General features: G+C 38.9%; 2 protein-coding genes across 5 annotated transcripts; both read left to right on the forward strand.

The window, feature by feature from the left end:
- The first annotated feature begins 14,885 nt into the window (after positions 1–14,885).
- Positions 14,886–49,945, forward strand: ZMYM6 (zinc finger MYM-type containing 6). 4 transcript variants are annotated; one of them, XM_071217558.1, is made up of 17 exons: positions 14,886–15,116; positions 16,209–16,376; positions 20,873–20,957; positions 21,405–21,654; positions 24,742–24,916; positions 25,017–25,208; positions 31,267–31,417; positions 31,834–31,949; positions 32,792–33,067; positions 34,571–34,721; positions 35,297–35,469; positions 36,505–36,652; positions 37,844–37,984; positions 38,464–38,501; positions 46,137–46,281; positions 47,142–47,217; positions 47,990–49,945. In XM_071217558.1, the coding sequence occupies exons 2-16, from the start codon at positions 16,284–16,286 to the stop codon at positions 47,171–47,173; spliced, it is 2,166 nt and encodes a 721-aa protein (XP_071073659.1). In that variant the 5' UTR covers positions 14,886–15,116; positions 16,209–16,283; the 3' UTR covers positions 47,174–47,217; positions 47,990–49,945. The 4 variants fall into 4 exon arrangements, with proteins under 4 accessions (XP_071073659.1, XP_071073660.1, XP_004472269.1 ...); XM_071217559.1 differs by having other exon boundaries at positions 32,792–32,857; XM_004472212.4 differs by lacking the exon at positions 47,142–47,217.
- Positions 49,946–51,252: 1,307 nt separating this feature from the next.
- Positions 51,253–54,511, forward strand: TMEM35B (transmembrane protein 35B). Its single transcript, XM_004472211.4, is given in 4 exon segments — positions 51,253–51,387; positions 52,705–52,885; positions 53,877–54,020; positions 54,023–54,511. Coding segments are annotated over 4 exon segments (627 nt in total). The 5' UTR covers positions 51,253–51,279; the 3' UTR covers positions 54,217–54,511.
- Positions 54,512–72,089: the final 17,578 nt, after the last annotated feature.

Genomic DNA, 72,089 nt, shown 5'->3' on the forward strand with positions numbered 1-72,089 from the left:
AATTTATAAACACCTCACCTTAATTAAAGCTTCATCCATTGCCTTCAGGCCTAGGTGAGCTATGGACCTACCTCCCCTTGGGAGTGGCTAGACTGCCCTAAAAGGCAAAGAGGGGGAGAAGGCTCTGCCTGCCTGTGACTGATGGAATTAATCTACTGTGCTGGAGAAAATACCTAAATCCTTAATCACTCCCTGTGATGGTTAGGCTAATGTGTCAATGTGGTCAGTTGTTTAGTCTAGCAATCACTGGGCTAATTGTAATACAAAGACAACTATGGACTTTAATCAACAGTGAGTTTACTGCATAGATGGCTGATTACATCTACAATCAACCTGGGAGATTGCCATCAGCAATGAGTGATGTTTTACCCAATTAGTTGAATGCCTTAAAAGGGGAAGTGATTCCAACATTCAGAGAGAATTTCCCAGCTTGTCTTTGGACAGCCAGCATCTCCTGGGAGCTCATCAAGGACCTTCATCGGACCTTCATTGGAGCTCCTGGTTTGCAGTCTGCCTGTGGAATCTGGACTTGTGCATCCCTACGGTCATGCAAAAAAAATTTATAAAATCTCATACTATTTACAGATTATCTCCTGTTGATTCTGTTTCCCTAGAGAACACTGACTTAACACACTCCCCAAGCCCAGGCAAATATAGCTGAGGGAGGGTGGGGATCTGAACCTGGAGGCAAGGGGGGTGCTTGGGAAGGTGTGCACAGGTAGAATCCTCCAGATTAGGGAGGAATTCCACAGGCAGGCATCCATGGTTCTCCAGTGCCACAGATTTTCTCCTTCTAAGTAGAAATGGAAAAGCCTTACAGAGAAAGCTACCACACTATCCACTAAAACAGGGTAAGACTTGAGGCATGTCTCCCCTCTCCCACATTCTCTTGCCCCTTCTTGGAATGTGTCCTAGGAATGTACAGGGATGGACATCAGGGATCACAGACTGTCTGGGACCTTGGCTTTCATCAAACATACGATCAATCTTGGCCTCCTGGAATCCCCAATTCTGCCCACTCAGGACAGGTTCATATCCTGGTGTGGGGCAGAATGATAAGAGATGACCCTTCTACACAGGTGCAACTGCTTCCCTCAGAAAGTGGGTCCCTCATGTGAAAGAGTGAAAAATAATTGGAAGTAGAACTGACAGGAATAAATTCTGATTAAAAATGTTTTACCCCTGAAATTTAACTAAACTGACATTAAAGAAATAAAAGCAATATATCAAAAGGGGCAAAAAGAATGGGAAAGGATATATTAAGGAATGGAAGAGTTCCGCATATTCTGGAAGGAAGAAAGCTCATGTAAGAGCAGAAACAGAAGGACAAAGCTATATGCCTGCAGAGGAAGGGTATTTCCAAAAAGAAGTTAACCCACTCCATAGAATTCCAGAAAGGCTCACAATATGCAAGCACCAGGCATCTCAGATGGTGGATGGTGGCAAAGGGATGAAAACATAGAAATTAGTAGAAACTCTAAATTTGAAACTGTTAGGTCCCCAGAACTTTACCAGCATCCTTTACAGCCAGGTAACTACCCCATCCCCATTCCTTTATTTTGGGAAAATTGAACCAGAGAGGCTTTGGGTTTGGGGATATCAGGCACAAGGCAGAGTGGAGATGGTGAGCGGGGATGAAAATGGAGAATATCAATAGTGAAACTCTGCAAACAGAATAATGAGGCTTGCAACACCCTTACCCCATATTGTACCTAGATCTCTGGCAATCAGTTAAGATCTTCTTTGGAGAAAATGAATGACCCTAAACGAAAGATATTTAGATGAGCATTTGGGGACCCCTAATGAAAATCAGTGGAGCCCACTTCTCCATTTATACCTTTTCAGTGCTTCACTAAAAAAATCAATAAAGCACCAAGGAAACCAGACATTTGAGGAAAATTTGAAGGTGAAAAGGACAAGTCTAAACTATAAAGCAGGGGAAAAAGATCAAGTAAAAGGGACAATAAGAAAACAGAAGAAAATAAAACACTGACCAATTTTAATTTTTTAAAAAAGATTTATTTTATTTATTTCTCTCCCCCTTCCCCCCACCTGTTGTCTGCTCTCTTGTGTCCATTTGCTGTGTGTTCTTCTGTGTCCACTTGCATTCTTGGTGGCACTGGGAATCTGTGTCTCTTTTTTGTTGCATCATCTTGCTGCATCAGCTCTCCGTGTGTGTAGCACCACTCCTGGGCAGGCTGTGCTTTTTGTGCAGAGTGGCTCTCCTTGCAGGGTGCACTCCCTGTGCATGGGGCTTCACTATGTGGAGGACACCCCTGCGTAACATGGCACTCCTTGTGCGTGGCAGCCCTGCGTGTGGGCCAGCTCACCACACAGGCTAGGAGGCCCTGGGTTTGAACCCTGGACCTCCTATATGGTAGGCAGATGCTCTATCAGTTGAGCCACATCCACTTCCCCAATTTTAATTAATATGCCAAGAGACTTAAGAGAATTTATTACCTTCATAAAACAGGAACATGATGCTGTGAAGAAATGGAAATATCTTGTGATGAGTGAAAATGAGAGCACAACATACCGAAACTTATGGGAAGCAGTGAAGTCAGTGCTTAGAGGGAAACTTATAGCCCTCAATGCTCACATTAAAATCAAAGACCTAAGTGCATACTTGGAGGAAATAGAAAAAGAAAAAAAAAAAAAAAAGTAAACTAAACTGAAAGCAAGCAGAAGGAAATAACAAAGATTAGAACAAAAATAAATGAAATTGAGAACAAAAAAGCAATAGAATCAAGAAAAACAAAAGTTTTTTCTTTGAGAAGATCAACAAATTGACAAACTCCTAGCTAGTTTTTTTTCCCTCTCCTCTTCCACACTTCCCCCTGTTGTCTGCTCTCTCTGTTGTGTTCTTCTGTGTCTGCTTGCACCCTCAGCAGCACCAGAAAACTGCACCTCTTTTTTGTTATGTCATCTTGCTGTGTCAGCTCTCTGTGTGTGCAGCGCCACTCCTGGGGGGCTGTGCTTTTTACATGCTGGGCGGTCTCCTTGCAGGGCACACTCCTTGCGCGTGAGGCACCCCCACACAAGGGCATCCCTGCAAGGCACAGTACTCCTTGTATGAGGCAGCTCTGTGCGTGGGCCAGCTCATCACATGGATCAGAAGGCCCTGGGTATCAAACCCGGGACCCTCTCATATGGTGGGTGGACGGTCTATCAGTTGAGCCAAGTCCACTTCCCTCTTAGCTACTTTGGCAAAGAAAAAAAAAGAGAGAAGATGCAAATAACTAAAATTAGAAATGAAAGGGGAGACATTACTACTGACCCCACAGAAATAAAAAATAAAAGAGTTCGTAAGAGGATACTATGAACAACTGTATGCCACCAGACTAGACAACATAGATGAAATTGGAAAAATTCCTATAAACACACAAAAACCCTACCCTGACCCCAGAAGAAATAAAAAAGACCTCAACAAATCAATCACAAGAGATTGAAACAGTCATCAAAATCCTTCCCCAAATGAAAAGCCTAGGAAAAGACAGCTTCACAGGTGAATTCTACTGATCATTCAAAGAAGATTTAATACCAATCTTGCTCAAACTCTTCAAAAAAACTGAACAGGAGGGAACACTACCAAACTCATTCTATGAAGCCAACATCACCCTAATACCAAAGTCAAGTAATGATACTATGGAAAAAAGAAAATTACAGACCAATTCCTCTAATGAATATAGATGCAAAAATCCTCAACAAAATATGTGCTAGACACATCCAGTAGCACATTAAAAGAATTATATATCATGATCAAGTGGGTTTTATCCCGGGTATGCAAACCTAGTTCAATATAAGAAATCAATCAGTGTAATACAGTACAATAATAAATTAATGAAGAAAAATCACATCACCATCTCAATTGATGCAGAAAAGTCATTTGACAAAATCTAGCATCTTTTCTTGATAAAAACACTACAAAAGATACAAAACATTGATAAAAGAAATAAAATAAGATATAAATAAATGGAAGGACCTTCCATGCACATGGATTAGAAGACTAAATATTGTTAAGAAGTCAATTTTACCCAAAATGATTTACAGATTCAATGCAATACTGATCAGAATTCCAACAACCTTCTTTGCTAAAATGGGAAAGCCAATCACCAAATTTATATGGTACGTAAGGGGCCCCAGAATAGCCAAAACATCTTGAAAAAGAAGAATGAAGTTGAAGGACTCACACTTTTTGAGTTTAAAGAAGTGGTCAAAACAGCATAGTACTGGCACAAGAGCTGATATATTGACCAATGGAATAAAATATTCAGAAATAGACCCTGATATCTATGGACAATTGTTTTTTTTTACAGAGCAGCCATATGCATTAAACTGGCAAAAAATAGTATCTTCAACACCTGGTGCTGGGAGAACTGGATAGCCATAAGCAAAAGAACGAAGGAGGGGAAACGGACTTTGGCCCAGTGGTTAGGGCGTCCGTCTACCATATGGGAGGTCCGCGGTTCAAACCCCGGGCCTCCTTGACCCATGTGGAGCTGGCCATGCGCAGCGCTGATGCGCGCAAGGAGTGCTGTGCCACGCAAGGGTGTCCCCCGCGTGGGGGAGCCCCACGCGCAAGGAGTGCACCCGTGAGGAAAGCCGCCCAGTGTGAAAAGAGCAGCCTGCCCAGGAATGGCGCCGCCCACACTTCCCGAGCCGCTGACAACAGAAGCGGACAAAGAAACAAGATGCAGCAAATAGACACCAAGAACAGACAACCAGGGGAGGGGGGGAAGTTAAATAAACAAATAAATCTTTAAAAAAAAAAAAAAAAAAAAAAGAACGAAGGAGGACCCAAATCTTACAGCATATCTAAAAGTTAACTCAAAATGGATCAAAGTCCTTAGTATAAGAACCAGAACTGGGAAGTGGATTTGGCTCAACTGATAGAGTGTCCACCTACCAGATGGGAGGTCCAGGGTTCAAACCCAGGGCCTCCTGACCTGTGTGGTGAGCTGGTCCACACGCAGTGCTGATGCGCGCAAGGAGTGCCATGCCACGCGGGGGTGTCCCTCGTGTACGGGAGCCCCACGCCCAAAGAGTGTGCCCCTAAAGGACAGCCGCCCGTGTGAAAAAAGGACAGCCTGCCCAGGAGTGGTGCCACACACATGGAGAGCAGACACAACAAAAAGCAAGATGACACAACAAAAAGAGGCACAGATTCCCAGTGCCGTTGACAAGAATACAAATGGACACAGAACAACACACAGCGAATGGACACAGAGAGCAGACAACTGAGGGGTGAGGGGTGGGAAGGGGAAATAAGTAAATAATAAATAAATCTTAAAAACAAAAAACAAAAAACCAGAACTATAAAGCTCCTAGAAGAAAATGTAGGCAAGCATCTTCAGGATCTTGTGTTAGGCAACAGTTTTTTAGACTTCACACCCAACAAAAGAAAAAATAGATAAATGAGACTTCACCAAAATAAAAAACCTCTGTGCATCACAGGACTTTATAATGAAAGTGGAAAGATAACCTACTCCATGGGAGAAAATATTAGAGACCACATATCTGATAAGGGTTTAATATCCAGAATATATAAAGAAACCCTACAACTCAACAGTTAAAAGATAATCCAACTGAAGATGTGGGAAAAAGCTTGAATAAATATTTCTCCAAAGAGAATATATAAATGGCTAAAAATCATATGAAATGAGGTTCAACATCATTAGTCATTGGAGACATGTAAATGAAAAACATAATGAGATACCATTTCACACCCATTAGAATGGCTAATATTTAAAAAAAATAGAAAGTTACAGTTGTTGGAGAGGATGTGGAGAAATAGGAACACTCATTCATTGCTGGTAAGAATGTAAAATGGTGCAGCTGATGTGGAAGACAGCTTGGCTGTTCCTCAGAAAGCTTAGTATAGAATTATTAAATGACCTGGCAATCTCTCTACTTGGTATGTAGCCCAAAGAATGGAAAGCAAGGTTCAAACAGAGATTTGCACACCTATATGAATAGTGGATTTTTCATAATTGCCAAAAAGATGGAAGCAAACCAAATGTCCATCAACCAATGAATGGATAAATAAAACGTGGTAGATACAATACATACACTGGAATATTATTCAATATTAAAAAGGAATGAAGTTCTGGTTCATGTAATAACATGGATAAACCTGAAGACATCATGTTGAGGAAATAAGCCATACACAAAAGGCCAAATATTGAATGACCTCACTAATAATGAAATTAGAGTAACCAAACTCCAGAGGTAGAATCTAGAATACAGGTTACGAGGGGCTGGGTTGGGGGTAGGGAATGGGGAGTTCATTCTTAATTTATACATAATTTTTATCTGGGTTGATTGTTAAAACTTAGGAACTGAATGGTGGTGATGGTAAGAGAACATTGGGAATCTAATTAACAGCACTAAATTATATATGTTATTGTAAAGGCAGAAATTTTAGGTCGTATAAAAATCAGCTGGCTTCTTTGCAGAAATGGATATGCTGATCCTAAAATTTATATAGAAATGCAAAGCACCCAGAATAACCAAAACAATCTTGAAAAAGAAAAACAAGTTGATGGTCTCACACTTCCTGATTTCAATACTTACTATAATGTGCTACTGGCATATGGATAGATATTTAGATCAATTGAATAGTACCAAGAGCTAGGAAACAGGCAGCGGACTTGGCCCAGTGGTTAGGGCGTCCATCTACCACATGAGAGGTCCGCGGTTCAAACCCCGGGCCTCCTTGACCCGTGTGGAGCTGGCCCATGCACAGTGCTGATGCGCGCAAGGAGTGCCCAGCCACGCAGGAGTGCCCTGCCACGCAGGAGTGTCTTGCCACGCAGGGGTGTGGCCCACTTAGGGGTGTCCCCCACTTAGGGGAGCCCCACCCGCAGGGGTGTCCCTGCGTAGAGGAGCCCCACCCGCAGGGAGTGCGCCTGTAAGGAGAGCCGCCCAGCGGGAAAGAAAGTGCAGCCTGCCCAGGAATGGTGCCGCACACACGGAAAACGTCAAAAAGAAACACAGATTCCTGTGCCTCTAACAACAGAGGCGGACAGGGAAGAGGACTCAGCAAAATAGACAGAGAGAGTAGACAATGGGTGGGGGGGGGGGGGAAGGGAGAGAAATAAATAAATCTTTTTAAAAAAAGAGTTAGGAAATAAATCTTGATATTTACAGGCCATTGATTTTGACAAGGGTGTCAAAAAATTCAATTGGAGAAAGAAAACAGATATACATCTTTGTGACCCTTTGGATTATTCATTGGTTTCTTAGGTATGACATTGAAGCCACAAATAACAAAAGGAGAAAAAAAAAAGATAAAAGTGCCATTATCAAAATTAAAAACTTTTATGTCTTAAAGGAAATGATAAAGAAAATGAACAGTATAAATTTTCTGCGGATTATGTATCTGACAAGGGACTTTATCTAGAATATGTAAAGAACTCTTACAACTCAATAATAAAAAGACAAATAATCCATTTAAAAAATGGGCAAGAAATCTGAATAGACAATTCTTTAGAGCAGGTATTCAAATCAGCATGTGGAAAGATGCTCAACATCATTAGTCATCAGGGTTGCAAATCTAGCCCACAATGAGATATCACTTCATATTCACTAAGATGACTATAATACAAAAGAGAGCTAATAACAAATGTTGATGAGGATGTGGAGAAATTGGAACTCTCATACACTGATGGAAGGAATGTAAAATGGTGCAATCACTCTGGAGAAGAGTCCGGCCAGTTCATCAAATGTTTAAAATAGAATTACCATATTATCCAGCAATTCCACTCTTGGGATACTGAAGAGAAATGAGAATGTATGCCTACACAAAAAGAGTGTACATGACTATTCTTAGCAGCTTTATTCATAATAGTAAAAAAGTGGAAACAACTGAAATGTCCATCAACTGATGAATGAATTAAAAAAATGTGGTATATACATATGATGAAATATTTTTGGCAATAAAAATAAAAGAAGTACCAATACATGCTACAACATGGATGAACCATGGATGAAAACATCATACTAAATGAAAGAACCAATTGCAAAAGACCACTTATATTATGATTCCATTAATATGAAATATCGGGAATAGGCAAATTAACAGACAGAAGTATATTGGTAATTGCCTAGGGTTTAAAGGGAAATGGGGAGTTATTGCTAATGGGCACAGGGTTTCTTTTGGAAGCAATGAAAATGTTCTAATATTATTCTGGTGATACTCGGATAACTGTGAATACACTAAAAGCCATTGAATTGTACACTTAAAAGGGTGAATCGTATGGTATGTGAATTAAATTTCAATAAAGCTGTTATAAAATTTTTGAAAAAAGAAACTTGTGCTTTGGGAGCCACTTATAGGGTAGAAAAAGGCCTGGAGAGTGCAAAAAGTTCCAGAGGGCACCCAGAAGACCTTTCTTGGCCAGAAGTGTTAAGTAAAAGAGGTACCATTCCTAGAGACAAAGTGGTAGTTCTGAATCAGGTAAGGACAACTGAATGCTAAAAAGGATCTCTATCATCCAAAGGGAAACTCTCCTTCCTCTTCTTACAACCAGAGAAGCAGGAAACGCCAAGGACAGAGAAGCAAATGTAGGACAGCTGTTTCAAGGCCTGAAGTCAAAGGAGAGAAATGAAAAAAACTTCATTTCTGAGGCCTGTAGAGCAAGTGGGGCCAGAGCCAAAGGTAAGGGTGAGGATCCAGGCACCAGTAGGCCAGGTCAGAGAGGATACAAGGCTGGCATGAACAAGTTTGTGCAGACCAGAGGACCTGAGCCAACCCAGGCCATGGATGGGAGACCTATGGATGAAGATGAGGGAGAAAGAGAGAATGAGAATATATTGCTGGCTTCCAAAAATTGAAAGGTTTTTCATAATTCATGTGTTAGTATAACATGACCTGACCTGAACTCTTACAACAGTAAAACCTAACCTGAACTATTTAGTTTTTATTTATAATACTTTTTTAAAAAAAGATTTATTTATTTATTTAATGCCCCCCCCCCCCCCGGTTGTCTGTTCTCTGTGTCTATTTGCTGCGTCTTGTTTCTTTGTCCGCTTCTGCTGTCGTCAGCAGCACGGGAAGTGTGGGCGGCGCCATTCCTGGGCAGGCTGCACTTTCTTTAGCGCTGGGCGGCTCTCCTTATGGGGTGCACTGCTTGCGCGTGGGCTCCCCTACGCGGGGGACACCCTTGCCTGGCACGACACTCCTTGCGCGCATCAGCACTGCGCATGGGCCAGCTCCACACGGGTCAAGGAGGCCCGGGGTTTGAACCGTGGACCTCCCATGTGGTAGACGGACGCCCTAACCACTGGGCCAAGTCCGTTTCCCTATTTATAATACTTAGTATGACCATTAATAAGATTTTTTTTTTAATCCCCCCACCCCTGAGATGGGCTCCCTTGTCTGTTTGCTTGTTATTTTTGTTTCATTGTTTATTCATAAGTTTTGCTAGAGAAATATTAACGTATTTTGTTATGAGTTACTTGCAAATTAAAGAAAAAAAATATGCTGGGAAGTGAAAGGCAATATGCAGCATGTGTGGATAGCAAGTAGATGTTTTAGTTTCCCTGGCTGCTCAAACAAATATTATACAATGAGTTGGCTTAAACAACAGGAATTTATTAGCTCACAGCTTTGAGGTTAGCAGAAAGCCCAAATCAAAGCATCATCAAGGTGACTCGTCCCAAAGACTGGCATTCTAAGGCTGGCTGCTGGTGATTCTTGGTCCTGGGCTCCTCTGTCACATGGCTATATACATGACAGCTTCTCCTGGCCTCTCCCTTATCTTCTGACAGCTTCTCCTGGCCTCTCCCTTATTTTCTGGTTCTCTTTACCTTCAGCTTCTTGCTGGTGATTCTTGGTCCTGGGCTCCTCTGTCACATGGCTATATACATGACAGCTTCTCCTGGCCTCTCCCTTATCTTCTGGTTCTCTTTACCTTCAGCTTCTTGCTTCCCATAGCTTTCTCTCTGTCTGAATTTCATTCTGTTTATAAAGTACTCCAGTAATAGGATTAAGACCCATCCTGACTGTGTTAGGTCACACCTTAATTGAAGTAACCTCATCAAAGTTCCTCCTTACAAAGGGTTCAAACCCACAGGTGTGGATTAAGTTTAAGAACATGTTTTTCTGGGGTACATAGCTCAAAACTACCACAGTAGAGGAAATTCTAAGTGAAACAAGAATAAAGAAAAAAGGCTTACAAGATTCCAAGCATGAAAAATAACATTTTATTTACATAGGAAAGTGAATTTGAGTAGATATGAACTCTCCATCTGCAACACTATGATAGAAACTAAAATCCAAGATATCATTCATTGATTGGGAATTTGTAATATAAGCATAAAGTAAAGATTCTTGAAACAAAACATACACGCTGTAGCAGTTTGATTTGGCTCATGAATTCCAAAAATAGATACTGGATTATGTTTGTAAACTGGTCTGTACCTGGGTGTGATTAAAATTATGATTAGGGCTTTGATTGGGTCACATCAGTAGGGTCCTGAGTCCCTGCCCGTTGGTGGGTGGGGACTCACAGATAAAAGACATGACAAAGGACAGAGTTGGAGTTTTGATGCTGGAGTTTTGAGGTGGAGCTCAGAAGTGAACACTAACGAGAAGAACACAGAGGAATAGAGGCGGCTCCTTAGACACAGCAGAAGCCCTGGGAAAAGAGACAGAGCTGGTTACTGACAGTGTGCAGCTGGCCTTCTGGAGCAAGGCTAAGCTTAAAGAGCCTCATAGTCTACAGCTGACCTTGTGGAGAAAAGAAAGGCGCTGAGCTGGGAGAAAAATGAACCCCAGGAAGAAAGGAAGACAGGATGCCTGAACCCCGGCAGACATCAGCAGCCATCTTGCTCCAATGCATGGCAAAAGACTTTGGTGAGGGATGTAATTTATGCTTTATGGCCTGGTAACTGTAAGCTTCTACCCCAAATAAATACCCTTTACAAAAACCAATTGATTTCTGGTATTTTCCATCAGCACCCCTTTGGCTGACTAAAACACATGCTAAAAGGAAAAGCCAATAATATCAAACTAAAAGCTGTAACTATTTTAGTGTTTCAATTATCTATTGATATGTAGCAAACCACTCCAAAACTTAGCAGCTTTAAACAACAACTTATTATTTTTCATGATTCTGTGATTGTCTGGGCTTAGTGCAGAGTTCTTCTGCTCCAAATGTTGATTTGGGTTACTCCTGTGCTTGCATTCAGCTAGGAACTTGGTTTCACACACATGCCCAGGACCTTAACAGAGAAGGTCTGGGATTTCTTTGTCTCCTTTCATCTGGTCTCTCCAGCAAGTTAGCCAGACCTATTTATATGGTGGCTCCAAGAAAGTAAAGGCAGAAGTTGCCAGTCTTCTTAAAGCCTAGACCTATAACTGTCACAGTGTCACTTTTCCTTCAATTTATTGGCCACAGCAAGTCACAAGTCCAGATTAGATTCAAATAAAGGGGATACAGAGTCCACCTCTTGATGGGAGAAGCATCGTGCACACACAGAGATGGGAAGAACTGTTGGCAGCCGTCTTTGGAAACAATCTTCCACAGTTCATCTTCTGGTCACAACAGTTGATAGCCCTTCCACATGCAAAATACACCCACCCCCTGCACCAAAAGAATCAGACCATTACGGCATTGGATCAAAGTTCAGTATCTCACCATCTAAATCAGGCCTAGATTCAGAAGACTGTCCTTTGGTATAGTACATTGGCTACAGTTGCTCAGGTGCAACTTTTTCAGTCCAGACAACTGTGAGCTAAAGAGACAAGTTATTGGCTTACTTCCCTCCCCTCATTACACCTGGTGATAGAGAGAAAAATAACTCCAATAGACACTCCTTTTCAATAAAAGGGAAGAACAAAAACATATAAAAATCACTGGTCCATAGTAATTCTGAAACTTATCAAAGTACCTATTGTTAAGTTCCCTTACTCTGGGAACAGAGAATGTTCTTTGATTAGGGTCCTGTTTTGTGCTCAGGGAATAATTTCATAATACTTTTTTTTTTCCCCAGAGGCTTTTGCTTCCACCCTTTGGTAGAATATATACTTAATGACCTTGTGGATTCTGACTTGGGAGATTTCCAAGCAGAATATTAAAAATGCCAATTGCCTTTTTAAAAAACCCACTTATGATACGGTATTGAAAAAGAGAATTAAGGTAAAGAAGGAATTTTTCAGTTTTCAGGGAGAAATTAGAAAAACTTTGGGCTCAGGACAGTCTCTCCAGGCAGCAAAATATTATCACAGTAAAAAATCGTCTCAGACAAAGATCAAGTCTAGGGCATTGAGGTGAAATATGGCCTCAGATTCAAGATCAGATTAAGGATGTAGCTGTAAGACCTCATCTGGATTTAAGGCATGCTTCATAGACTCTCTTAGGTAGATAAAACTCTTCTAAGGAATGTAAGGGTATTATCCCACAGCAACCTGACACTCCCAAAGTAGAGAGAGGTCTGTCTCAGAAAGAACTATGGATGTAGTTTTGTGGACATGTCAAGAATCCTACCAAGAGTCATAAAACACAAAGTTTTTAAGAGAAATGTTTTGGCAAAAGTATTACCACTGTAGACTCCAGGGTCAACGACAGTTCAAAATGAAAAGAGACCTCTAGGGCACCATTTTGCCACTAAATAACATAGGAAAAAAAAAATATATATATATATATATATAAAGCTGTTGTAGAAATTAAGACAGTGTGGTATTTCCACAAGGAGAGGCCAAAGGAACAGACTACATAGTCCTGAAACAGATCCATGTATATGTAGAAAATTTTTACATATCAACTGCATTTGATAACTTGATATTCACATGGAAAAGATATTTGCCATACACAAAAGCCATCTCCAAGTGGACTATAGATCTAAATGTAAAATGCAAAGTAATAACACTACCAGAGATTAATAAGGCCTTTGGGTAGGAAAATGTTTCTTAAAGAAGACATAGAGGGAAGCGGATTTGGCCTGACGGATAGGGCGTCTGCCTACCACATGGGAAGTCCAAGGTTCAAACCCAGGGCTGATTGACCCCTGTGATGAGCTGGCCCACGTGCAGTGCTGATGCGTGCAAGGAGTGCCGTGCCACGAAGGGATGTCCTCCGCATAGGGGAGCCCCACGTGCAAGGAGTGCATCCCATAAGGAGAGCCACCTGGCACAAAAAAAGTGCAGCCTGCCCAGGAGTGGCACCGCACACATGGAGAGCTGACACAGCAAGATGACACAACAAAAAGAGACACAGATTCCGGGTCTGTGTCCCAGAATACAAGCAGACACAGAACACACAGTGAATGGACACAGAGAGCAGACAACTTGGGGGGGGGGGGGCGGGCAGGAAAGGGGAGAGAAATATATAAAAAATAAATCTTTAAAAAAAAAAGAAGACATAGAAACAATAAGTATAAACGTCTTTTTATGTTCATCAAAAGACACCAATAATAGAGTGAAATGGCAAACCACTGTGTGGGAGATAATATCTGCAATACATACATTCAACAAAGTGCTCATAGTCTAGAATATATATCCATAAGAAAATGGCAGACAATTGAATACAAAAATGGGTAAAAGCCTTGAACAGGCACTTTACAAAAGAGGATACCTAGGTATCAAAAAACATGAAAATGGTCTCAATGTCATTAGTAATCTGGGAAATGCAAATTAAAACCACAATGAGATACCACTATACCTTCCTCAAAATAATTAAAATTAAAAATATGTATAGTAGTATTCGTTGGCAAGGATGTAGAGCAACTGGAACTCTTCTTGTACGTGACTGCCGGGAGTAGAAATTGATATAACCAGTTTAGAATATTGTTCGACATGGTTACTTCAGTTTTACATACACATAACACACAAATTCACTCCTAGGTATAAACCCAACAGAAATGTGTGCACATGTGTCAAAAAAGGGAAGAAATTCACAGCTGCTTTATTCCTAGTAGTTAGAAATAAAGGAAAGGGAAACGGACTTTGGCCCAGTGGTTAGGGCGTCCGTCTACCACATGGGAGGTCCGCGGTTCAAGCCCCGGGCCTCCTTGACCCGTGTGGAGCTGGCCCAAGCGCAGTGCTGATGCGCGCAAGGAGTGCCGTGCTACACAGGGGTGTCCCCCGCGTAGGGGAGCCCCACGCGCAAGGAGTGCACCCATAAGGAGAGCCGCCCAGCGCGAAGGAGGGAGCAGCCTGCCCAGGAATGGAGCTGCCCACACTTCCCGTGTCGCTGACGACAACAGAAGCAGACAAAGAAACCAGACGCAGCAAAAAGACACAGAAAACAGACAACCGGGGGAGGGGAAGGGAATTAAATAAATAAAAATAAATCTTAAAAAAAAAAAAAAGAAATAAAGGAAATACTTCACATATTCACCAATTGTAGATATTGAATTGTAGCGTATTTATAAAATGAAATACAAATAGCAGTCAAAATGAATGACACCCTCACAAATCATGTTGAATTAAAAAAATATCCAATCCCAACTTTGGACATGTTAATAATTTCTTCCTTTATTATCTCAGATAATGGGAAATTTTGTACCTCTTTAGGGCTGTGTTAAGGATTGCTTGGATTAATGCTTGTCAAGAGTTTGACAAACACTTGGCTTAACACGTCAGCTATTACATTTATTTATTTATTCACTATTATTTATATTCTTTTGGCAGGCCACCTTTCTGGAAATGTACATTTAAAGAAGGGTGCAGAGGATGGATCATATGAAGTGTGAATATGTCAATAAAACTGTTTTTTTTTTAAAGTAGTCAGCAAATAAAACCATTACTCTAAAAAAAAAAAAATTGGTACAGAGCACTTACAGCGCCATCTAACGCCCCCAACACTTCCTCCCCAACTCAACCCCTTCCTCCACATTTTCACAATTGAGTTACCATCTCTTTAAGAAGTCAGCCATATTGAGGAAAGAGGGATGCTGGGAAGATCCGCCCAGCTGAGATCTGGAGCATGACGGGAAAGGAGGCGGAGCTTAGGCCTTCGGTCGCGCGGTTGGCTGGGTATTGCGTTGCAATAGTTCAGGCGGAAGAATTCCATTAAGAGAAACTAAGTCTCATCTCTGCGCGCTGGTCTTGGATCCCATTTCCACTCCCCTGCCCGGCGCCCTCTCGGGTAGGGGAGCTGGAAGGTGACCAGGTGAATGCGACAGCGCGGTCAGGGACAGGGGTCTCCCGGGGCGTGGTGGGAGGTGCAGCCACGTGACGAGGCGAGCGGGGGCGGCGCCGCGCGCTGGGTGGCGGACGAGTACGCGGTTTCGCCGTAGAGGGGTGCTGACACTCATTAGCGGGTTGTGTTCTCTTGCTTTAGATAAGCGTTGTCGGCGTTAGTGCTCCCTGTGTATTGTGGATATAACTGATGGAAGGGAAAATTCCGGAACAAATGCGATAATACCCAAGGGAGGAATGATCATCAGTAGATTAACTGTGGCAAGTGGTGAAAAGTTCTTTTCTGAACAGGTTTTTTAAGCCAGTTGCCCATTTCCATTCCTGGCTTGACCTTTTTGGATAAAGACAACTCTGGAAAGCTGCTTTTTTGCTTCAGGTGTAATACGTCCACTTCAGGACGTATACACTTAAGAGGCAAGGAATCTTCTGAATGGATAGCAGAGTTTCCTGTTAGTAAGGCGGTTGTGAATGACAGGGCTCAAGAGTGGCACTTTCCTGGACAGGGCAGGGGCATGCCCCCATGGAGACCCTGAAAAGTACAGGTGGCCCATTTTAAGTGAAGGCGTGTTTATTGTTCAGTTTTGATGCTATCCTGATCCCTGATCTATGGTTAGGCCAAAAATTGGATGGAGTCCTTTATGTAGGCCTCCAGGAGTGTCTGAGTTATAGGTGTAGGTAGGGAGGTTGGAGTACCCCACTTTGAGAAATAAAAGCTGAGATGGGTCTCCAAGTACTGATTTTCATGGAGTCAGAAACTGCAATTCTGGGTCCATTCCTCTCAGAGATTGGTAATTTCATTCTGTGTCTTGTAATTTCTCTAAACAACCTTCAACATATGGAAGTCCAGAGTGTTTATCTAAAGATATTAGGGAAGAGGGAGCTGCTGGAATACTTTTTCTTACATGAAGGCAACCTGTGAAGAATCAAAGAGCAGGAAGAAAGACTAGTAAATCAAGGCCCCAGAGGATTTCTCAAATCCTCAATTAAAGCCTTGTGTGCAACACAAAGTTAATATAGGTAAACATGAAAAAGAAAGAGAATAAGCCTTTATGTTGTGTTTTAGGAGTCCAGCTATCCATTACCAAGAAGAAATCTGTTAGTTTTAGATTGGGGAATTCCTTTTACATAAAATATTAGAATGAAAGAAACTTTGGATGGTGAATGTGACAAAACAATGGCACCACAGCAAGGACTTCTGGACAAAATTAAAGAAGAACCTGACAATGCTCAAGTAAGCACTTATTTTTTTTTTTTAATTCCTTCTTTTCTGTATGGTAAATTCCACTTTTTAAATTGGCCATTTATGGCTTGTAAGTTAAAACAACGCAGACTGATTTTTTTCCCATTAGATGGGTATACTAACCAGTTTTTCTACTCTTTTGAATGCAAAAAGATCTCGGTAACTCTGATATTTCTTTCTGTAAAAGGAAAGTAATAGTATTTACTATTTTTCCATTACTTGGCATTTCTTTTTCATTCTTTTATATCTAATAGTATTTATTTTATTTATTTATATTCCATAAGTATTCATGGTCAACTCTATGTCAGGCTCTGGGTATTCAGGAGCAAGCAAAACCAACTTAGTCACTTCTTTCCTAGAGCTTATGGGTTAGTAAGGGAGATAGATATTACACAAATAGTTGATCAAACAATATATGCAATTGAAGACTGTAACTCATGTTCTGGAAGAAAAGCTTAAAATGGGGAAGCTGACCTGGTTTGGGTTGGGGTAGGGAATGGGTAGTGAAGGCCTCCCTAAAGAAAGAATTTGTAAGATAAATTATGAAGAATGAGTACCCTAGGCACAGGACACAAAGGAGAGTGTTCCAGACAGAACTGCCTATAAGAAAACCCTGAGTTGGAAAGATACATGGTTCTTTTCAAGAACTGCCAAAGATGAGTAGGCCTGAAAACAGAAAATGTATGAAAATGGTGATTATGATGGTGATGATCATAACAACAGTAATACTAAGTGGCATTAACATATCAATATATAGTATATATCAGTAATATGTAATGTTATTAATGTTAACTTATTAATAGTACTTATATATGCTTATAGTGTGCCGGGCACAATTCTCATAGCCATATGATTACATTTTACAGAAGAGGAAACCAAGGCACAGAGAGGTTAAACAGTTTACCACTGTTACAGTTAGGAAATGTTAAAGACTGTATTCAGACTGGTAGTCTGAATCCAGAGCCTATGCTTTTCTGCTTCTAATGAGACTCTATAGGCAGTTTGGAACCAGATTATGCAGGGTCTTGTGGGCCTTATTATGAATTTTGTTCTTTATCCTGAGAACATTGGGAAGCCATAGTAGAGTTTTAAGTGGGAGAGTAAGGTAAACATGCCCGCGTTCAGAAAGGTCATTCTGGCAACCCTTTAGGAACCCAATTGGAAAACACAAAAGTCAATATGGAGAGACCATTTGTTTTGGCAAGAAATGTTTTGTTTTTGTTTTTTCCCTCTTGGACAGTTCTTTTGCTTTATACATTGTATTTTTGACTATTGCATAAGCAAAACAAACATTTTATTTCTCACACCTTCTAAAGGTAATGTCATTCCAGTACAGGCATGCCATATAGGTTTCATGTCACTCATTAAGTCCTTGCCTTCCTAGAGAGTTGTGCTGATAGAGGTTCTGAAATAGTGTCTGTAGTTGTGGGGTGGGAGATGGTGACATCCATACTCTTATTTTCCTTCTAGATGGTAGATTCTGCCTTCTCATTTGCCAGAAGAGTAGTCATTTGTTTACTATGTTTTGTGGAGTCTACCTTTCAAATATTTTTTTAGTCTGTCCCTTTTCATCTCTTTCACTCTTATCTTTCTTATCCTACTCATCGTCCTTCCTTTAGTCACATACTCCACCACTCTACAGTGATGCCATTGTACTCTTTATAGATGAGATCCTATTACTCCCTTTAAAAATCCTGACTCCTGTGTGGTAAAGTATAATCTTTATAACATGACATCCAAAGCTACCCATGTTTAGGCCTTTATTTCTCTCTTCAAGGTAACTGCTCATCCTTCTCACCTTTTTCTAATTTATGCCCCTGCAGACTCACTGCAGTCCACACAAAGGTCTATTTCACTGATTTTTTTTTTTTTTTTTTTTTTTTTTTTTTTTTTGAGGAACACGGGCCAGAGATTGAACCTGGGACCTTGTATATGGGAAGCCAGTGTTAAACCACTGAGCCACATCAGCTCTTCTGAGTTGTTTGTTTTTTCATTTGTTTGCTTCTTGTTTGTTTTTTTGTTTTTAGGAGGCAATGGGAACAGAACCCAGCACCTCCCATGTGGGAAGCAGGTGCTCAAACGCTTGAGCCACATCTGCTCCCAATTTGATTTTATTTCCTTTCCATATGCCATTTCTTCTGCTTTGGTATCTTAAACTAGGTAGCTTGGCAGAAATATCTTTTGCAGTACAGTTTAACTGTTACATGTGGAATTAACCATTTTCTTTTTCTCTATTATATACTGCATTCACTTTTTTTTAAAGATTTATTTTATTTCCCTCTCCTTCTCACCCTTGTCTGCTCCCTGTCTATTTGATGTATGTTCTTCTGTGTCTGCTTGCATTCTTGTCATGTGGCACCAGGAAACTGTAGCATTTTTTGTTGCGTCATCTTGCTGCATCAGTTCTCTGTGTGTGGCGCCACTCCTGGGCAGGCTACACTTTTTTTGCACAGGGCAGCTCTCCTTGCGGGGTGTACTCCTTGCATGTGGGGCACCCCTGTGCAGGGGACATGCCTGAGTGGCATTGCACTCCTTGCGCATGGCAGCACTGCATGTGGGCCAGCTCACCACATGGATCAGGAGCCCCTGGGGATTGAACCCTGGCCCCTCCATGTTAAGCAGGCGCTCTATCAGTTGAGCCACAACGGATTCCCCTGCATTCGCTTTTATTAGGGCATCTATAGGTCAGTTACTTTGTCATACTGATCATATTACTCTTGTCATTCCCCCCTTCTCCCCTCCTCCTCATTTGCACACATTCACACATTAGATTGCAGTCTCCTTGAAGCTGGAGACTGGTTTTATTTGACCTGAATCCCCAATTCCCTGTGACCGGCACAAAGAGCATGCTCAGTAATTGAAATAAAAGAGCCTCTGTTCACAGATGAGGAAACTGAGCATGAAGGAATGATTGACTTTATCAAAGTCCCATAGCAAAGCTAGGATACAAAATCGTTTTTTTCTATTCCACATCCAATATTTCTTTCATTATATCTTGCCTGTAGTATATAAACTTAACAAATATTATGCTATGAGTTAATTGAGTATTCTTTCTGAAAATAAAAATGTGACAATGGAAATTTCCCTAATGGCTTAGATTGTAAATTTAAGTGGAAAGGACTCTTGTCAGTTTTATTTGGTTTATATTAATGCTTTGAGTTGAATAGGCTATAATTTTTTCATGATTGTGGTTGTGATCTATGGTAGATGAGCCAGTTGAACAAATTGTATGCTCTGTTTTCCATATTGCATTGATAACTCTTATTTGAATATTGGAAAATAGGAGACAGGAAATTGAAAATGTTTAATATTTTCTGATACACTGTCTGCTCTAGATGTTAAAATTATAGTTCATCTCCCATTAAGTTTTTATTTCTGCTTATTTAATCCATAGTGATTCTTGAACACTTGTTAAATAGTTTACATATATTAATCCGTTTCATGTTCTCAACACTATGAGCTAAGTACTGTTATATTCCCACTTTACATGAGGAAACTGAGACATAGATAGTAAGTTGTTAAAGGTCACCTAACGCATTAAATGGTTGAGCCAGGATTTGAACCTAAGCTGTCTAATTCAAGGGCCAAAATGCTTAATCAGGATATTAAGTTGTGTTACTTGTTTTCAGAAGAGCTGCAAAGATGAAAACATATGGCCCCTGCCGTCAAGGCAGTTTGAAGTGTAATAGGGATAATAGGTTTGGGGATGAGAGCTAATATTTGTTGAGTGATGACACGTTGCTGGGAACTTAGGCTTATGTATTATCATTTAAACACTACAACTATATGAGAAAAATATTCTTTCTCTGTTTTACAAATGTGGGAACTGAGGCAAGGAGAGATTAAGTAATTTATACAGACTCACAAAGCTAGGAAGCAGCAGAACTGGAATAGGAAATTAGTTTTGGCTGGTTCCCTAGTTATATTCTTTCCATTGCTTTGTGCCACCTCCATTCAGAAACAGAATCACAGTAAATTTGGCATATAATGATACCATTTCCTGAACAGGATTTTGAGGGCAGAAATTAGTGTAGTTTGTGATTTGTTGTGTATAAGAGGCTTATGATACATTCAAGTGATAATGTCTAGGAGGCATTTGCACCTATGGATCTGTTAAGTTAGAGATTAGCATGTTAATTACCTGTAGGTATAGGGGAGTCAGATAAAATACAGATAATTTCATTTATTGCTTCCTTGTAAATACAGTTTTAAAAAGGATAGTACTTAGGATCAGAAAATCAGAAAAGTTATGTATTATTCCCATATATCCAAGATTATATTTGAAAAATAGATGTAACTATTATAAAAGATTCCCCAGTTCTTAAGAATTCTCTTTGTAAAGATTAAACCTGGTCTAATATCTTGTAAATTTTGACTTTTGAAATGTTTTGTGATTAGAAGATGAAAGAAATATGATAGAATTATTTTTTGCTTGAATTTCTAGTTTGCTTACATACACTATATTCATCTTTTTTTTTTTTTTTAAGGAGTATGAATGTGCTCAACAGCCAAAATCTCAAGAAAGTGAACTGAAAATTAGTGCTGTGTTTTCAGTCAATGACAATCCTCTTGGTAAGAAATAAAACTGTATAAGTTAATTACAATTAACATTTGTTTATTCTGAGTAGAAGAATTGAGGGACACACTTCCTTTCTGTATGTCTTTCTTATCCTTTAGAGTAGTGTTTTTCAAAGTGCAGGTAGCTGGTCTTGACTAACATTGAAAGAAAATGGACTAGAATAAGATTATATTAGAGTGTGATGCATGTAATGAGAAAAATGTTTTGTTTCATGAAACTTCTGTCATAGGTCTTAGAATATATATGTATTTCCACACATGTATATGTCCTGGGTTGTAATACAGATTTGGTTCTTACTATAGGTTGTGGTAAAAATATTGCCTCATTAATTTTGGATTTCAAGACCGAGGGAATTTGTCCTAAGAAAGAGAGACTGAATATGTATTTATGTTGATACTAAAACTGTTTTTTTTCTTCTTCTTCTTCTTTTGTTTTTGTAGCCCAACAGTTGACCCCAGGCTTTCAGTTTTCTCTCGCATCATGTGGCCCAAATACATTACTTCCTTCAGTTCCAGCCATAGCTATTCAAGTTTTTTGTTCTGGTTGTAAAAAAATGCTTTATAAGGGACAAACTGCTTATCATAAGACAGGATCTACTCAGCTCTTTTGCTCTACAAGGTGCATCACTGGATATTCTTCACCTGTCTGCCTACCACCTCCTCCCAAGAAAACCTGCACAAACTGCTCCAAGTATAAAAATCTTAATTGCATCCCCTTTAAAATTTTACTTTCCTAGTGGGTATATAGTTCAATTCCAACATGCTATTGCTGCTTTAAATCTCTTTAACATATTTTTATTTTTATTGGAATAGCTTTTTAGGTAATGGAGAAATTTGCAAATTTTCAAGTTTGGTAATATAAAATATGTGACTTTGTATTAGAAGTATTGCCTAAACTTGTTTTTCTATTTCTTGGTTTAAATTTACTATGCAATAATGAACTGTTTGTGAGAATTGTAGGATCCCTCATATATCCTACAATTGTAGACAACAGCTGCTTAAAATTATTTAACAGGTACCTTGCAAGTTATTGAAGTACAGAAAAAAATAATATCACTCATCTAATAGTATATGAAAGTTACTTAATTTTTTAGAAGGTAAAGCTATAGACAGTCATAGAAATAATGCATTTATTTCTTACATTCTTGTGCACTATTGTTGGAGCCATTGTTGCTCTGCATGAGTAAGGAAAGGAATCTTAATTGTAGGGAGAGGAAGAAACAGCACTAAAGTCATCGAAACCTCATTCTCTACTGTGGTATGTTTGAAGATTTGGTTATGTTTTGCCTGTTTCTGTGGTAGTGTAATTCCAGGAATATGTTGTCAGTAGTCACTAACCTAGAGCATGAAAGAGCATGGTTTTTGAATTGTGGCTCTGTTACCTATTAGTTGTGTGACCTTGGGCTAGATAATTAACTTTTCTAAGACTCAGTTTCTTTATAAGTATCTACTTCCTTGGATTTTTTCTTCTTTTTTTTTTTTTTCTTTTTTCATATATTATTCTTTTCTTTGTTTCTTTTTAATTTTTTGTTTTTCTTTGTTTTTCCTTGGATTTAAATGGGACAGTGTTAGCACAGGCCTAGCACATACTAAGTGCTTAATAAGTGGGGATCCTATTATTAGTAGTAATAAATTCATACTATATGTACCCATATAATTTGTAAGCCCCTATTTTGCCTTTGGAGATACATGGCAGTTTTTTATTTGGTCGGGTGCATTGGTGTAATGTATCTAAAAGTAGATCCTGCTAAAATGGAAATATCTAACTAAAAAGGAGAGAAGACTGTTTTAGATTTTACTTGAATATTTAAATTTAGTTTATTCTAAAATGCCCTTCCGATTCCTTATTTTAACACTTTCATGTCATTCTCATAAAATTAATCTGAAAGGGCAAATTTAGTTTTCTCTTTTCTGGAAATTGTTTATTATAACAGCATTAAAATAATATGGATTAAATTTTAAAGAACAGCATGAATTATACATTTAAGTGCATATTGCTCTCTTAAAGGTAGTCACTCTTGTCACTGACTTTTTACCACAGGGCAATTTTTATTCAAAACTTTTTTTGGTTTTTGATTTGACATTGCTTTCAGAGCTTGTGAAACATGCCTTTAAAGTAGGTTAGGTGACAAATCTTTTCAGCAGATTCGGGCTTGATTTTTACAAATTTGCAAAATTATTAGGTGAATATAGTAGGTTATTAGATTGAGTCATACTGTTAAATATGAGGCTTGGCTATAAAATTAAAAAGTAGTTTTTCTGGTTTTTGTAAATTAAAAGAGAAATGAGAAAAAATGTTTTGAGCCATGTTGTGGTTGCTGCAAGAGGTCCGATTATTCCAAAATAAATGCTAAGCTATAATACTCATTTTAACACCATGGATAAGGTTTTGGAATGTGTTTATATTTATGTGCGTAGATTTTCATTTGAAAATCATTCTCATTGGTTTACTTATATATATATTATGCCACTGGCAGATTTAGTTTATCAAATAAAATTATTTACTCTATTTGTGGTAGAAAAATCTCTTTTCAAAATTACTATTTCATTTGTGTGTAATATATTTACTTGGTTTCTGAGATTCACTGTCATATTTTTAAGTTTAGGTGAATTTTAGAAAATTAACATACTTTCGTTGTCGTCATCATTATTCTTTCATAGTTAGCCATGGAAAACTAGTCCTACATAATAAAGGTATAAGAATGGGAGGCAGAATAAAGATAAAGAATGGGAATATCTGAAAAACAGATTTGCTACATGGTTTCTAGAATCAGACTGCCTAGATTTTTATTCTGGCTTTACTGTTTACTAGCTATATGATCTTGATAAGATATTTAACCCTTCTCATCCAATCTCCTTAGTTGTAAAAGGGAATTACAGTAATACTGCATAGAGTTTTTGTGTTAATTAAATTGGATAATTTAAGTAAAGCCCTTAGAACAATGCTGATACATAGTAAGTACTCAATACATATTATTATTTTATATAATATTATCACTATTGGCCTGTACTAGTGCTTTAAATTAATGACTGTTTTGTTCAGTTTTTTATATTTGTCAGAATGACAGTACTTAGCCTCTCATTTTATCTGGGTGTTGCCATCAGTACTTATTGCAATAATTAGCTCTTACATAATGACTCTAGAAATCTCACAGAACACAAAATTATTTTTGTTCTTCCTGTCTCATTCTTGTATCCATCTGTCCTTTGATACTAAGCCTTAACAGCCCTTTTGTCATCTGTTTCTTTGATCACTTCAGTCATAGCTAAGTTTTATATCTCATGCTAATCTTTATATAAATTTTTGTTGTAATTGTTTCCCAAACCTTGTCTCTTTCATGTTTCTATTCTTGGCAACTGCTGGCTAGTAGAGGACAAGTGTATTGTGGTCTGGAGTTGTGGAATGGCCATTGAATCTCGTCCCATTGGCTCTAGCAGATGAAACTTGGTTGAAACTGGAAGCCTCACTGTTTTTATCATGATTATTAGGCTGGCTGTATTTTAAATATAATTCTCTCTTAAAACATCTGTGAATTAGTTATTATAAATCCCATTTTATACATGAGGAAATTGAGATATTAATTGCCTCATTCATTATAATTCAGCTGATAAGTGACAGAACTAATCATCAGATCCAACTTTTCAGATGCCTTATCCAGGGCCTTTTTTCACTATACAATAGCTTCCCCTAGTAAATGTAGTTATTTTAGCTCACAAAGAGGAAAAAATTACAGTTGTAATGAACAAGTTTCATTTTGCCTTTGTAATTTATTTTTAGAGACATTTTAAATCCAAAGGATGTGATCACAATCCGATTTGAAAATTCCTCTCTTAGCAAAGATTTCTGCAGCCAGTCATGCCTATCTTCTTATGAACTAAAGAAAAAGCCTGTTGTTACCATATATACCAATAACACTTCCACTAAGTGCAGTATGTGTCAGAAGAATGCTGAAGTAAGTAACTTTTTACCTTTATTGGGATTCTGCTCAAAGGTCATGGATTTTTAACTGTATTTGCTTATTTTCTTTATGTATGTATATTTTTATTTCCTAGATTCGATTTGAAGTTAAATATCAAAATGTGGTACATGGTCTTTGTAGTGATGCCTGCTTTTCAAAATTTCACTCCACGAACAACCTTACCATGAACTGTTGTGAGAACTGTGGGAGCTATTGCTATAGTAGCTCTGGTCCTTGCCGGTCCCAGAAGGTTTTTAGTTCAACAAGTGTCACAGCATACAAGCAGGTATGAATATGCGTCTGTTGCATATAGTTAGGCCTATGCCTTCTGAGTTGGCTGTACAGGGATGAAATGCAAACTCAAAGATTCAGCTCTTCCCATCGGATGATGTAGGTGTGTAATTTTTCCTCCATAAAACATGATAGATTCTGATACTGTAAGGGATGATTGTGATAGTGAGATGAAATAGGTGATGGTTCCCTTCATGGTCAAGAATTCATAAATGTAATTTTATGACTTGCTGTTAATGTGAAATATGTGGAATATTGATAGTGAAGACAACTCCACATCATTGTGAATGAATTATGACCAAGATTTAAAGTATTATAAAGTTAATGAATCTAAAGGAAACATCTTTTCCTTTCTTTTTTTTTCCTGGAGTTAATTGGGATTGAACCCAGGGCCTCATACATATGAGGCAGGTGCTCAACAACTGGTCTGCATCCACACCCTCTTTTTCCTTTTTAAAAATGTATTTTTTATGTATTTTGGAGTGAACAATAACTATTTGGCAACATTGCCCTGTTAGAATACTTTAGCTAATTTTTATTTATAACTATTTGGCAACATTGCCCTGTTAGAATACTTTTAGCTAATTTTTATTTATCTTAATGAATAATGGAATAATCTGGTTACTAAATATATCACTTTTGTGTCAATTTATTTATTTGTTTGTTTATTTATTTCTCTCCCCTCCCCCCCCAGTTGTCTGCTTTTTGTGTCCATTTGCTGTGTGTTCTTCTGTGACCACTTCTATCCTTACCAGCGGCACCGGGAATCTGTGTTTCTTTTTGTTGCATCATCTTGTTGTGTCAGCTCTCTGTGTGTGTGGCACCATTCTTGGGCAGGCTGCTCTTTCTTTTGCGCTGGGTGGCTCTCCTTACAGGGTGCACTCCTTGCACGTGGGGCTCCCCTATGCAGGGGACACCCCTTTGTGGCATGGCACTCCTTGTGCGCATCAGCACTGCGCATGGGCCAGCTCTACATGGGTCAAGGAGGCCCGGGGTTTGAACCGCGGACCTCCCATGTGGTAGGTGGATGCTCTATCCACTGGGCCAAGTCCGCTTCCCATTGTGTCAATTTATTGCTGAATAATTTGGGGTTTTACAAAATACTGTTTTTAAAAGGGCGTAAATGGTAATTAGAATTTTTTTTTAGTTAACAAGTTTGATTTACTTTGTTTCTTCAAGCCATTGAATTAATAATTAATACACATTCATCATTGAAAAGTATCCATTTTCTAGAAATTGCTGCTTTGGCCTTCTGGTTACTGTTTTCACAGAAAAAGAATCCATGTTATTTTTGTATGTGATCCCCAAATAAGGTTTTTTTGTTTCTTTGTTTTTAATAGAGAAGTGGTGGGATACAGAACAATCATGCATTAAAATACAGAGTTCTCATATACAGCTTTATTATTAACATCTTGATTGGTGTGGAACAGTTGTTAAAATTGATGAGCGTACATTTTATAATTGTACTATTACCTGTAGCTCGTGGCTTAACCTAGGGTTCACTGTGTTGTGTAGTTCCATGTATTTTTTTGTTGTTGTTTATTCTACCTCCTAACGTTTTCCCTTTTAAAACTACATTCCAGTGTATTATTCATTGCTATTAATTACTTTGTCTTTCTTTTTTCTATGTTTTTTTTTGGTTGCTGTTAATTATTATCACAATGTTGTGCTCCCATCACCATCATCTATTAACAAAACTGTTCTGTTGTGATGAATAGATGTGTTTTAAACTTATTTCCTATCCTACACTGTGCCTTGGTAACTTATATTCTAGATTCTGACTATGAGTTTGTTTATCCTAATTATTTCATATCAGTGAGATCATTCACTATGTGTTGTTTTGGTTCTGGCTTATTCCACTCAAGATGATGTTCTTTTTTTTTTTTTTCCCCTTTTATTTTTTTTTTTATTTATTTTTTAATATTTATTTATTATTTTTTTTAAATTACATTAAAAAAAATATATGAGGTCCCATTCAACCCCACCGCCCCCGCCCCCCACTCCCCCACAGCAACACTCTCTCCCATCATCGTGATACATCCATTGCACCTGGTAAGTTCATCTCTGAGCATCACTGCACCCCATAGTCAGTGGTCCACATCATAGCCCAGACTCTCTCACGTTCCATCCAGTGGGCCCTGGGGGGATCTACAGTGTCCCGTAATTGTCCGTGAAGCACTATCCAGGACAACTCCACGTCCCGAAAACGCCTCCACATCTCATCTCTTCCTCCCGTTCCCCACACCCAGCAGCCCCCATGGCTACCGTTCCCACACCCATTCCACAATTTCTCTGTGGACATTGGATTGGTTGTGTAAGATGATGTTCTTAAGATTCATCCATGTTGTTGCGTATATCAAAGCTTTGTTCCTTTTTACAGCTGAATAATAGTCCATTGTTTTATATACCACATTTTGTTTATCCATTCGTCTGTTGATGTTCACTTGGGTTGATTACGTCTTTTGGCAGTAGTGAATAATGCCCCTCTGAATGTGGTTTTGGATATCTGTTTGAGTCCCTGCTTTCAGATCGTTTGGGTATATACCTAGAAGTCAGATTGCCAGATCATATGGTAATTCTATGCTTAACTTTTTGAGGAACCACTAAAACTGTCTTCCACAGTGGCGACACCATTTTCATTTTATATTTCCATCAGCAGTGAATATTACTATTTCACCACATCCTATCCAACACTTGAAATTTTGTTTTTTTAAAAATTTTTAAAAAATAGCATTCTAGTGGGTGTGAAATGATATTTCATTGTGGTTTTGATTTGCATTACCCTAATGGCTAATGATGTTCGACATCTTTTCATGTGCTTTTTGGCTATTTATGTACCTTCTCTGGAGAGATGTCTATTCAAGTCTTTTGCCTGTTTTTTAATTGCGTTGTTTGTCTTTTTGTTGTTAGGTTGAAAGATTTCTTTATATATTCTGGATATTAATCCTTTATGGGATATGTGCTTTCCAAATATTTTCTCATATTGTAAAGGTTGTAATTTTGCTTCCATGATAAAGTCCTTTGGGGCACAAAAGTTTTTAATTTTGATGAGGTCCCATTTATATATTTTTCTTTTGTTGCTTGTGCTTTGGGTGTAAAATCTAAGAACCCATTCCCTAAAACAAGGTCCTGATGATGCTTCCCTATATTTTCTTCTAGAACTTTGATAATTCTGCCTCTTATATTTAGGTCTTTGACCCATTTTGAGTTGATATCTCTATAAGATGTGAGGTTGGGGCTCTCCTTCATTCTTTTGCAAATGGAAATCATTTTCCCAGCACCATCTGTTGAAGAGATTATTCTTTCCCCATTGAGTGTTTTCTTCCCTCTTGTCAAAAATCAGTTGGCTATAAATGTGAAGGTTGGTTGCTGACCTCTCAATTTGATTGCATTGGTCTGTATGTATGTCCTTGTTACAATATCCTGATGTTTTGATTATTGTGGCTTTGTAATAAGATTTATTTATTTATTTAATTTTTTAAAAAAAGACTTAGATTACTTAAATTAAAAAATGTAGGATTCCCGGGAAGTGGATTTGGCCCAATGGATAGGGCATCCGTCTACCACATGGGAGGTCTGCAGTTCAAACCCTGGGCCTCGTTGAACCGTGTGGCGCTGGCTCATGCACAGTGCTGATGCGCACAAGGAGTGCCTTGCCATGCATGGGTGTCCCCCACATAGGGGAGCCCCACACGCAAGGACTGCACCCCGTAAGGAGAGCTGCCCAGTGTGAAAGAAAGTTCAGCCTGCCCAAGAATGGTGCAACACACATGGAGAGCTGACACAGCAAGATGATGCAGCAAAAAGAAACAGATTCCCATGCCGCTGACAAAAACAGAAGCAGACAAAGAACACGCAGCAAATGGACACAGAGAACAGACAACTGGGGGGAGGAAGGGGAGAGAAATAAATTTTAAAAATCAATCTTAAAAAAAAAAAAATGTGGGATTCCCATATGCCCCACTCCCTACCCATCCCATACTTTCCCACATTAGCAACATCCTTCATTAGTGTACATTTGTTACAATTGTTGAACACATATTGGAGTATTGCCACTAAGTATAGGTTATAGTTTACATTATAGTTTATACTCCTGCACAATTTTGTAAATTATGACAAAATATATAATGACCTGTATCTGTTATTGCAACATCATTCGGGACAATTGCAGTGTACTGAAAATGCTCCCATATTACATCTGTTTTTCCCCTCTCCCTCCCCTCAGAACCTCCAGTGGCCTCTGCCTCCACATCAATGATAAAAAAAAGTTCTTCCATTGCTAGAATAACAGTAAATCTATAGTATAATAACAGTAAGTCTACTCTAGTCCATTGTTCATTCCGCAGCCCTGTGTAATAATTTTTAAGATCAGGAAATTTGAAATCTCCAACTTCATTCTTTTTTGATATGGCTTTGTCTATTTGGGGGTCCCTTATCCTTCCATATAAAATTAAAAAAAATTTTTTTTTAGAAAAGATTAAAAAACAGCAGAAAAAAAGAGATACATAGATCACACAAAATCTTCCATATACATTTGATGATTGGCATTTCCATTTCTTCAGAGAAGGTTGTTGGAATTTTTATTTGGATTGTGTTGAATCTATAAATTGCTTTGGGTAGAATTGACATCTTAATGTGTATTCTTCTCATCTGTGAACATGGACTGTCCTTCCATTTATTTATGTCTTTGATTTCTTTTAGCAATGTTTTGTAGTTGTTTATGTATACATCTTTTACATCTTTGGTTTAGTCCTAGATATTTGATTCTTATAACTGCTCTCATTTATGGAATTTTTTTTTCTTGATTTCTTTTTCAGATTGCTCATTGCTAGTTTAGTATAAAGACTACTGATTTTTGGCTGAATTGATTTATTAGCTCTAGGAGCTTTATTGTGGATCCCAAAGCAGTTTTATTCCTAATATTTTTACTTGTATTGTACATTATCAACTTCGTAAGTGATATTCCCCTCTTATCCTGAAAATTACATAGCAAACTTCACAATTTATGTTTTCCTACCATTTATTTCTGAATAATTTCTTATTCAGAAACCTTACACTGTGGTGTCACTGTCAGTGTGGTGTAGTGATTAAGAGCCTGAATTTTGGAATCAGATGAAATGTTTCACTTCTACTACTTCCTTTTACTTATTAAGTTAATTTAAAGTTAAATTGACTTAAATTTTCTTAAGTAAAAGTTAAGTATCACACTAGGTTGTTGAAAGGATTCTGTGGTACAGTTTATCTAAAATCTTTGGCATGGTGCCTGGCCCATGGCAAGCCCTTGATGAGAAATAATGTTAGTAACTTATCTAAATTATAGCCATTATTTATTATTATTATTTCTTAAGGCATGAATGAACTTACAGGGAAATTTTATTATGAAATTCAGCTTGAAAAAGGGACAGTTCTATCGAATTTCTTAATATAAATTAGACATCATTTCTAGCTCTTTCTCCTAAAGCAGGGGTTCTTACCCTTTTTTGTTCCACAGACCTCTTTACCAGTCAGTTGAAAACCATCGACCCCTTATACTGTGTATTATTTAATAAACATCACACCTGTACCATCATGTCCCCACAAGGATTTTTTTTTTTTAATTTCAGTTCAAGCTCATGGACCCCTTGTTAAGAACCCTTGTCCTGAAGAGTCTCACAGGTTAAGAAACCCTTAAAGGTGGTAGGCTGTGTCCTAGATTAATGTCCAAGTCTGTACTGAGGAGGGCTCTTTGGTTGATAGGTTACCTGGTCTTCTCTCCTTACTTGGGATGACAAAAGTGTGTTATGACTACCTAATTCATTATTTATCATGTTTTTTGTTATTGTTATTTGAGTAGTTACTAATTTTCTTCAGTTTACATTTTATTATTGTCTGAAAAAACTTATTTTTCCCACGTGCCTGATTTTCAGAAAAATGTAATTCTTAGTGTAACTTCATTGTCATACTCAAATATATCAGAAAAAAGCAGTGGTTATGGGTAACTTTCTTTTGTAAAACATTATGTACGTGAGTTTGCTTGTACTAGACATCTAAATGTTATTTTATTTTCTTAATAGAATTCAGCTCAAACTCCTCCATATGCCCTGGGGAAATCATTGAGGCCCTCAGCTGAAATGATTGAGACTACAAATGACTCAGGAAAAACAGAGCTGTTCTGCTCTATTAATTGCTTATCTGCTTACAGAGTTAAGACAGTTACTTCTTCAGGTAATATTTAAGTTTGATAAATTTATAGACTTAGTAACTTTTGGAGAAGAATATAACTGCTTGTCTATTATTTTGTTACCAACAAAATTTATCTGTGTGGTTAAATAAAGACCCATGATTGATTTAATGTTAAAGAACTTTTTTCCCACTGACTTTCTTGATAGGGGTATTGGTTTAATAGTTTCATATGTGAGAAGAAAGGAAAAAAGGATTTGTAAGTTCCAAGTTAGTTTTTGTATAAGTGGGACTTAGAATAGTTGTAGTTATTTAGATAACAGATTATAGTAAAGTTCCTTGATTTTGTAGGTGTATGCGTGTGTGTTACAGGTATTTGATGTTTTTCATATTTTATTTCATTTTGGGTCCTTTGTTCATTAGTTTAACTTATTCATTGGTTTTTATTTTTTGTCACCAAGGTGTCCAAGTTTCATGTCATAGCTGTAAAACTTCAGCAATCCCTCAGTATCATCTGGCTATGTCAAATGGAACTATATACAGCTTCTGCAGCTCCAGTTGTGTTGTAGCTTTCCAGGTATGATCTAAGATAGCATTTCACCCCTGCAGTTCTTTAGGCATTGATCTATGGCAAAATTTTAACTTCCATAAAAGTTCGTACTTTTAAAACATTCAATTTTTAAAGTTAAAAAGGAAAAATTCTGTTTAACCAGGACCTGAGAGATCTTATCTGCAAAATGTCTAAGCCCTGGTATTAGGCCTTAGAGATTTCCTTTTTCATGGTCCTTGCCTACACTGCCCTTCCCTTCCACTTACTCTCTTGGCTCTCTCCCTTTCAGAAGAATGGAAGCTAGGGTATAGTTTGGATAGGTGGTATGATGAAGAACAGTAGCCTCATAAGGTTTATGTGCCCTTCCTTCTTATCCTGGGATAGATACCAAATGCCTCCTGGCATGGAATTGTTAGCATCTACTTACTTGTCCCATTGTCTCCTCACACTCTACAGTACACATAGAAAGAATAGAGTTTAGCTATCCTCTACAGCAAGGTTATGCCTGATTCAGTAAGAGACTTTTGGTGGTCATTGTGCTTATTAATAGCCACCAGGGGCTGGTTATTGGTACAAGTGCAGGTGTAGGGGTATCTTGGAGAAAGAACAGACCTGCTCTAATTTACTAGAGGCATTTTCTAGAGTTCATTGTCTGAAAAGCCTGAATTCCAGTCCTAGACCTTTTAATGTTGAATTTCTCAGACCCGCTATTCTGGAAATAAGCCATTTAAACTCTTTCTATGAACTACTTTATAAAAATATTTTTAAAATGTTTCTGGGGGAACTGTGATTTATTAAAATGAGAAAATGGAAATTACTGTTGTTATTTCTCAACTGATAAAATCTTTGTTTTATTTGTATTCATTCAGAATGTATTTAACAAGCCCAAAGGAACAAACTCTTCAGTGGTGCCCTTGTCTCAGGGCAAAGTGGTTGTAAGTCCTCCCTCTGGGTCTGCAGTGTCAACAGGAGGATATGGCACCTCTGCCACTTCCCCCAGCTCCATTAGTAGTTCTACTACCTCCAGTCTACAGCCTCTTGCTAAACAATCCCAGCAAGTTGCTTTAATTCATAGAGTTGCTAAACTCATGTGTCAGCACTGTAACCATCTGTTTATCACAAAACCAGAACTTCTCTTCTATAAGGTAAAGAGAGATTATGAAAGGGATTGAATATAAACTTATCTAATAGAAGTAGTTTTTATTTTTTATTTTTAAATGGAACTTTATTTTGTTTTGTAAGTCATTTTTATTTTTTTCCCCTCCCCCTCCCCTGCCTGCTGTTTGCTGTGTCCATTTGCTGTGTGGTCTTCTGTACCTCTTTCTCTTTTTGTCTTCTCTTTTTGTCTTTCTCCTCTAGGATTCACCTGTATTCAATCCTGGGGACCTCTGAGGTAGAGAGAGGTTCCCTGTCAATTGCACCACCTCATTTCCTGATGTCTGCTGCGCTTCACCTTGACTCTCCCCTCCATCTCTCTCTTTGTTGCATCATCATCTTGCTGCATGACTCACTTGCATCATGTCAGTGTCACTACACGCAGACACTGGCTCACCGCATGGGCACTCGGCTTGCTGCGTGGCTGCTCGTGGCCACTTGGCTCGCCACACAGGCACTGGCTCGCCACTTGGGCACTGGCTCACGATGCAGGCAGTTGGCTTACCACACAGGCACTTGGCTCGCCACTGGGCACTCATGTGGGCACTTGGCTTACTGTGCAGGCACTGGCTCACCATGTGGACATTCACGTGGGCACTTGGCTTGCCATGTGGCCACTTGGTTTACCGCACAGGTACTCAAGTGGGCACTTGGCTCATCACATGGGCACTCAGCTCACCGCATGAGCACCCACATGGGCACTCATTCACCGCGTGGGCACTTGGCTTCCATGTGGGCACTTGGCTCACCATGTGAACACTGGCTTGCCATGCAGACGCGTTTTCTCTTCTTTTCACCAGGAGGCTCAGGGATCCAACCCAGGTCCTCCCATATGGTAGATGGAGGCCTTATCACTTGAGCCACATCTGCTTCCCAGAAGTAGTTTTTAATCAGTTTCATTCACATACCTTACAATCCATTCAAAGTGTACAATCAGTGGCTGTCAGTATAATCACAATTGTGAATTAATCACCACAATCAGTGTTAGAATGTTTTCATTACCACGAAGAGAAAAATCCCTATCTCTTATACCCCCCATTAATGATCCTGAGCATTGGTATAGAAGTGTTGTTACAAATGATGAATAAATATTATATTATTGTTAACTATTGTCAAAAATTTGCATTAGTTTTTTTTAATATATATTTTTTATTTTTTCAAAGAAATGTTACGCAGAAAATACAGGGATTCCCATATGCCCCATTCTGCACACGTCCCACACAAACAATATCCTTCATTAGTGTGGCACATTCATTGCAATTGATAAATGCATCCTGGGGCATTGCCACTGAGCATGGACCATAGTTCATATTGTAGTTTACACTCTCTCCCACACAATTCTGCATGTTATGGGTTAGTTTTATTTCAATAGAAATAGAATCAGTTTTATCTTTTCATTTTTGGCAGTTACTCAGTTTACTTTGAAAATGAAGACAAAGAATTTCTTATAGCACCTGTTTAGTTTGGTTTTAATGATTTTTATTTCTCTGCAGGGTAAAATGTTTCTGTTTTGTGGCAAGGCTTGCTCTGATGAATATAAAAAGAAAAATAAAGTTGTGGCAATGTGTGACTATTGTAAACTTCAGAAAGTTATAAGGGAGACTGTGCGATTCTCAGGGATTGACAAGCCATTCTGTAGTGAAGGTAAATTTTAAAAATCCACTTTTATCCTGTGAGTATGTGGTTGTTATAAAGTAAATCATGATGAGTTGGGCTATTCATCATAATATATTCTCAAGTAATTTTTGTTTTATGAGGTATAATTTGTATATAATGTTGAACGTTTTTTAATATTGAGTTTACACTTAATTCACTTTAAAAATCTATACTTTTTTAAGTGTCACAATAATCTCAATAAAGTAAATCCACCAAAAGAAAATTAGATCAATGGTATTAGGATAGAAAATCTCATAAGGCTTATCACTTCAGAGATATTTTATGTCTTGAACCCATTGTAGAGGGTATGAGCAATTGCAGCTTCTTCGCTTAAGAAACTTTTACACCTGTGATGTTTCTGTTAATAATATAGATGGCTTAATAGAGTAAATGTAAAAGGAGATATGAGTTTGTTTTGTGATGGTAAAGACTGTCCTTTAGAGGTAAATATTTGTCACGTATTTAGAAATTAGCTTAAAGTTGGTATCTAAGACCATTGACACTTTACCTTCTTCAGATTGAGTAAATTTGATGTTTCTTCCTTTCATCCATCTGCTTTTTAGTTTGCAAATCCCTATCTGCACGTGACTTTGGAGAACGGTGGGGAAACTACTGTAAGAGCTGTAGTTACTGTTCACAGACATCCCCAAATTTGGTAGAAAATCGATTGGAGGGAAAGTTAGAAGAGTTTTGTTGTGAAGATTGCATGATCAAATTTACAGTTCTGTTTTATCAGGTAAATGTAATAATATACTTCTTCAGCTTTATCAAGTTAGTGCAGATTATTTTCTATTTATAATATGTTCAAATTATGTGAAGGAAAATTTGGTGTTTAGAGCCAGGTAAGATAAATTATGGGCTCAGTGGCAAAATTCGAATGACTGCACACGTGAACTCTTTGGGGTAAAGAGTATAGGATTACTGGAGACTTCGTTGTGATTTGAGGGTATGTTTCTTTTATATTTTGCTTTCTTATAAGGCACATTTTCTTATTCATAACTTTGAGGTCTTTCAAGTTAGAACTTTGTATGGTTCTGTTGCTTTAAGTGGCTCTCTCATCGAGAAGTTTACTCTGAGGAATTTGAAGTTGAACCTTGTTCTTACTTCACAGGTCTAATGACTGTAAATGACCTCTTTAAAAAAATTACCTTTTTGAAAGGCTGACAATGATAGATTCAATTAATTGAACCTCTGTTATGTGTCCAGTGGTCCATAAGTATTAATTCATTTAATCCTCACTACAGTACTAAGAAGAGGTGTATAATTGCCAACTTATAAGTAAGGAAAAGCTTAAGTAATTTGTCTTAAGGAAGATGGTAGGTGACTAGATACCTTTCACTCTAGTGAAATCACCTGTTAATTTTGCCTTACCACCAAAGTATAATAATCTTGCGGGGAGAGTGTATGTCTTTTTCACCATTATATGACCAGAACATATCACAATGCTTGAGATATAGGGTGCTTAATTAGATATGTGTTGAATGAATCAAAGTCTGTAAGACTCCAAAGCCCTTATTCTTTGTACTGGAATATGCTGCCCCTTAACCTTTCTAAAATAGAGCCTATCTTTACTTCATCAGTAAGTTTGAAAAAAGAACAACTTTTATAGGCTGTCAATTTAGAGCATCTAATATACAGATTATTAAGTATATATATTTTTGTGATCTCAACTGACTCATATATCCTGTTTTTGTAGTGCTTTTTGGTTTTATGGTTAATATTCTCTTTTCATTATTTTATGGTTTTATGCCTGTCCTGTTTTTTTTCCCAGATGGCCAAATGTGATGGTTGTAAACGACAGGGTAAGCTAAGTGAATCCCTAAAATGGCGAGGCAACATCAAACATTTCTGTAACGTATTTTGTGTCTTGGAGTTTTGTCATCAGCAATTTATTAATGACCCTCTTTCACAAAATAAAGGTAAATTTAAATTGGACTAATGGGATCTTTATGTTAGTGCTAATATACACTATCAGCACACACAGTTGCACATAATCTAGTGAAAACAAAATTTCACTGATTTAAATAATATGAATTGCCTTAAATTTTCCTTTAAGAATCCCTAGAGCTTGCCCTTGAGGGAAAATTAATCCTGTGCTGTTACTGTCATAATCAGACACATTAAGGCATAAATAAATGTATATATACTAATTTTTTATAGGAAAATTAGATATCATTGCTTTTGATTGAATTTATCTGTACGTGTAAAACTTACCTTAAGGAATATATCCTCTTCATTTAATAAACTAGAAGTAAAAGTAGAAAATCAGGGCAAATGGTACAAGTATGTTAATATAGTTGCTGGACTAACATATGCTTTGATCCAGAGCTTGGTTGTAGCCATGGAAAAGAGAACAACACATTTATTACACCTGAAAAAAATAAAGTAGACCAGTTTTTTATGGTTCACAAAGTTTTTCCTGGCTAAGAATAAAATAATTTTGAAAATAGAACAGCTAATGTGGTCAGAATATCCTTGTAAGTAGCTAGATACGAGGCACATCCTTAAAGTAGCTCCCCTAAGTAATACTTATCTCTTTGAGTATTAAATTAAAAAATGCTTATGTTCTTTGATCAAAGCCTTTAGTGCTGATTTCTAATTAAGGACAGAATCTATGTGCTGTGGCTCATTGAGTCTGGCCCTTGCCTACCTATGCAATCTTACTAATCATCAGTTTAATCATATATACCTTGTGCTAATGTTTTGTATAAGCCATCCATTCCCTAGGACCTATAATGCATGTTAAGGAAACCAGTGTTCTTATGTTGATGAACAGTTACCTCACCAGTTTATTTATAAATATTGTCATGTTAAATTTTTATTTGAAGCAAGCTTAGGGTGTAGGAATTTTGATATTAACTATTAGAAAAACTTAGTTAATCCTGAAGCTAATACCTGTATTTTTACCACTTAAATGTCACCCGAGGCTTATGATTTTGGAGAATCAGGCTTTCCTTAAGCCCTAATGAACACTAATCTGACCAGAACCACCCAGCCAAACATTACACAGAGTTAGATATTTGCAATGCTCCTTGAGAATGTTGTTAAACAGGATTTTTATGTGTGACCCTTTTGTTTATACTCTGTCTTACCTGTTTCATTTTAATCAGTAAATATTTCCAAGGCAAAAACTGCTTCAGTGGAGCCCCCTTCTCCAAGGATAGATACAACACCAGTTATAACCAGTGTGGTGTCATTGGCAAAAATATCTGCCACCCAACCTATAAGGAACAATGACAGTGTTTTAAAAGGTATGACTTGACATAAAGACATTTAGGTAGACTATAGAGGTGGCATTGTCTAGTCTAAGTAGTTCTCATCAGTAATATCTTTCATTACATTTATGTGAGGAAATACGCCCCTCTCTGAGAGGAATGGGTAGCAAGCAGAATGGTGTGGAGGGGGTGGAAGTGGTATGTGTAGCTTTTGTTTAGTTTTTTTCAAGAACCCCAAATATTTTAATGTAACTCTTCCTTTACTACCAGAAATTCTAATATGGTAGGGACTGGATTGTGGCCTGGGAATCCTTCTTTACCTTTACTAAGCACCCTAGGTGATACTGATGCAAAGGTTTTTTTGGACCATTTTTTAAAGAAATCCTGGTAAATTTGAGCACATCTTAGGTTAAATTAACATTTGGCCTTATTCTTTTTATTTACTGGTCTGAAATAAGTTTCAGTGTTTACTTTTGTATATTCTGGAGATAAATATATGTCTTAATTTATAACAGGTGCAGTTACTAAAGGGGCAGTAAAGATCATTGAAGATGTAAGTTTTATTGTTAATATTTTTCTTGATAATGCCTCTTGGGTTTATTTTCTTCTTGGATATAGCCTTCTAATATATATCTGAGCACATTTCATTTTCAGTTTAGTCCTCAAAAAAGTAATTTGTTATGCACTGACTTATTATTTTCAAATCTAAAAAGTGTGACCTTAGACCATTAATAAGAACATATTTTCTGATTTGTTTTCTGCCTTTTTTTTTTTTTAATACCCATTAATTCCATCTGGTTGCTTATTTTTCTCTTTTACTATATTCAGGTATTTTCCTTTTAAACTTAAAAACCTTTTGAAAGTTCAGAGTAGTGTTGTTTTATGCACCTTTGGATTATGTGAAGTAAAAATGTTTAAATTTCCCACTTTATTCTCAAATTTGAAATACTGTGAAACTTCCCCAAATGAAAATTCAAGAAATGCATAATCTCATAGCTGGCAAGCTGAAAGGATTGTAAGCTCTGTTTTTGATGCTCTGTGTCAGCATCATTTTAGCAAGAAAACAAAATTTCCATCATCCTTTATCAATATCACATGACCTCATTTGGGCTTATGTTTTTGGTAACTGCTATTGTAACATTTGCTCTTAATATAATTAAAAATATTTTCCATAGTGTGTAACAATGTCATCCAGGAGTTCATTAAGTATACCTGAGATTCAGTAAATGGAAGAGAAGTTAGAGGTAATAAAACATTAGGAAGAAGGCCAAACCATTGCTATGATATTGTGTGCAGTTAATTTAGAAGAATGCACCATGCAAAATATTAGAGAACACTCGAAAGATATATAAAAAAACAGCGTTAAAGTAGATGCATAAAAGTTATAAAACCAGGCAAGGATAATGGAATAAATGGAAAAAATCCTGGCCACATGGCTGCAAGATCACTACTACCATAATGTGTCCCTAAGGCCAAGTTATTGTCTGTGCTAAGGCACAAAGTATTTTTGATGATTTGAAAGGAGGTGACAGTGAAACATTTTTAAGAATGTAAAAATGAGCAGGCAAATTATATCTGTTAATTCAGAAGCTATCAGAACATTTCAGCTTTACCATAATTTAAAGAGGCTTTAACTAAAGACAGCATAACACTTGCTAATAAGGAATCTGTGAAAGTGGCACAGAAGGTAGATTTGAACAGTGTTGATGATATGGATGTTGAAAATTTGCTTGGGTTGTACTCCCATGGAGTGACAAAAGAAGACTTGCCTAGCATTAGGAAAACAAAGGCAGCAGGAAGAGAGTTTCACCAATTAGCTTGGGCTTTCAGCACATCAACTAATATTAAAGCGTCTGGCATAGGCTTTTGACCATATTTAAGCAGCAATTGCAGTTTTTGAAGAAGTTGATCCAAATGTGGATTGCTTTCCCTCAGTGGCAAGGCAAAAGATAGAAAATGTGTCTGCATATCAAGAAATCCTCAGTTAAAAAAGTTGAGGGGAAAAAACTCAAATCACGTTAGAGTCATTCTTTTTTTAAAATTTTAAAATTATTTATTTTTATTTTTAATTTTTTTTAATGTTACATTCATATAGAGTCATTCTTTAGCATTTGTTTTTTAGTGAAAGTCTTACAGGGACTCATACCAACCTTCACTATCATGTGAAAGAGAGCTTGTAATTGGTTCTTCTTAGCTCTCTCTTTCTTTGTGTTATTGGAAGATGGTAATGATAATGATAACTTCTATTTAATTAATTTCAGGCAATATGCCACAATAGTTAATAAAATGTCATTAAATCAATTTTGTCTTTATTGTATATTATGTATTATGCATTAAAATTACATGATACGTTGTTTTATTGTATAATTAATAATTATATTAACCACACAATTGTATAATGAAAGTGTCAATGTATTGTGTTATTTATTAGTGTTATTAATATATTATAAAAGTATTTTATATTGATTGTAGATTTATGTACTCTGAGAATACATCCTCCCATTACTGAACTTTTATATGTATGGGACAATTAGTCTTGAATTATGCAAGTTTTTAATTCAGGGTTTTCAGGGAACATATCCCTCATATTAAATGTGACTACCCTATAAATGTTCTTCCCCACATAAGAGTACTTACTGTAATTCCCCAGTCATTTTAACTGTGTTACAGAATACCTCTGATTAATATATTCAGTTTAGTTTATAAAAAGTATAATGATAAATAATATAGTATCCTTATGATAAGAAAAATACTGATAGTTTTAGAATTTTGTTTCTCTGTGACCTTTTATGTCAATCTCCCTCAGTTATTTAAATGGTCTTAAATGTGTCTTTTTTGTGTTTTTAATTTTGAGTAAAGATGAAAAATGCAGATAAGTTATTAAAGGGGCAGTAAAGATCATTAAGATGTAAGTTTTATTGTTAATATTTTTCTTGATATTGCCACTTGGGTTTATTTTCTTCTTGGATGCTGCCTTCAAATATATATCAGAGCATATTTCATTTGCAGAAAATATCTGCAAAAGCCAGCAAACTTTTTCTATAAAGGTGTAGGTAGTAAATAATTTAGATTTCGCAGGCCATATGGTCTCTATTGCAGTTCCTCACCTCTGCCATTGTAGCACAGGAACAGCCAAACCGAATGAGTGTGGCTGTGTTCTTAATAACACTTTATTTTAAAAAACAGGTGGTGTGCCAGATTTGGCCCATAGGCCATAGGTTACCAATCCCTCCTCTATTGTATTCTCTCCACTCTTGATTGACCATTGGTAGATTTGGCTCATTTCATCTTTTTTTTCCCACTACATTTTTCCCCCCATTTTCTTTTAATAAACACTACCAGTCCCCTTTTCACATTCCTAGAAGCAGCTATTATTATGAGATTGGTGTGTGTTCTTTCAGACCATTTTTAATCTTCCTCATATCTCTCCATGTCAATACTTAACAGATTTTCATTCTTCTTGACTACATATCGTATTGCATTTTATGTAGCTACCACATTTTTTTATCCCTTGCACTATTGATGAGCATTAGGTTATTTCCAGTGTTTCACTATTAAAAGTCTCTGCTACAATGAACATCCCTTGTATATGTCTCCTTGTGTACGTGTGCAGGTGTTTCGCTCAGGTACATGTGGAAGAGTGGAGTTTTTGGGTCAAATACTGTTTGCATATTTTACTTTTTATAGATTCCACCAATTGCCCTACAGAGTGGCTTTTCCAGTTTATATTCCTACCAATTTATGTAATTGTACCCATTTCCCATAACCTCACATCATTTAACATTGTCAGATTTAAACTTTTTTTTTTGCCAATCTATTTGGTAGAATGTTATTGTTGCCTTATTTTGCATGTCACTGATTACTGGTGAGTTTACTTATATTTCTCTGTTCTTGATTATTTGAATTTTATTTAAATATCCTGTTAGTAATTTTCCCCCGTTTTTCTGATGCATTGTCTTTTTCTTATTGATTTATAGGAGTTCTTTATATCTTATGGATTCTTACCCCCTTCCTATGACTTAAGCACAAACATGCAGTAATACACTTACCTGGAAAAATCTTTCTTTAACACCAGGGCCACCCCATTTCTCTGCTCTCCTTTATGGAAAGACTCCCCTAAGGGTGGCCTCTACTTGCTGCCTCTACTTCTTATCTTTTACCTTTCTTTAGCTCGTTCTAGTTAGGCTTTTGTCTGTACCACTTCACTGAAAAAACTCTTGTCAAGGTTACCATCAATCTTCATTTTGTCAAATCCAGTGGTCAATTTTTAGTTTTCATCTTATTCAACCTTTTAGTAACATTTGACACAGTGATCTCCTTGAAGTATTTTCTTCTCGACTTTGAGGACATTTGGCCCTTTTCTCTGTCTTCTATACATTACTTCCTAGAGGACTCATATAGCCCCTTGTTTTTAAACACCATCTAGGTGGTGGCTGATGCCCAGAATTTTTTTTTTTTTTTTGCCCTGATTTGTGAGCTCCAGATTCATGAATCCAACTGCCTACTTGACAGTTAAACTTACCAACAGACATTTCAAATAAGATGTTTAAAACAGAACCCTTCTGTTTTCCCCCAGACGTCCTTCCCAGTTTTTCCTACTTCTTACCAGCCCCACAGCTACCTCCTTAGCCCCGGCCACCATCTTCTTTCTTCTGGATTATCACAGTAACCTCCTCCCTGTCTTCCTGCTGCCATTCTGCCCTTTGCAGTTTATTTTCCACACAGTTGCCAAGAGGATATTTGTAAAAGCTCTATCAGGTAACGTCACTCCTCTGCTAAAAAATCTTCAGTGAAATTCCGAAAAAGATAAAGGTATCATTTTGGATAAGTGGGAGAAATATATATATTATTCAGTAGCATTATGACCACTGAGTAGCCATATAGAAGAAAATACAGTTGGATATTTACCTCAGAACTTAAAATGAAATACAGATTAAGAAAACATTCAGAGAAGCGGACTTGGCCCAATGGATAGGGTGTCCGCCTACCACATGGGAGGTCCGCGGTTCAAACCCCGGTCCTCCTTGACCCGTGTGGAGCTGGCCCACATGCAGTGCTGATGCGCACAAGGAGTGCCATGCCACGCAGGGGTGTCCCCTGCATGGGAGAGCCCCACGCAGAAGGAGTGCACCCTGTAAGGAGAGCTGCCCAATGCAAAAGAAAGTACAGCCTGCCCAAGAATGGTGCCGCACACATGGAGAGCTGACACAACAAGATGACTCAACAAAAAGAAACAGATTCCCAGTGCTGCTGATAAGGATAGAAGCAGTCATAGAAGAACACATAGCGAATGGACACAGAAGCAGACAACTGGGGGTGGGGGTGGGGGAAGGGGAGAAAAAAAGAAAAACTTAAAAAAAAAAGGCATAACAAAATGAAAAGGTTGCAACTCATGTCATAAAGTGTTCTTTTTAATATGTAAAGGGCTTCTACCAATCAATAAAAAGACCCTACACTCAATAGGAAAATAGGCAAAAAGATATTATCTGGCAGTTTACAGAACAGGAAATAAAAATAATTCTTAAACATGCAAAGATACTCAACTTCAAAATTAGGGATTTATCAGATTGGCAAAGATTAAAATGGTATACCATTGAAGCATTCTTAAATACTGCCAAAAGGAGTGAAAATTGGTAAAAATGCTACAAAGGGCAATTTAGTGAAACCTTTTAAAATTTAAAATGAAATATCATCTTACCCAGGAACTTCATGTTTAGGAATTAATCCTTCAGATATATTTGTACTTGTTAAAATTGATAATAGATCCACTTAATGCAAAATTCAAAAGGCCGAAGAAGAGGGTATACATGAAAGTGTGTACAAGATATTAATTGCAGCATTGTTTGTAGCAGGAAAAGCTTGGAAACTCCTTAATTGTTCCATCAGTGTTCAGGGCCATAGTCTACTCATGCAAATTAGAAAAAAAGAAAAAATAGCCCAGTGCTGTAAGGGCCTGAAACGAACCTCTTTCCATTCTCACACCTCGTCACATGGCCTGACAAGTGGAGTCCCCTGCACAAGTGTACACAGTGGCTTTATGGAGGACCCTGGTTACATTAAGTACAGTATAACCAAACAATGAAATACTACACAGTTGTTAAAAAGAATGGGGCAGGTTTACAAGTACAGACATGGAATAATCTCAGGTATCATAAGTGAATAAAAGACACAATGTGAATAGTATGCTACCATTATGTTTTTAAAAGACTATATACATACACACAAAAAAGACTACAAAACACATGCTTGTATATATATATATGTATAGAAGACCTCTGGTGGGCAATTGATAAATACGTGATATGATTGCCTCTAAGGAGAATTGAAGGGCTGGGGGAGAGGTGTAAGAGGGATAATTGTTTTTCATTGTTTAATTTGAGCCTTTGCATTTTGTGTCATGTGTCACATCCATTAAAAATATATACATAAAATATTGTAAAAGATAAACGTGGCAAAGGATGTGAATAGGCAGTTCACAGGAAATATTTTTTAAAAAACCACTTAAACATGAAAATAACCACATTTCAATAAAATAGGATTTTTCACTTACTGAGAAACAACCAAAAGTTTGATAATACTGTGTTGTGTTGCCTAAGACATTGGAAACAGGCTTGCACACATTCCTGTAGTCGTTTTGTAATTGGATATAACTTCTATAGAGAGCAATTTGGCAATACCATGAAAATTAAAATCCATGTAACTTAGGACCTACCAACAACACTTCTAAGACCTCATTCTATAGCTATATTAGCACATGTAGAATTCATTGCTGTGTGAAGATATTTACTGCAGCATTGTTTATAATAGCAAAATGTGTGCATCCTAAAGGTTTGTCAGTCAAGACTGTTTAAATTGCTTAAACAGTTCAATACATTGAACACCATTATTACTAGGCAGTTTTACAAATTTAATTAAATATACCTTCAAGAAGCCTTTCTAAGTGACAAAAGTGAGGTGCCAGGCTTTGTTAATAATATGTTACCATTTTAAATAAGCACGTAATTTAATTATATAGACGTTTTCTAGAAGGATATATAAGAAACTGGGAACAGTTGTGTTCAAGATTGTGGATAGATGGCAGAAAAGGCATGGAAAGCTTTTCATGTATACCCTCTTAAACCTTTTGAATTTTGCATTAAGGGCATGTATTATCTATTTAACAAGTAAAATTTAAATATAACCTCCCATGGCTTCCCATCACACTTAAAAATACAATCCTTTTTTTTTCCCCCTCCCCTGGCTTACTCAGTTTCAGCCTTGTTCTTGTCAATCTCTTCCCCATTTCAGGGCTTTTGCCCCTATAGTGCCTCTGCCTGGCTTGCTCTGTTGATTAACTGATGTCTGCTCAAATGTTTACTCCAAAATTACTCTCCGTGCTGCCATCATTCTTCATTCCCTACACTGTTTTATTCTTTTTCATAGCACATTTCACTACCTGGATTTAAACATTATTTATTTGTTGCACTTGTTTATTTTCTGTATCTCCCTCTAGAATAGAAGTTTCCTAAGAGCAGGACTTTGTCTTGTTTTCTGCTGTATCTCCAGGACTTAGAACAGTGCCTGGCATATAGTAAACATTTAGTAAATATTTATTGAATGAATATGTTTTGAATACATTCTCTCATTCTGTTGGTTATCTTTTAACTTTGTTTATGAAGACTTTTGTTGCAAAAGTTTCATATTTTTAGATAGTCAAATATATCGATCTTTTCTATCTTGTTTCTACCTTTTGTGTTTTATTTAAGAATACTTTTTTTGTGTTCTACACATTTGAAAGTTCTCTAGTGATTTTAAAGTTTTGTTTTTTGAGTTCTTTAATCAATATGGAATGTATTTTTGCATATGGTCTGAGGTAAGCTCAAATTTTTCTGCATAGCCAACATTTCCTAATCGGCAAGGATTGTTTTCATTGTTTTAATCTAACTTACTATAGGCAGAATAATTTTAAAAATCAATAAATGAAACAGATACTGATTAGGAGTATTAGGAATTGGTATATATTTTCAAAAATGACTTCTTTATGGCAACCACTCTTTCAGAGGAATTTTATTTCTCAGCATTATACCCCAGAGAAGACTGTGTCTTCTGTGCAGTCTTGAGACGTGTCATCTTTCAGGTGATAGCAATTACAGTCATTGATAAGGTACTAAAAAAAATCTTTTTGGTTTTTGAATTTACTTTTAACCAGGGAAGTACACAGACAGATGCCATGAAACTTCTATCTTCCCAACCTCCCAGGCTTTTAAAGAACAAAGCATTATTGTGTAAGCCCGTCACACAGACCAAGGCCACCTCTTGCAAACCACATACACAACCCAAGGAATGTCAGACAGGTATGTGTCCCTGTGCTTCCACATGTAGAAAGTTTGCTTTCTGTTTTTGTTTTTGTTTATATAAGAAAGGAAAAAGTAATCGACAGTTTCTTGAATGTGTAAACATTCATTCTTTGATCACATACCTTGAACACCTAATTTATTCCTTTTATAATTCTTGTCATTAACACTAATAAATCCTAAATAGAATCCACCTGCAAACAAAGCATTATGCATAGAGTGGACAAGCATCTCGCATGTATGCACTGCTGTTTTTCAAATGTGTAGACAACTGTTAAAATTACTAAGATACAGATTTAGTTAAAGCATTACTGATTTAACCTTTTTTTTTGACACTGAACTCAATTTTCAGTTACTAAAAGTATAATTAATACTATGTCTAAGGTGTTGGTGATCAGGAAAATTGTTTGAACTCATACTTGAAAAGGTTGTAAACTACTGTCCCTGTCTGTGTTAACTACTTTTAATCCAGCTACCCTTACATTTTCAATTACTTAGTAGCCTGTTCTACCAAAACATCTTCGTTTTTTTGTTTTTAATAATAATTTTACTTTATAGAGTGAACTGTGTACAAAAGCTTAGTCTGTCAATGAGTAATCATGAATTAAAGTAAGGTGCCTTTCTTTTGGTGGGAATCAGAGAAATCTGGTTTCTTTACTCAGTAAATCTGATTATTTTATATTCCTATAAAATGATGCATTCTGTATACATGAATTATATAATGCATTCACATGTGGAGGGTAGTAAAGGGTTGGTGGACATCTGTATGTGTTGGGTATTTGTGTGTTTACACTTCTTAAAAAATTTCTAGACTATTAGGTTATTTTCTATTATTATAAACTGCTTTTTTCATTTAACAGTCTATTGGAGACATCATTTCATATCATTATAAATGAAATATATACATTTTTAATAGATGCATAGATTCCAATGTATGTAAGTCATTTCCCTAATATTGGACATTTAGATTGCTTCCAGTTTTTAATGTTATAAACACTGTGCATTAAGCTGTGTAAATGGATCTTCATGTATTTGTCTAATTAAATCCTTAGTATAAATCTTAAGCAGAATTTATGATTCAAAGGTTCTTATATGTTTTAATCCTTTTGATGTGTTCTGCTAATTTGACCTCCAGAAAAGTTGTCATTTTTGTACAATCAGCAGTGTTTGAAAGAGTCCATTTTTCTATCCCCTTACTGATGCTAGATATTAGAATTAATAATTAATCCTTATCTTTTTCCTCAAATTGAATTTTGGAAGATTTCAAAATTCAGAAAGGTTGTAAAGACAATACAAAGAACACCAATATAGCCTTCAGTATCCTTCATCTAGATTACCAAATGTTAACATTTTGGAACACTTGTTTTCTCTCTTTTTTCTCCTGAACTCTATGAAAGTATAAAATAATTTATTTCTAATTTGATGTGTTCTGTGGAACTCAGACTTAATTCCAGTAATCTGTTAAATATATAGGATTACTTGTACATATACCATAGCCTACAGATTTAATTAGTGACCAAGCTTTGGAAAAAGGAGAAATTAGATTTTTCATGACATCATGGAGGTATTATAGTTTGTGTTTAAACTTTAATGAGTGTGTTCTGTTGATATAGTGACAAAATATAAATCTTAAATGTGTGGGGAAAAACAAAAGGAACATTGTTTATTTGTTCATAAAAATAACAGTCATTTCAAATATTTCATTCAGATTTACCTATGCCTAATGGGAAAAATGATGCAGAACTTGATTCTCCACCTGCAAAGAAAAAAAGAATAGGCTTTTTCCAGACTGATGATGCAGAATATTTAAAAGTTTGTTTTATTATCTGTCCTGTATCAAAAGAGAGTTCACCGAGGCCACAGTGTGTCATTTGTGGAGATATCTTACCCAGTGAAAACATGAAGCCAGCAGATCTCTCTCATCATTTGAAGACAGCACATTCAGAATTAGAAAACAAACCAGTAGATTTTTTTGAACAAAAATCTCTTGAAATGGAATGTCAAAATAGTTCTTTAAAAAAATGTTTACTAGTTGAAAAGTCACTTGTGAAAGCTTCTTATTTAATTGCTTTCCAAATCGCTGCCAGCAAGAAACCATTTTACTGTGCTGAAGAATTAATTAAACCATATTTAGTAGAAATGTGTTCAGAAGTTTTGGGTTCTAGTGCTGGAGACAAAATGAAAACCATCCCTCTTTCTAATAATACAATTGGACACAGGATTGATGAATTATCTGCAGATATCGAGGATCAGCTGATTCACAAAGTCAGAGAGTCAAAATGGTTTGCCCTTCAGATTGATGAATCATCAGAAGTCTCAGATACCACTCTTCTTTTGTGCTATATTCGTTTCATTGATTATAATTGTAGTGATATAAAAGAAGAATTACTTTGTTGCATTGAAATTCCTTCCCAAATAACTGGTTTTGAAATATTTGAACTAATAAATAAATATATTGATAGTAAATCTCTGAATTGGAAACATTGTGTTGGTCTCTGTACAGATGGGGCTGCAAGCATAACTGGCAGGTGTTCGGGTTTAAGGGCAAAAATTCAAGAAGTTGCCGTGAATAAAGTGGCATTTACAAATTGTTTTATTCACCGTGAACATTTAGTAGCAGAAAAGTTGTCTCCATGTTTACATGAAATTCTTATGCAGTCAGCACAAATTTTAAGTTTTATTAAGAGCAATGCATTAAATTCACGAATGTTAACGATTTTGTGTGAAGAGATGGGGTCTGAGCATGTGAATTTACCACTTCATGCTGAAGTACGCTGGATATCAAGAGGGAGAATTTTAACACGATTATTTGAATTACGACATGAAATAGAAATTTTTTTAAATCAAAAGCATTCAGACTTGGCTAAGTATTTTCATGATGAGGAATGGGTTGCAAAACTGGCCTATATTTCAGATATATTTTCACTTATAAATGAATTGAATTTAAGTCTACAAGGTACTATGACTACTTTCTTCAATCTATATAATAAAATCGATATATTTAAGAAAAAGTTAAAAATGTGGTTGAAGCGCACACAAGAGAATGATTATGACATGTTCTCTTCATTTTCTGAATTCTCAAACTCATCAGACTTAAATATGAAAAGCATCACAAGTGTTATTTTTGAACACCTGGAAGGACTTTTTGAAATGTTCAATGACTGTTATCCACCAGAAGAAGACTTGCGTTCAGGAAATTTGTGGATAATTAATCCTTTTACAGATCACGAAAATAGTAATCTCACTGACTTCGAAGAAGAAGAGCTAACACAATTATCTTCAGATTTAGGATTACAATCGATATTTAAATCAATGTCTGTAAATCAATTTTGGATAAATGCAAAGACAAGTTACCCAGAACTCCATGACAAGGCAATGAAGTTTTTATTACCGTTTTCCACTATCTATCTATGTGATGCTACATTTTCAGCTTTGACAGAGTCAAAACAAAGAAATCTGTTGGTTTCTGGTTCTGCCCTAAGACTTGCAGTCACATCTTTAATCCCAAGGATAGAAAAATTAGTAAAGGAGAAAGAGTAGCAATGTACATATTGCTTATCATCAAAGTCTATAAATTTGTGCTAAAATTTGTATGCAATAAGTATTCTAAAATATAATTTCCTATGTGGATTTGTGTTTTCAGTGATTAAATGTTTTTAATATATTTTCTTTTTTGTTGAGAAATTATCATTTATACATAATTGCATATGATGTTAATATTCCAAGGTAGAGAATTTATTTTATTGATGATCAAATAGTTTGGATTAGTGACAAAGACTGCAGATAATGAAAGCCTCAGATCCATGATATAATAGCACAATCTGGAGGTTAAAACATTGGTCTTTAGGAGCACACGGGACAATTGAGTCTACAGTTACCTAGCTATCTACCCCAGCTGCTGTAGGACCTTAATAGCTAGCTAACTGGAAATGGAAGCAGCAGGGAGCTTGAGGCCCCTTCGGGGGCCTCTTTGGTTTGTTAGACCTGGGCTTAGGAAACTTTTTTTCATAAAGGGACAGATAGTAAATATTTTAGACTTTGCAGGCCATAGGGTTGCAACTACTCACTCTGCAGTTGGGATACAAATGCAGCTAGAGAAAATCCACAAAAAAATGAGTGTGGGTGTGTTCCAGTAAAACTTTAAAGTTTGAACACTGAAATATGAGTTTCATATAATTTTCAGGTCACAAAATCTTAAATTTTTAATCAATAAAATGTCAAAACTTTATTAGCTTGCATGGAGAGGTGTTTAAAACACAAAACCACAACTAGTTTGCCCATCTCATTTCCAGACAGATTCCCAGTAAAGAGCAGATGGGCCAGTAGTGCCCAGCAGGGATCTGAATATTTAACCTTTCACATGTTAATTTCAGCTAAGAGAAATTAGAGGAAAAGGATATTTCTAACATACAGAAAAGAAAACTTATTTTATAATTACTAATCATTATTAGCGATTTTGGAAATTATTTTAAAACTCTTTGAGCTTACAGTGTGCTGGCATGTGCTAGGCCTGTTTCAAACTCAGAAATGATGAGGCGTTATCTTCGTTTACAGATGCAGATACTGAGGCCCACCGAGGTTAGGCGAAACTCTAATCCCACAGCTAGTGTGGTGCCATGTAGGAACAAAGCCACATCTTTTGATAAATGGAGATCTTCTGCGAGCCACATCCAGATACCTATGTTTGACTCTGCTTCATAATGGCTGGGAGACATACGGACTTGCCCAGAATTGAGTGTCCTTTTGGTCATTTAAGAGCCAGTGGGCCTCAGTGTCCCCATCTGTGAGGTGGGGGTGACCGACCCAAGCGCCTTCAGCTTCCGCAGCCTGTCCTGGGCCAGGAAAGGGGGTGCGACTCTTCTGGGAAACGAAGGCTCCGAGCGCAGGGTTCCGGCCGCCCCGGGGAGAGAGGAGACGAGCGGGCGCTAGGGGGCGGGCTTTCGGCGGGGCCAAGCCTCGGCCTGGCGACTCCCACCGTCCCCCGAGGGCGTGCGCGCCATGGCGCTTCTGCTGATTGCTTTGCGCGTCCTGCTGGGCGGCTTCTTCCTGCTCACCGGGGCGGCCAAGCTTTCCGAACAGATCTCCGCTCCGGTGTCGGAGCAGTTGGTGAGCGGCGTGGGAGGCGGGCGGGATCGAGTCCGTGGGGGGCGTATGCTGCGGACCCGGGCCGTTAGTTACACCGGCCCCCGGCGCACCCTGCCCGGCCCCACCAGTTTGCGTCAGTTCCCCGCGAACCCGCCTTCCTTCGGGCAACACAGCGCCAAAGCCGACGGTAAAAAGACTCCCCCCGGCATGGGCTTCTTCTGGCTGAGAATTGGAGACCTCAAGCAAACTTAGAGCCGGAGGAGAAAGTCCCTGGGACCCTGGGGGAGGAAGGACTATGGGAATGGAAGAGTGATTGAACTCCCTCTCCACCCTCCACCCCACTTTAATCATTTGCTTGAGTTCTTGGGAGGTTGGTAAGGGAAGGGTTTATTTTTTATTTATTTATTTATTTATTTTTTAGGGAAGGGTTTATTAATACCCACTTGGCAGGGTAGGAAACTTGCCTCGAAGGTGAAGAGATCTGTTAAGGGTTACACACCTAGTCAGTTGGCAGGACTACAGCTAGATCCTCCCCTAACCGGAAGCCTTTCCATGGAGCCTAAGCTGGAGGCCTGGAAGTCTCCTTGCTTGCCTCCTGCTTGTTCCGGTTTCATGGGAGGGCTTTTATGGCCTCTGTCCTCCAGGGCCCCCAGCACCTCAAAAAAAAAGCCAGATTTGGAGACCCTTCCCAGCAGCATCCCTTTCCTAGACCCCAGTATTGGCTAAGGTTCTTGGCCTAGGGTGGTGGGCTGTTTGGGGCAGCACACCCCCGGGGCCAGAAGCATAGAGCTTCTTTCCTGGTGGCATTGCACAGGGGAGGTGGAGTTGAGGGAGGGGAGCAGAAGTCATTTGGCCCAGGACAGAGCCCAACACAGCAGGATGAATCACTTTGAGCCCCCTTAACTCCCTTTGTGTCTGCTACCGTGGGATCCAGGACCTAGCATAGAAGACTCAGGCTGGACTCCGTATTAAAGAGCACCCTCTGCCTATCCCTAAATATTCCCTGCAAAGGAGCCTGGAGAGAAACCAGGCCAGACAGAAAGAGAAGCTATGGAGTTCTCATGCTCTTGGCACTAGATGGGCCTGGGGTCTGGGTTATAGCCTGGTAAAAGGTCTGCTGAGAAAAATCAATCTAACTCGGCCTTCTCACTGATTGGAAAGAGCCCCACACAGGGGCCCTCACCTGTGGGCCTCTAGGCTGACCACAGGCCAAGACCTCACCTACAGCAGCCTCTTTGTGGGAGGAATTGATGTTGAAGCCACAGAGTGCCCCCTGTGGAGCACCTGGGTGATGGATTCTTGAAGACTGTGGCTGACAGGCATTCCCTGCCACCCTAGAAAGCCCTGTTTGTGCAGTTTGCTGAGGTGTTCCCGTTGAAGGTGTTCGGCTACCAGCCAGATCCCATGAGCTACCAAGTGGCTGTGGGCTGGCTGGAACTGCTGGCTGGGTTGCTGCTGCTCGTGGGCCCACCGGTGCTGCAAGAGATCAGTAACTTGCTTTTGACTCTGCTCATGATGGGTAAGTGGGGCCCAACTGGGCTGTGGGAGTGGGGATTTTGGGGAGGATGATGGAATGACCTGGCCATTCTCCCTTACTGTTGCCAGCCCTCCTTGTTTCTCTGTGACCAGGAGCACTTCTGGTTCTTCTGGAATTGCCATAGTCTTTGGATTAGGATAGATGCTTTCAAAACTCAGTATACTGTTAACATTATTCCATGTCAAATATACCTTCTACCTCCCCGACTTTAATGACTGCCTAGCATTCCATTTTAAGTATGTTTTGTAACTTCAGAGCCTTCTACCCCCACTTCCTGCTGGAGTGGCAGCTGCCATTTGACTTATGTGTCTGGCAAGGGGCAGAGAAGCTGTGGCCCACAATAAGTACATACCTTAAGAAATGTATTTAAGGTTTTTAATACATATATTTAATACAATACATATGGAAGGTAGAGAATTTCCCTAGGGCTAGAGAAATCCCCTGCCCCACCCCTCCTCAGAGTCCTGATTTACAAAGACAGCTGCTGCTTCAAAGGTCAGACATTTTTAGGCTCTTCTGTCATATCCCTTGGCCTTACGTCACCATTGTTGACCACCATTGGTGGTGCCACCACCAGCCAGTCCTCCCACACGCCAGGCTTTCTTTCCATCTCTGGAGCTTCCTTTGTTTTCAGATCTTCCCCACACCTCAGCCACCAACCCTTGAACCTTCATCTCTCCAGTAGGTGTAGGAGTAAGAAAGGAGAAGGATTAGGGAGAATTTGTTCCAAATCCCCATCTACCCACCTCAAGCCCTGCCTCTGAGAGGGCCTACTTTAGTTCAAGGGGCTTCTAATTCCTGGTCCTGCCCTCTCTGGGAGGCCATAGAAATGACTGCAACTGGTTTGCGGTGGGGGATGGGGTTAGTAGGAGGGCTTGGGCCGGGGTGGGTCAGCCTGGACTGGAGAGCCCTGAGCTCCTGTGTCTCCTAAGGGCCTCCCAGGGAGCCTCAGGGACCTCATTTTCCATTCCAGGGGCTGTCTTCACTTTACTGTCTATGAAAGAGTCACTGAGCACCTGCATCCCGGCCATCATCTGCCTGGGCCTCCTGATGCTGCTGGATATCTGCCAGTTCTTAACCCAAGCTAAGGAAGTGGCCTGGCCCTCTAGGAAGAAATCTTCAACACTTTCACAAAATCCTGGCAATTGAGGGTCTCTGCCTCTTTGTGCCATGCAGCTGTCACAGCCGGAACATGGTGGAACACAGACTTGACCACCGTATTACCCATTCATTCATGGCCATCCAGTGCTGAAACAGACATCCTGCCTACCTGGCCTTGCATTCTCTCTTTCTCTATTATGACTCTCTATTGACATGTCACACTAGGATCCTTCATGTCATAATTAAATTACCCCAAACTCTAATGCCCCTAAATAACTAGTTTTAATTGCTTGATGTAACTGTACCTCTCCACTTTTTAAAATGCCTTTATACAGATAATTTTTCATTGAAAATAAGACCATATTTTATTGTACAATTTTATGTACTATTTTATTACCTGCTTTTTAAACCTAGTATGCTGTAATGCCATTCCATGTTCATTATGCTTCATCAATCCTAATGAATGCATAGTATTCCATTAATATACTATGATGTATTTTTTTAAAAGATTTATTTATTTATTTCTCTCCCCTCCCCGTGCCCCAGTTGTCTCTTCTATTTGCTGCGTGTTCTTTGTTGTCTGCTTCTGGTGTTGTCAGCAGCATAGGAATCTGTGTTTCTTTTGTTGCGTCATCTTGTGTCAGCTCTCCATGTGTACGGCACCATTCCTGGGCAGGCTGCATTTTCTCTCATGCTGGGCAGCTCTCCTTCTGGGGCGCACTCCTTGTGTGTGGGGCTCCCCTATGCAGGGGATACCCCTGCGTGGCACGGCACTCCTTGCGTGCATCAGCACTGCTCATGGGCCAGCTCCACACCGGTCAAGGAGGCCCGGGGTTTGAACCGTGGACCTCCCATGTGGTAGAAGGATGCCCTAACCACTGGGCCAAGTCCGCTTCCCATGATGTATTTTTTGAGTTCCCCTCTGAGGAACATTTAGGTTGTTTCCAATTTTTTCGTCTTGTAGGCTATATAATAAATCACCTTTGCACACTTCACTCTTTCCCTTAAAAGTGAGGGGGCTGGTTCAAAAGGTACACACATTTTTTTAGACTTTTTAAAAAAGATTTATTTATTTCTCTCCCCTCTTCTCCTCTACCCCCCTCCCCCGCCCCCCATTGTCTGCTCTCTGTGTTCTCTCACTGTGTGTTCTTCTGTGTCCGCTTGCACCCTCGGTGGCACCGGGAAACTGCATCTTTTTTTTGTTATGTCATCTTGCTGCGTCAGCTCTCCTTGTGTGTGGTACCACTCCTGGGTGGGCTGCGCTTTTTTCACCCAGGGCGGCTCTCCTTGCGGGCGCACTCCTTGCACATGGGGCACCCCCATGCGGGGCACCCCTGCATGGCACGGCACTCCTTGCGTGCAGCAGCTCTGTGCGTGGGCCAGCTCACCACACGGGTCCGGAGACCCTGGGTATCAAACCCTGGACTCTCCCATATAGTAGGTGGACACTCTATCAGTTGAGCCATGTCCACTTCCCTAGATTTTTAATGCATATCTAAAATTTACACATTGAATATAGACATGTTGAGTAGGGCACCTGTCCTAGCCACATGAGGTGTTCCTTCCATTGCTTGTCATTTCTGGCACTTCAGATTTGCAGAGCTAACAAAGATGGGCATGGAGTAATTTTACAAGTTCTGAAACGGCCAGCCTCTGGTACTGGGGTGTGGTACCCAGTCTACTGTTTCTTGACACCCACAAGGAGGCAGGGAGAGCCATCCCATGGGATGCTGAAGTGTTATCAGAGGGCCCCACAACCTGGGAGGAAGCCCAGAGGTCTTAGGGGATCAGAAGTGGATGAAAGAGTAATATGTGAGGGTGCCTACTGTTACATCACCAACCATCCTTACCTCAGCCAGTGGGGAACTTTTTGGAAATAAGGCACCTCCCATAAGCGAAAATGGTGAGGGAGAAGAGTTCATTATTTATGCAAATACTTATGCCACTAGGCCCCAAATTGCTTTGTGGGTAGGGGTAATGGCTTTTGGGTGTCCACAGGCATGAATGAAGTCTGTGTATATTACTCCATTTCATCTTCACTACAGAATAGTAATTCCTGCTCTGTCATTGACTAGAGCTGTGAATCTCAGTCACGATATCTAAAACCTCAGTCTCATAGGGTTTGAAGAAAATGTTACGTAAGCACTTAGCACAGTCCCTACACGTAGTAACTTCAACAAATATTACTGGGTATGTGTACATATATATAAGTTTTAGTAAGGTAGATTGTATTACTTTGCTGTCAGATGCAAGGAAGAAAAGACCCAATCAAGAGTGTCAAACAAATAAGAGAAACTTCCTTTTATGTATGTTCAGAGATAGAATAGCTTCCTTCAATTTCAATGTTGGTTAACTTGGCTGCTTAATGATGACAACAAGGACTCAGGCTTTTTTTCAACTTTCTTCTCTGCTGCTTTCAGTTTAATACCTACTGCCCTTGGGGTTGCAAAATAGCTGCAGCAGTTCCATACAGCATATTTTCACGTAACATCCAAAAGTGAAAAAGAGAGGAAAGCTTTCTGAGAAGACCAGAGGTGACTAAATAATGGACTCTACCACTTAGCTGTGTGGATGTGGCCAAGAAACTAATCTCTGCCTTATTTGCAAAAGTATTGATAATCATAGTATCTACATAGGGTTACTGTGAGGACTCAGTAAGTGCTTACTGCAGAGGCTGGCTCATGATAAGAGCTCCATAGATGTTAGCTGTTATTAAATATCATAGATTTGTTCTACAGATGAGTAAATGGGTTCAGAGAGCCGAAGTATCAGACCTGAGTCTAGAACTAAGGTCTGATTGACTCCAAAACCCATACTTTCCACTGTACCAACTGCCAGAGGTCAGTTATGCCACCCTTTCCCTGTTCAACTTAGGGACAGATGGAGTGACCTGTCCAATGTGATTAAATGTGCCCTGTTCCCCAAAGTTACCATCTGCATGAAAATCTTGAAGCCCATGACAGTAGAGCCTGGAGCTCCTAGGAGCCTTGCCTCTTTCCTTCACCCCTTCCAGGATGCCACAGTCTCCAGCCAGGACTTTAAATAAAAAGTCCTCACAGCTGGTATTATATCGAAGGCTCCTGTTTACCATGGAGGCTTTGCCTGTAGGCTGATTAGCAGCTTCAGGGCCTGTAGGGTTGGCCCAGCAGCTGCAGGAGAAGCAGGGTGCTGGAGAAGTGGGCTGGCCAGCTGGTGTGGGGGAGCAGTTGGATTGACAGCAGCAGGAGGAACTTGAGCCCCAGCAGCACCTCCTCAGCAGCCCAAGGAGAAGCCAGGCCTCAGGAAGTGAGCCCCCCAAACTGCACCCTAAATCTAGGTCAGTTCAGCCCTGTGACTATTCCGTTCACATGCCTGGCCTTCCTGGTACCTTCCTGATACCTGATAACTTTCTCCCTCCCTGGGCTGAAGGCCTTCTTGCTCTGCAGTGACACTCCCTTCCTGGGGACCCAGCTCACAAGCCCAGCTCACAGCTGCCACAGGTGGGCCTCAGCCCCTCCAGCTGCTGGGCCCATTCTTCATGCATGTCCCAGGATTAACTAGCCAATGGGAGGGCCTGGGGTATGTGGGTGGGAGGGGGGATTCTGACATCTCAGCTCCTTAAGGCCAAGACCCAGAACCCCAGAGAGAACTTTAGCAGCCAGAAGAGCAAGAGGTAAGAGAGGAAAGATATGGTGGGGTGGCAGGGGTAGGTGCTGAATGGAGGCCACTGGGGGTTAGAGCCGAGAGGATTGGGGAGAAGGGAATACACTTAGGATCCTAGAAAGATTAGAGCCCAGCAAGCTTAAAAGAAGAAATCCAGATTTTGGTAATGGAAGAACAGAGTTTTGGAATACCCAGGGGGTGCATGTATGTGCCAAAAATAGAAACAAGAGAACCTTGGCTTGTGCACAGACCCTTCTTGGGGAGAGGGTAGGACTATGCCCATATGTCTTTGTGTTGTTTGTCTGGGGTGTCTGCAGCTCTAACGCTGTATGTGTTCTGGTGTGGGTGTACACATTTATCTGTGTGCTGCCTAGAGGGGAAGGCAGCTAGTAGATATGAAGTATCTCCCCAGTGGCAGGCACAGTGCTCAGAGTTTTACTTATGTTTTCTCATAATCTTCCCAACAACCCTGTGAGGTAGGTATTTTAATCTCCATTTCACAGCACAGAACACAGGTTCAGTGAGGCTGAGTAATTTGCCCAAAATCATGTGGCAAATAAATGCGTGTATCTAGAATCTGTGCTCTTCTTGCTTTGTTGTCCAAAGCTTTGAATCACACCCAGGACTTCTTTGTGATCAAAAGATGAGGAAGGAAACAGGCTGGAAGGCCTGACTGTTGTGGAACCTTTTCATCTGTGCCAAGGAATGCTCAAGGCAAACTTTGGGGCACTTTCCAGGGAGAAGACCTTTACCAAGCAGGTCCAAGTTACTGTGCACGGGCCTGTCCTCTGGGTCACTGCACCACATGACCTTTCCTCATCCATGCGTCTCTCCCTTCCCCACTTGATCTGGGTGGCAAAGGGAGCAGAACTTGGGCTTTTTCTAGGAAGGATATTTCCTTTATATTTCAGCCTGGTTTTTTCCAGAACCTCCTGTCAGCTCAGCCCTGTTTGGTCTTACTGCACGTGCCTGAACGATACTCCATCTCTGAGGGTCACCCCACCTTCCCAGTCACCAAGGTGAAAAATGTCCAATCTACTGGCAACTCCTGACTCTTTCTTATTTTCAACAGCTTGTCCCCAAACTCATTTTACTCCTGAGTATATACTTTCCTCTCCATCCCCAGCAGCAGCTGGCCGACCTCAGTCCTCATCCCCTCTCACATGGGCTTTCTTGCCTCTAGGGTCCCCTGCCAACAAGGACCGAAGAAGAAGGGAGAGGGGTGGGTGAGGTGGACTGGAGATGGGTTTCTTCCTTCCTGAGGAAAGTAGGGTATCCCCCAGTCTCCACACCGACCTCTCTTCCTTCTCCAGTTCAAGGTTGGAGATAAAGAGCAGTAATGGGGACCTGGTTGTTGGCAGCTGCAGCCCCTAGGATGACCCTGCTTGCCTCATCCTGGTGCCCCCGGCCTGCTCCCTGGCGCTAGGCCTGGGGCTGCCCACCAATGTGGCGGCCTTGGCAGTGATAGTCGGCAGCGGCAGGCGCCTGCACCAGGCCCTGCGTGTCTACCTGCTCAACCTGGCCCTGGCCAACGTTCTCTCCACGATCACGCTGCCGCTGTGGCTCACCTACTGTCTAGGCCGGGCCCACCGGCCCTTCCCGGAAGCCTCCTGCCACGCGGCTGGGGCTGCCTACTACGTGTTCACCTATGCCGCGCTCCTCAGTTCGTGCCAAAGCCGCTCGATGCGCAGCCCTGGGCCGCCCGCGGAGGCTCTGCCCGCGCCGTCTGCGTCGCCGCTTGGCTGGCGGGCCTGGCCTGCGCCGCGCCCTCGCTGGCTGCGCCGCACGCCCTGCGCCCGGGCAAAAGGCGCCGCTCGCTGCCTCGAGCACTGCTGGCGCGCTCCACCCTGGCCTGCGCCACCGCGACCTTCTTCGCGGCCGCTTTCCTGCTGGCGCTGGCGGCCCACGTGAGTCTGGCGCGGGCGCCAGCGGCGCCCTTAGGCCCGCACCTGCGCGCGGCCGTGACCATGGTCCTCGGGCTCCTGCTCGACATCGCCCTCTTCCTGGCGCCCTACTACCTGCTGCTGGCGCCCTGGGTGGCCCGGCAGGAGAGCGCCGCCGGCGGCGACCAAGGTGGGCGTCCGGCACGCCCTCAGCCTGGCGCTGCCGAGCTTTAACAGCTGCTTGGGCCCACTCACCTACTGCTTTTTGTGGGCGGCTTCTGCCGGGACTGCTGGGCGCTAAGCTGCGGTCAGGGCTGCGGGGGACCCGGAGTGCATGGCGCCTCTTCTGTCTCTTCCTATAAGCCACCCTCCTCGAGGCATCCAGGCTGGAGAGCAAACTCTTTTGCAATCCTGACACAACCACTTGACAGCAGTTTAACTGTAGCCCCCTGAGTTGAGTTCATCTGTAAAAAGGGGCCAAGAGCATTCTTTGTAATTGAATGTTGTCTGGGCCAAGCCAGCCTTTGGGTAAAGGTAGCAAGCCATTATTTTAAAAACCTATAGGGGAAAGCGGATTTGACTCAATGGATAGAGTGCGGTCTACCACATGGGAGGTCCAGGGTTCAAACCCAGGGCCTCCAGATCAGTGTGGTGAGCTGGCCCACGCACAGTGCTGATGCACAAGGAGTGCCCTGCCACACAGGGGTGTCCCCCAAGTAGGAGATCCCCATGCTCAAGGAGTGCAACCCTCGAGGAGAGCCGCCCCACGTGAAAAAAGCGCAGCCTGCCCAGGAGTGGCTGCACACACTCGGAGAGCTGATGCAGCAAGATGAGGCAACAAAAAGAGACACAGATTCCCGGTGTCACTGACAAGAATGCAAGTGGACAAAGAAGAACACACAGCAAATGGACACAGAGAGCAGATGGGGGTAGGGGGGGAAATAAAGAAGAAATATTAAAAAAAAAACTTATTGGGAATAAAATGCAATATCCATGTCCATTCATTGCATTTGATGAGTACATTTTGGAGCATTGTTACATGGATTATAGTTCATGTTGTAGTTTACACTCTCTCCCAGTCCATTCAGTGGGTTATGGCAGTATATATAATGTGTAGATGTGGGAGGAGTGTGGGGAATGGGGTATATAGGAATCTTTTACATTTCTTATTGTAACGTTTTGTGTGATTTATGTATCTTTAAAAAAAAGATTTTAAAAAAATTTCGTCTTTAAAAAACACAAAACGCAATGTCCTAAACCAACCTATGAGGCCCTGTCTGATCTGGCTCCTGCCTGCCTACCTCCCATCCTCTGCCTGGACTCGGCTGTACGTACCTGGGTCTCAGTCCCTGGAACCGACCAGTTTCCTACCCCTCAAGGTCTTTGCACCTGACTTTGCTTCACTAAGTTCTTCCCTTCACTAAGTTAATTCCTCTTCATCTTTACTTCCTCAAAAGCCACTTTTTGTAGGGAAATCTTTGTTGACTATCTCAGCACTACACACACATACTATAATGGATCAAATCCAATTGCTCTTTCATAACTCTTTCACAATTGTAATTAAACAATTATTTGAGTAATTAGGTTTTTTTCTCGGTTGCAAGAATGTATTTATGTTGATCCTTATGAAATTGCCATTTTCATAGGTCCCCAAAGGTTGAATATTGGCAATTTCGTTTTTGTCCAACTCAATTTAATGAATTTCATGTTTCATTTTCATATGGCTCAAACTAATAACATGTTTACTTTGTTCGCTGCTATGTCCTGGTGCTTGGTTCTGTACCTTGCACATAGTAAGACCTCAATATATTAGATGAATGAATGGAACCTGAGTCTCACTAGCTTAAAACGCTCAAGTAATCACTTAGACATTCAAGTCTCTGGTAGATTTTCCTCAAGTATTTCTGGGATTCTCCAAGCTTGTGCATTCCTGACCCAGGATTGATGAGTGCTTCTCTGTGCTGTTGCTGAATACCTACAATTCTACCGTGGCCTACATTGTGCCAGGACTTGACGGTAATCAGCCTGGAGGACCATCCTGCTATTAGCTGGGTCAGGAAATAGCCAGACTTGCTACCTTCAGCTCCCGCTGAGTTGGGACTCTGTCACAGGGTGCACATCCTGCCAATGGCTCTCGCTACCAGTGCCTTCCCTCCTCTTGTGCCTTGACCACTCAGCAGTCTGCTTCAAATGGAGAAGGGAATTACGCCCTCTCTCAACCATGGTATTGGGACCCTACAGCAAGAGTAGTCAGGCCTCAAGGAGTTAAAACCTAATGACTAAGAGCAGCACGTTCATGTGGCCAAATCAGCTGGGTCAGTAAGTGTCATTCAATCAGCTTCCACATGTTACCTTCCAGTCTTCTCTCTGAGTTCGCCCTCTATCAATAAATTTGTTAAATTCCTTCTTTCCTTTTTGATAAAATATCTTTCATCGATCACTTATTCCTTCTTTGAAATTTTCTTCCACACTTTAAAAGTAGTACATGTTTATGAAAAATTCAAAGAAATTGAGAAGAATGTAAAATAGATTTGCTTTTGATGTGACTTTTCCCTTAGTTAAAGTAGTTCATGTCCTTTGGGAAATGTCTTAGTCATCTATGTCTGACCTGGGGAAAAAGAACTGGAGAGTTGATTGCGTCTAAGAGGTCAGACATGCTGGAGAGAAAGCCTCAGTACAGAGTTACAGTGTGGAGAATCTCCCCCCTCTCACAGAGTCAACTCAGGAAAGGAGAAACTTTTGGGATGAGGAATGAGAAACAAAGATTTCTTTGAGTTGTCAGTCCTTTTGGACTCTTAGCCCCCATATTTCAAGAATTTAACCCAAGTCCCTTCCCTCAACCCTGGATGGAGAAAGAAGCCGGGGCTGGTCTTTAACTAGAAACCCCTCCGCTCCAGGATCTAGGGAAAGCTCATCCTTTAGCCTTTTTCAGCAACAACCGATTAGGAAACCCAGACTCCCCTTCGCTCTTCCCTCTGCAGGGCCAGAACACACCCTGTGGCTGTGGGGTCCAGGTATGGTGCAGGGAAGCTACTCTTGGCAGAGAGAGAGCAAATTTCCCCTTCTCTGCTGGACTGCACTCTCTCCCTCAGCTCCCTCATGAGTCAGGTCTCTGAACTCAGCCCCACCCCATTCCTGCCCATGGCCATGGCCAGTCCTGGCCCTTTCCTCTCCCATTCATGCCTGTGCCTGCTGGCCAGCTCTGTGTTATCTCTGATCCTACCAATTCCTGCTTGGATCCTCACCTCCAGCCCAGGCCCTGCCTTCTCCCTAGGCTCTGCAGGAAAGCCTGTAAGTCACTCGCTTGAATATTTTTCCCTTTCTTCAGGCCTCATGGTGCTTTCTCTACAGCTGATTCTTTGCCCTTGGTATCACTCTGTCCTCTGACCCCGAGTGGAGGATGGTACTTTATCCTCTGGGTTCTGGAGATCCACCTGTGTCCTTCTCTGACCTTGAAACCACCATCTTTGACTGCATTCCAGCTTCAGGGACTGTGACCTCTGGGCTCCCTTTTCCTGCCGTTGGTGTGGCACATACCTGCCTCCTCATGTTCTCACCATTAAACTAGGCTTGCTCACCCCAGTTCTCAGGCAGCACCAGCCTAACTGAAATGTATTTGTGTCCAGGGTGCTGGGTTCACAGCAGCACCCTGGGCAGAAGTACAAATGGAGGCACATATACTACATGCCTAAATATTGAAAAGTTGTAAATTAAGCTAACACATTGTTAAATAAAATGCATTCCTTCCTTCTACCTTGGCAAACTTACCTTCCTAATGACAAAATAGAAAAATATGTGTAGAGCTGTGGTTTTAATAATGGAAAGTCAGCAAATTATCAAAGGTGATTGACTTTAACTATACATATTATGTTAAAGCATTGAATTTGGGTCATTCATGATAAATTATCACAGAAAATATTACAAACTATTTTTAATTTCATCATAAATCACTATCACTCATAATGTGATTTTTTTTTTTTTACCATTTCTTCAAGCCATATCTAGATTCATACTTACAGAATTTCTAAATTTTTTCTTTTTTTCAAAATTTTCAGTTCTGGAATTGACCAAAAAACAGAAAATGACAGTTTTTGCTGAATTTGTTCAAATCTCCAATCAAGATTTTACCTCAATCTATGAGGGCCAATGTATAGTATCTAAGAAATTAGTTTTAGGGTTATTTGTCTGTAAATCTTTATTCACTGTAATGCAAACATTTTCCTTTCCTTGTTCTAATTGCCTTATGTTTTATTGAAATGTCACTTGTTGTAAACTTCATAATGTTTTTCAATTTAGAAAATTCATTTTCTATATTTATAAAATAATTTTTAATTTAAAAAGTGAAATAGTTAAATGTAGTCAACTCTTTTCTATAAGCTTTTACTAACATTTTAAAAGCAAGCAACATTTCATATCAAATAACTGTTTGATGAATATCAGAGTGAAAGTTTTTCCACCAAAGAACATGACTCATTCTTTATTTGAGAATTTTAGTTGTTTCATTTTAACTCTTCTAGTACATCTCATATCTTAAATAAATTAAGTTTAATTGATTTAATAGCATTTATTTGGTATCCCCATCATGTGTCTAAGAGTGATTCTAAGGTGAAATTTAATGTTTTATCAATATATTCCATCTTTGGACTGGATATCAACAATAGAAATATAAACAGAAAATTCTCAAATGTTTGGATTTTAAGCAATTCACTCTTACATAATCAATGGATCCAAAAAGAAATCACCATGTAAATATTAAAATATTTGGAGCTGAATGATATTGAACTTTTCTTATCATTCAGTTTCAAATATATTTATTATACTTGTGAAAGTCAAAAAAGCAAAACTGAGAGAGAAAACTATAGCTTTAAGTAAATATACTAGAAAATTGGTAGAATGAAAAGCAGTATAGTGAATCACATCCCTCACAATGATAAGTTCAAATCCCAAGTCCTGTGGATGTGAAGTCATTTCTAAAGAGTATCTTTGAAGATCCTATTTAGATGAGGTCAAAGTGAGTCAGGGTGGGCCTTAATCCAATCTGACTGGAGTCCTTATACATAAAGAAATTTTGGACATGAAAACAGAAGCTGTAGGAGGAGACAATGACATTGCCATGTGATGAAGGCAGAGATTGATCGCCAGCAAACCACCACGATGTTCAAGGCTCTAGAGGAGTCAGGGCCTGCAGACACCTTGATTTTGGACTTTCAGCCTCCATTCTGTGAGCCAATAAATTCTGCTGTTTCAGCCAACCAGTGTGTGATATTTGTCCTAGCAGACCTGGCAAACTATGACAAGATGAAAGGGTTAAAATCAATAATTTAAAACCCCCTCTCAAAAAACTAGAAAAAGAAGGATAAAGTAAACCTAAAGAAAGTAAGACAAAGGAAATAATAAGAAATAAGAAAAAAAAAAACAATGATATGGAAAGAAGCTACAAAAGAGGAAATCAACAAAGTCAAATGTTGGTTCTTTGAAATGATTGATAAAATTAGTAAATGGCTAGCAAAACTAATGAAGAAAAAAAGATAGAAAAATAAAATTACCCATGTAAGTAAAAAAAGGGAAATTATTGTGGCAAGTATTATGCTGAGATGGCAAATTTTTTGTAAGACATAACTTACCCATGCAGGTGCAAGAGAAATAAAAAATTGAAATAATACCATATATATTAAATAACATGAATCCATAATTAATACCTTCCCACAAAGAAAACTTCAAACCTAGGTGGATTTACTGGTGAATATCTCCAATATTTGAGGAAGAAGTAATACCAAAATCACAAACTCTTCCAAGGAATAGAAAAATAGCATATATTTTCCAACTCATTTCCTGCACAGAGCACAAAGTGCAAAGGCAAATGACAAATTGGAGGAAATAATTTATATATATATTATGTATATATCAAAAGGTGATGCTTTCTCCCAGAAGACATGGCATTCTCGGGCTGGCTGCTTGCATTCCTTGGTCTTTGGCTTTTCTGTCACATGGCAATGCACAAGGTGGTGTCTTATTTCTTTTCTGGGTTCCATTGACTTCTGGCTTTTTGTTTCCCACAGCTTTTTCTTTCTTGTGTCCAATTCCTTTGCTTATAAGGACTTCAGCCATATTGAATTAAAGCCTAGCCTCATTCAGTTTGGGCACACCTTAACTAATAATATTTCCAAAGGTCCTATTTACAAATGGGTTTATACCCATAGGACCAGGGTTGGGACCTGAGCATGCCTTTTGTGGGACATGATTCACTCTATACCAAAGAGTTAATGCCCTTAATTTAGAAAGGACTGCATATAGTTAAAGAAATAAGCACTCTAAATAAATTATACATAAAAAACATAAGGGGATTCCCATATATCCCACCTTCTCCCCCTCCCACACTTTTCCTCATTGACAACATCTTTGATTAGTGTGGTACATTTGTTACATTTGATGAACACATATTGAAGCATTGCTACTAACTACATTTACATTATAATTACACTTTACATTACATTATATGTACATTACATTATATGTACATTACATTACATTACATTATAATTTACACTTTGCACTGCACATTTTTATAGGTTTTGACAAAATGTATAATGATCTGTATCCGTCATTGCAATGTCATTCAGAACAATTTCAAGGTCCCAAAAATGCCCCTGTTCTTCCCTCTCTTTCCCCTCAGAACCTCTGGTAGCCACTGCCTTTATATCAATGTTACAAGTTCTTCCATTGTTAGTATAATAATAAGTGTACTTTAGTTCATAGTTGCATTCTCACCTAATGTTTGTTCATTCCTCAATCTTGAGAAGTTTGGGATGATCATGCTCACTTTGTTTCTGATTGAGAGGGGGCTTAGCTCCCATAGGGCAGATGGAACAGTTTTGCTTGTAGTTGTAGATACTCTCTGGTTTTTTGGGATGGGAGTTGTCTATCATCATCATATTTGTTAGTTGTCCTGGGCGAGTCTGATGAACTAGAGAGTGGGTGTTGGCTGCAACTCTGCTGAGATTCAGAGCTCAACCAGCATATGAACAGCCAGAAGGTTTAAGTCTCTTAAACATATATTTAATGGCTGTAGTGCTAATTATAGGTTCAAATAAAAGGGGAAGCTCTAGAGACATCTAGACAATATAGACAGGGCAAACAATCTCAGGAATTCGGCACCTTGTCAGTGGGCCTTACCTTGAAATATATGTTCCCCGGTGTAACAGAGTTAGACTCATTTATAATTTCCCTACACATGGCTCTTCTGCCCCTTTTATAGGGACGTGTTAAGAAAGGAAAATTATAGGCCAATATCTCTCACGAATATGAATGTAAAAATCTTAAGCAAGATTCTGGCAAATTGATTTCTGTGATATGTAAAAAAGATTATGCATCACCGAAAAAGGAGTATTTATTTATTTCTGCAATGCAAAGTGTGGTTTAACATTAAAATCAATCAGTGTAATTCACCACATTATAAGAATAAAGAAAAATGTGATTTTCTCAATAGATGCAGAAAAAAGTATTGATAAATTTAAACACCCATTCATGATAAAGAGTCTCAGCAAATGAGAAATGAAAGGGTACTTCCTTATTCTGATAAAATTTGTTTGTTAAAAAATTCTATGGCTAATATTTCCTCAATCACAAACTACTGAACCCTTTCCCTGTCAGGTCAGAAACAAGATAAGGATGTTTACTATTACCATTTCATTCAACATTTTATTGGAGGTTCTAGCCATTGCAATAGAGAAAGAAAAAGAAAAGTTAAAAAGATTGGAAAGAAAGAAATAAGCCTATCAATATTTATAAATGATTTGTGTACATAGACAATCTAAAGAATAACAAACTATTAGAATAAAAAAATGATTTTACCAAAGTCTCCAGATATAAGATCAATACTTAAAAACAATGTCTATATAATAGTAACAAATAATTAAAGATAAAACAAATAAGAATACTATTTACCATAGTGTACATATGCATGCTCACACACACACCTGTGAGTAGATCCAAGTAAATATGTACAAGACTTCTAATCTGAAGCATTTAAGCTATTCTTAAAGAAGAGCTAAGTAAATGAAGGGATATACCATGTTCATAGATTAGAAGTCTCAGTGTTATTAGGAGGTCAGTTCTCCTCAAACTGATTTACAGATTTATTGCAATGTCAATAATAACCCAAACAGGATTATTTTTTCAGGAATTGATAAAATAATTCTGACATTTATATAGAAATGTTAAGTACCTAGAATAGCCAATGTATTTATCCCCCCCCTCACCCCCTTTTTTTTTCGGGCCTATGAATTTCAGTTAGATTGGTCTATATGTTTGTCTTTGTGCCAGTACTATGCTGTTTTGATTACTGTAGCTTTGTACAAAGTTTTAAGATTGGGAAGTGTGAGTCCTCCAACTTTATTCTTCTTTTTCAAGATGGCTTTGGCTATTTGGGGATACTTACCCTTCCATATAACTTTGATGACTGGCTTTTCCATTTCTGCAAAGAAGGTTATTGGAATTTTGATTGAAGTTGTGTTGAATCTGTAAATCACTTTGGGTAGAATTGATGTCTTAATGATATTTATCCTTCCAATCCATGAATACAAAATGTATTTCCATTTATTTAGGTCTTCTTCAATTTCTTTTAGCAATGTTTGTAGTTTTCCATTTATAAGTCCTTTATATCCTTGGTTAGATTTGTTCTTAGATATTTGATTCTTTTAGTGTCTATTGTAAATGCAATATTTTCCCTTATTTCCTCTTCAGATTGTTCATTGCTAGTATACTGAAACTTTACTGATTTTTGCATATTGATTTTTACCGAAGATCACTTTTACTGAAGCCACTTTACTGAATTTGTTTATTAGCTCTACCAGTTTTGTTCTGGATTTTTCAATTTTTTCTGTATATAGGACAATGTCTTCTACAAATAGGGAAAGTTTTTCTTCTTCCTTTCTTGCTTGTCTGGCTAGGACTTCCAGTACAATTTAAATAACAGGCGGCAGGTTTTGCCCAGTGGTTAGGGCATCCGTCTACCACATGGGAGGTCCGCAGTTCAAACCCCGGGCCTCCTCCACCCGTGTGGAGCTGGCTGATGCGCGCAAGGAGTACCTTGCTACACGGGGGTCCCCCGCGTAGGGGTAACCCCACACGCAAGGAGTGTGCCCTGTAAGGAGAGCCGCCCAGCACGAAAGAAAGTGCAGCCTGCCTAGGAATGGTGCTGCACACACAGAGAACTGACACAAGATGATGCAACCAAAAGAAACACAGATTCCCATGCCGCTGACAACAACAGAAGCGGACAAAGAAGATGCAGCAAATAGGCACAGAGAACAGACAACCTGGGGAGGTGGGGGAAGGGGAGAGAAATAAATAAATCTTAAAAAAAAATTTAAATAACAGTGGTGACATCAGGCATTCTTGTCTTTTTTCTGATCTTAGAGGGAAAGCTTGCAGTCCTTCGCCACTGAGTATGATTCCAATTCTGGGTTTTTCATATATGACCTTTATCATGTTGAGGAAATTTCCTTCTATTCCTAGTTTTCTAAGGATTTTTATCAAGAAGTGGTGCTGGATTTTGTCAGATGTCTTTTCTGTATCCATTTAGATGATCATGTATTTTTTTCCCCTTAGTTCCACAAATGTGGAATATTATATTATTGATTTTCTTATGTTGAACTACCCTTGAATACCTGGGACAAATGCCACTTGAGCATGGTGTATAATGTTTTTCATGTGCTGTTGGATTTAGTTTGCTAGTATTTTGTAGAGGATTTTTCATTTATATTCATAAAGGATATTGTTCTATAATTTTATTTTCTTGTGGTATCTTTGTTTGCCTTTGGTATATGCTGAATGTTGGCCTCATAGAATGAGTTAGGGAATATTTACTCCTTTCAGTGTTTTGGAAGAGTTTGAGCAGGATTGGTGTTAATTCTTACAATGTTTGGTAAAATACACCAGTGAAGCCAACTGATCCTGGAATTTTATTTATTGGGAGCATTTTGATAAATGATTCAATCTCTTTACTTGTTTTTGGTCTGTTGAAATCTTCTATTTCTTCTTTAGTCAATATAGTGAGTTTGTGTGTTTCTAGGAATTTGTTTCATCTAGGTTATCTCATTTGTTGGTGTACAGTTGTCCATAGTGTCCTCTTATAATCCTTTTTATTTCTGTGGGATTGGTAGTAATGTCCCCCTTTCATTTCTGATTTTTGTTATTTGCATTCTCTCTTTTTTTCTTCACCAGTCTAGCTAAAGGTTTTTTGATTTTTTGTTTTTTCCAAAAAAACAACATTTTCTTTTGTTGATTCTTTCTATTGTTTTTTTATTCTGTATTTCATTGCTCTCCACTGTAATCTGTTATTTCCTATCTTCTGCTTGCCTTGGGTTTAGTTTGTTATTCTTTCTCTAGATCTTCCATTGTGAGATTAGTTCTCTGATTTGCGATCTTCTTTTTAAATTTAAGCATTTAGAGCTATAAATTTCCCTTTCAGTACTCCCTTTGCTGCATCCCATAAGTTTTGGTATGTTGTGTTTTTATTTTTATTCAGCTCAAGATGTTTTCTAATTTCCTTTGTGATTACTTCTTTGTTTCATTGATTGTTTAAGAGTGTGTTGTTTAATTTCTATATATTTGTGAATTTTCCAGTTGTCCCTGTTATTGATTTCTAGTTTCATTCTATTGTGGTTTAGAAGATACATGGTTTTATTTCAATATTATTGAATTTATTGAGACTTGTTTTATGACCTAACTTATGGTTTATCCTGAAGAATGATCTATGTGCACTAAAAAAATGTGTATTCTGCTGCTGCTGGGTGAAGTGTTCTATATATATCTGTTAGGACTAGTTGGTATAAAGTATTGTTCACATCTTCTGTTTACTTATTGATCTGTCGAGACGTTCTATCCATTATTGAATGTGGTATTGAAATCTCCTACTATTAATAAAGAACTGTCTATTTCTCCCTCAAATCTGTCAATGTTTGCTTCATATATATTGGGAATCAATCATTAGGTATATATATTTTTGTAGTTTTTATGTCTTCTAGTTCAGTTGACCCTCTTTGTCCCTCTTAATAGTTTTTGACTTAAAATCTATTTTATTTGTTATTCTCACAATACCCACCTATCTTTTGGTTACTATTTGCATAGTATGTTTTTTTTCTGCCTTTCATTTCAAACTACTTGTGTCTTGGAATTTAAGGTGATGCTCCTATATATGGGCATATAGTTGGGTAATGCTTTTTTATCCAGTCTGGAAGGGTGAGCCCGAATGTGTTTTCTGGTTTAGTCTTTCACAGGGCTTTCTGATAGACTGGCACCAACATACAGGCAATCCAGTGTGTGCATAGAGATTACTCTGTTTCCTCTGTAACATGACCAAGGACCCATAATGGGAGTACAGGCTGGCTCCACACACTGGGGAGGAGGTGGGTAAGAGACAGGAAGGGCACCAGGAGCTTCTCTTACTATGTTAAAGCTGCATTTTCTTAGTTTGACCTTCACCCAATTACTGCAACCCTTTAATTTTTTATGGAGTTTTGAGGAAGATGGCTCTGCCAGTTTTTGCAAGTTGTTTCAAAGATTCTGTGGGAGAACAGCACAGTGGAATGTCTTATGCTGCCAATGCAGTCTTAACAGAAGAACTAAGTTCGAGAACTTATACTTCTAGTATGACAAAATCATTCCAATATAATGCTTGATTTTATATGCTAATATTTCATTAAGGACTATTTGTGTCTATGTTCGTGAGTGGTATTGAGAAGTTTTCTTTTCTTGAAAATGCCATTGTCTGGCCTTGGCATCACAGTAATGCTGACTTTATAAAGAAGTTGAGAAATGTTTTTGTCCATTTCCTTAAAATGTTTTGTGTAGGATTTATGTTTTTCTTCCTTGGTGTTTGATAGAATTCACCTGTGAGGCTGTCCCCCTCTGAGCTGAGCTGAGCTGTCAGGTATCAAAGATAGAGTAAAGCAATTCAAAGTTCTTTAGAGGAAGACATTAAAAATGCAAACATTCAACAGAATAACTTTCATGATGAGTCCTTTTCCCAAAATATGTATTGCAAACATCCACTCCCAGTCTGTGGCTTGCATTTTCACTCTATTAACTTTTTCCTGGTTGAAGAGAAGTTTTTAATTTTAATGAATTCAAATTTGTGCACATATTTTAGAAACTATCTGGCAGCATCTATTAAAGATAAATAAATATATAGTGTATGACTCAGCAATTCAGCTCCTGGGTATATACTTGAGAAATGAATTCATATGTCTACCAAAAGACATGTGTGTAGCTTATTCATAGCAGCCCCAAATTAGAAACAAACCCCATGTTAATCAGCAAAATGGATAAATAAATTTTGATATAGTCATGTCTTAGAATAGTACACTGCAATGAAAAAGAATTAACTGCATGAAATAACAGGAATGATCTTGCTGATATAAGTTGAAGAAAAGAAACCAAACAAAAAAGTACACTCTGTATGATTCTGTAGTAACAGAGCTCAGAATAGTGGTTATCTCTTGGTAAGTATTAAATGGGATGGTGCATAAGGGAGCCTTTATAGGGTATTGAAAATTTCT

Source organism: Dasypus novemcinctus, chromosome 9, assembly GCF_030445035.2.
Source record: "Dasypus novemcinctus isolate mDasNov1 chromosome 9, mDasNov1.1.hap2, whole genome shotgun sequence".
NCBI classification, from domain to species: Eukaryota; Metazoa; Chordata; class Mammalia; order Cingulata; family Dasypodidae; genus Dasypus; species Dasypus novemcinctus.

Excerpts from the sequence above, each read along its gene's own strand:
- ZMYM6 (XM_004472212.4), top strand. The coding sequence starts at position 16,284 with ATGAAAGAAACTTTGGATGGTGAATGTGACAAAACAATGGCACCACAG. Across the intron at positions 34,722-35,296 it reads CAAGCCATTCTGTAGTGAAG|TTTGCAAATCCCTATCTGCA; the intron begins GTAAATTTTAAA and ends TCTGCTTTTTAG. Across the intron at positions 36,653-37,843 it reads CCCTCTTTCACAAAATAAAG|TAAATATTTCCAAGGCAAAA; the intron begins GTAAATTTAAAT and ends CATTTTAATCAG.